The 60948-nt window shown below is 37.9% G+C and overlaps 1 protein-coding gene across 1 annotated transcript; it reads left to right on the forward strand.

The window, feature by feature from the left end:
• Positions 1 to 34758: 34758 nt before the first annotated feature.
• LOC130250040 (putative N-acetylated-alpha-linked acidic dipeptidase) lies at positions 34759 to 60549 on the forward strand. Its single transcript, XM_056485353.1, has 19 exons — positions 34759 to 34932; positions 36176 to 36284; positions 39243 to 39429; positions 40208 to 40309; positions 41930 to 42055; positions 43895 to 44081; positions 45216 to 45309; positions 46647 to 46745; positions 48424 to 48509; positions 49498 to 49617; positions 50956 to 51038; positions 51312 to 51375; positions 51882 to 51949; positions 53878 to 53969; positions 54791 to 54881; positions 55674 to 55938; positions 56768 to 56849; positions 58151 to 58243; positions 59226 to 60549. Exons 1-19 carry the CDS (start codon positions 34836 to 34838, stop codon positions 59413 to 59415), a joined length of 2235 nt encoding a protein of 744 aa, XP_056341328.1. The 5' UTR covers positions 34759 to 34835; the 3' UTR covers positions 59416 to 60549.
• The last annotated feature ends 399 nt before the right edge of the window (positions 60550 to 60948 follow it).

The following is a 60948-nucleotide window of genomic DNA, read 5'->3' on the forward strand; positions in this document are numbered from 1 at the left end:
ATATGGACAGATAATTTCTACAATGTTTGCTCATACACAGGCAGGTTAGAAATCACTAGAATCACTGGGAAGCTTGCATGCTTTATGCACATGGTACAAAAATTAATATCACACATTAATATAACACATGGGATGTGTTAGGCATTTTCAAAGCTCTCCATAACATCATGTCATGAAAACATTAACATTCTGTCAAATATAAAAATAAGAAAACTGTCACTTACTCCCTATAATCAAGAGCTCACCTGAGGACATGTGACAGGATAACCTGAAAAGATACCATCAGTGTGTAATACTTGGGCTGAATGTGCAAGAAATCTATATAGTTATCCATTAATATGATGTAGTCCTGATTTGACTTCCTTAAAAAGATCTCTAGTTATGAAATATAATAATGACTGGAATATTATACACTTCCCTGCCCATTGCAGAAGGATCACTGTCATCAATCAAGGGCACAGTTTAAGGGGTAAGTCAGAGGAAAACACAGCAGGTGCACAAGACAGCAAAACAAGCAGTCTAGGACTAAAGAAAGCTGTCGTTGTCAAGAGAAAGGAAGCAATTATCTTTAGCATTCAGCAGACAGACAAAGTTACAGTGTTGGTAAAGCTCCTTTCCAGTTCCCTGGAGATCAACATTCACTGCTCAGCAGAGACATGTCTATTGAAACTGGTTTGTTTGTAAAAGTAACACTTTTACCACTGGAAACAGTAGAAAGAGGTAGCTAAAATACACTCAACATAATAGAAAACAGATGTCTTCTATTACAAGACCCAGCTGTAAGATCAGGGGACATCACCTACAGTCAGCATTGCCAAGTTCTATTGTTTTTAAATTGAATAGTCACCCAGCTATCTCTACTGTGCTTAGCTTCCTTAAAATTATCATTTGGTAAATATTACTTTCTAATAATAATTCACCTTGGAACTGTTTGTTTGTCCATAACATGGAGCTGAAATAACAACAATGAAGGAAAATACCAAGAGATGCTGTTCTATGCTTTATTCTAATTGCTGGATTCCCTTAATGCAAGGGAGAGAGAGTCAGTGAATGCCTTCCAAGCATCCAAGATCCACAATCTCAGCTCCTTTCAAGTACACAGTTGTCAGTTTGTTTTCCTCTAGTCCTTTGCCCTCACATTCCAATATTTTATAAGAGTAATCCATAGGTATCTTCACAAACCAGTAAGCTGGAGGAAAGTTATGGCTCCATTTCTTTTAATGAGCATTCACTGCAAACCAGTAATCCCTCAGAGTCTCCAGTTTAGCTGTCTTAGAGGGAAAAGAAAGTTCACCCTTCCCTTTAGCTCCTCTTTAACCTGATTCTACTTCCACTTAGGCTCTGTCCTAAGCACAGTCACCTCTGGCAGCTGTTACTTTCTGGAGAGGTGACAGCTCTGAGGGTGAGGTCTCATACAAAACCTCAACCATCAGAAGCACATCTAGCAATGGAAGTGTGGCTGCTAGAGGAAGAGCCAGGGAACTTTGCCATGTCTTGTCCTTTGTCACACACAGATAGTTTCTTGTATCACTTTTCAAGAATATCACCCAACCAAGGAGAATAAGAGTCTACATATCCCAAATAGTGAAATCAGCCCCCAAAAGGGGAACTCTGACCTTCAGGAGGAGATGTTATAACCAGAAATTCAGTAGCTCTCCAGTTTGTCTTGTTAATTCAAGCTTTCTAAGAAGTAAATATTTACATCTAAGAGCTGTCCTTGGGATGCTTTTCAGGCTGGGGAAATGTTATGATAAATGAGGTAAATAAAACTAATTCTCTCTCTTTTATCACATATTGGAATAGTCTAGGTTTGCACCAGAGACTAATTCCACAGTAGTTAACATATGACCATGCCAAAAGTGTTTTCAAACTCTGCCAAGAAATTTCTGAAATAACTGACATTAAATTCTTTCTATCTTATTTAGCAAGAGATCAGTTTTAACCTTGCTTTGTTGTATAAAATGTTCTTTTCCTGGTTTAAGGGTTATAAAAATATTTTGATTTTACCTTTGGATGACAACTCAGATAGTAGAAGATTGCCAAACTCAAACAGTAAAATATATCTATGAGTTAGCTCCAAAGAATACAGTAGGTGGGGAGAAAGTAATTTTAAAAAGGCATATTTTTACATTTAAACATCTAAGCTACTTTGAACATGTTTTTGAGATTTAATCTATAAACAATGAAGTGCAATCAACTTTTTTTTTTTAATAGGGAAAAATACATTAGAATTGGGACTTTTACCCTGAGCAAAATGATATTTGTTTAATCAAATTCAACAGATGACAAAAAGGTTATTATCAAATTCCATGTGGACCTTCCATGGCAAACCATTTCTACCATCACAGACCATTAAAGTCTTAATATATTTATCCTCACATAGTTATCCCTTTGAGGCAGGGCAGTGATTACATCTGAGTTTTCCAATGTCTCACAACAAGTCTAGGAACAGAACTCTGGCATTGTTTGCTCTGTCATAGTAATTTTTTTTTTTGTGAGAGCAGTTTTTCACATTAGACAACTATTTTGTTTTCAGCCCCACAGCACTGATTGAGCCAGAGCTTGTTTACAGTTTATTCATCTGAACTGCTGAAACCAAGACACCAGGGTTAGCACAAAACTGAAGCAGTACAACAGTCAGAACTACATCCCAGGGATCTTGCCTTCATTTATTTTATTTTATCTTCATTTTATCTTCAAATCAAGCATCCTGTTTGCCACAAGAGGTAATAGAAATTATCCAAAGCAAGATATGCCCTACTAACATGCCTGTTCATGAGTAATATCATTGAATACCTGAGTTGTGTTCCAGCTGAAGAACCTGTTGATATTATTATGTATAGAAAGAATGGAGAGAATTGAGGATATTTAGGGAGATGAGTGGATATCTAAGAGAAACTGGCTTCAGTCCTGTGTCCTGTGCTAGTGTAGCAAGGCATGATGTCTGCTTGGTATTTCAATTGTCTCTCCCAAAACAACAGGAATTGTGAAACTTGTCTGGCATTGTCAAGTTCTTTGGAAGCTGAAATTAAAAAATGTCATACAAAGACCAATGTTTTCAGTTAGGAAGCATTTCCAAGAAATAAGTGCATTTTGTAGATGGGAAATACATATTTTAAATCAGACAATGCACTTACATGGTCCTGGATTTCCCCACAGCTCAGACAATTTGTCTAATCTTCAGATGAACGGCCTTATCCATAGTATTATTATTTAAATTGAATTCTAGAAACTGGAAAAGAGAGCTTCATTAAAACTAGTATTTTGGGAAAGATACTGGTTTCAGAAATTAAGTATTTTTGGCTCCCTGCCTTTTTACTTTTTCGTTACCTTTACACTCAAAATGAGCCAAGAAATCCCAACAAACCTTACCTCATTCTATAGCAAGAGCAAGAAAGTAATTTCTAATGATGATAAGGGAAAATGGCTATTCTGATAAAGCCACTCAGGCAGTTACCAAAGTTTAAGTAAAATAATACTACCAATAACACTAAAATCGGTCAAATATACCTGGAAGGGTTTGATTCCATCCTGATACAGTTTTTAACAACCATTTTTCTGAGAATACTTGAGTATTTAGACCAGTACTTGAAAAGCAAAAGCCAAAAAAAAAGTTTCAAAGAAAGTAGATGCTTTTCAAGAGCAAGCTTCAAATTTATCAGTAAGGGAACTTCCAGATCACACCTACACACCTTGAAATCCTTTCATGTCCACTTCAGTAACTCAAACACACAAAAAGCAGAGATTGCCCCAAACTGCTGCCCAAATTTCAAAGCATGCATATGTTCAGAAAAGATGTCTGCACTATTAACATGTGTTTTCTTCAACATAGAAAGACTGTAGCTTCTCAAATCAGATGTTTTGCCCTCTGAAGAAGAGAGTTAAGACTGAAGAGACAATGTGCTTGAATCAAGACTTTTAGGTTTTGTTTTCAAACTGGAGTATCAATTCTCTAAATCACCAAGTACATCATCAAACCAAGAAGAAAAGCAGAACAGCAGAGTAAAAATTAATAATGACTGCAGCAATATTTTATGTAAAAGAAACCCAAATCTCAGCAGAGGATTGGAGAACTCTAAAGTATTGTTTTCTGTTCTGCAGCCTTCCTTGCCACTGAAATAACAAACCTACATAGGAAAAAGTATTTCAGGGCAGTAGAGAAGATAGTGATTTGGTTGTCCCAAAGAAATACGAAAAAATTATGAATAACTACTTAGGAACAAGGAGTAATTAAAATGAATCCCTTGCTTTTCAAAACAGATAGGCCAGTAATGAGGAAATATATCTAGATTATTCTTGACTGAGGAGCCACTTAAAGAAGAACACAACAGTAGAGTTTTTAAAGAGAAAGAAAAATAGCCAGAAGAGATAGTAAAAAAAGCATGAGCTTCTAGAATTATTAAATACTCAGGAAAACAAAGAAGAAAAGTCAATGATAGTAACATATTCCCATGAACAATAAAGTCTAATGTTAGACAAAAAGTAGAGCAATGTTAAAGGAAAACTGGAAAAAAAATCAGAAAAACTTGCCTAAAAAATCTAGTTGCTGTTTACTAGCAACTTCTAGGGCATGAAAACTATTTTGCTGGAATAAAAAAATTAGAAGGATTTCTCTCATGCAAATGACAGATGAGTGGCCTATCCTTATCAAAGAACATGGTAATGTATAAAAAAATAAAGATAATGAGAAATCAAGCACAAATCGAACAAGCACATTTCTGGGGAATGGACTAAGAATATAAAAGTGAACCCAGAGAAAAGAGATCAAAATAATCTTAAAAAGGATGCCTTTACATACGTGCATGCATTGCTCTCAGCAAAATTCACAGGGCAACTCTCCTGCTAATATTCCATTGTGAAGAGATAAACACAAGTCAAGTATCCCAACTTAGATATATAGCCCCGTAGAGAAAATTTCTTCAAAGCAGTGGAAGTACACAGGGACCAGAGCTAAGGACAGCCTCAAAACAAAGGCAACCTTATCCACAGCTGATCTTACTCAAGACAGAAAAAGCACTACCAACAACAGTGCAATTCATCTGCTCCAAAAATCAATAGTGCTCATATTTATCTTCCCATATACAAGCTACCCAGCTCTTCTCTGCTACAAAGTGAGGAGCATGAGGTGGGATGCAGAAAAAAAGAAACATTGCCCAATTTCACCAAAGACATGTCTTTAGATGGGAATTTAACAGTGCTGAACACTAATACATCCCTGTGCTTTCTGTGAAGCTTCTTTCTCAGGAGAATAGGATATACCAAGGATCCTCCATACAACATCCTAGTTTAAAGGCTTGGTGGCTGATAAGTGATAGTCCTGGTCCTGGCTGAGTCTGATTGACAAGCTACTTCAGTGCAGAATGTGAAACTCAGCCTGAAAACAGACTACAGGACTCAGACACCTTATCACTAGCAAACAAAATCTCATCTATGGCCCCAACCATGCCAAAACAACTGGAGATGATAGAAAAAAAAGTACCTACATGGGGACACATACTATATCCACTGGAGAACATTGCTACAGAGTAGGTATTGATTTAAACCAAGTTATTTGTCTAAAATATGCCAAACAATAGCTCAGAGATTTTCCTATCACATTGTTTCAGTGTGTTCTTTGTCTATTATTACTAAGAATTAAAGCCTACTCTTCTGTCAAGGTCAATGCTGGCATATATATCTAGATACCTCAGCTCTTTCTAAAGCTATTAACCACAGGCATTCAACACTGCAGACATCCAAATTCTTCTCTCTCCCTTCTTGTAAAAAGGGCTTGTGATATAATTGATACCAATTGTAGCAAGCAGAGAAGGAAAACATGTTTTCATTGTGGTGTTTGTGAATTCATCTGCAGTATCATGTTACTGTGAAGATGTCCATAAGGGCTTTGAGAGCAAGAAAGAGTAGTGTATTTCAGATTGATTGTTTGGGAGGAATATCTTTAACAACGCTCACCTGAGAGTGCCTTAAGTGAGGCAGAAACAATGCACCTCATATTAGGTTCTGCATGTGAACCATCAATGTCAAGCACTGCTCTACAGTCAATATTCACTGCAGAGTTGAAAGGCTTAATTACATAGAAGCCTGTTGTATTTTGTGTTTGAACTGAAGAAAAAACATCCCTCAGCATTACAGACTGGGCTAATAGAAAAACAGTATCAGCAAAATGTTCTTACAGATGCACAATGAGGAACAGGACTAGCCTGAAGATTTCTTTCTCTGTTCACCCAGAAGACCAACAAGGAGATACCTGTGTCAACAGTGACTACACTGCTGGCCAAGTGCAGCTTATATTTTCACCAGATTTCTGCCAGCAAGAGAGGATATTGCAGCTTTTATTTCCATGGGACTTATATTTTAACAGGACTTACATATTCAAGTAATATTTGCAGCCCCCAAGTTGGAACTGGACTCAGAGATGAGCTCTCACTGGAAAAGCAGTTAATGGAAACCTCATCTGTTTAGTTGTAACCAATTGTGGAATTTGATTTCCAATGCAAGATTTCACTGGATTGTTTTGGCAGTGCTTAGTTGATAAGACTGAGTGGTAGTCCTAGTTGTTCTGTGCATTTGAGCAGACCTATTAAAAGAAAAATAGGAAGGATACCACAGTAAGCTCTATAATAAACAGACTGCTAAAATTATGTTTCAGTAGCAAGAAGTAGCATGCCCCTCCATACAGGTACTTTGTGTTCTGCTAATCTAGAAGATTAGTTGATAAATCAAATTAAAGCAGACTCAGTCTTCAGATGGACAAGTAAAAATTGAATTTCATTGTGTTCCCATCAAATCTCTGGATCTGTATCTCCAGATCTCTGGATAAAGCCTTTACATCATATTGAACACAAGAGAAGGCAAGGAAAGAAAAAATTTTGATTAGCCACATATCCTTGATTAAAAGATCAATCTTACATGAAAATTTTAGATTTATTTTCAGCTGTTGTCAAAGAAAGGACAAAGTATGGTTGTATGGTTTTGGATTTTTTTAGGTTGCCTGCAACAGAATATTTTAGTTGTCTCCATTTTCAGCAGATGTTGAAGTTATAATGTCTTCTATCACAGCAACTTTTTTTTCCCCACTTGCAGGAATGCACATCCCACTGGAGCCAGACAGTTCCCCCATGACAATTGCAGGGCCTTGCAGCTCCCACTGCTCTTCCACTGATTTGCAGACCAAGAAGACATTGCACTGCCTGGGTCTGAGATGGCAGCCACATGAGTGTGAGATAGCTCCCTTCTTTAATGACACATAAGAAACAACATCAGCTATGGCACCTGGGGAGCTAAGAAGCATTTAAGTGATGAACAAAATCCATATTTGAGAAGACATCATGCCAAGAACAGGACTGACCTGGGGATCTTCACTTCACCCTCCATTCTGTGCCATAAAGTTTGGAATTTTAAGGTGCAGATTGTCAGCAGTGGAAACCATCTGTGCATATCCCAGTGAAGCAGGGATTTAAAAGCAATGCTGTTTTGCCTTTCATGACATTGTGTAGGACAAGGCAGTATCATGTCACTCTATCTAAGTACTGCACTGCAGATAAATTTTGTCCCAGCTTGGCATTCTGCTATCTGATCTTCCAAAAACATAACTTTCTGAATTCCTGCACTATGAAATTTCACAATCAAGAGATTAATAACTTGTAACTGTATTTCCAGAAGTAATAAATTAATGAAAGCAAACTCATGTATCTAATTACTGGCAGGTTTTGTTGCTTTTTTTTTTTCTTTTTTTTTTTTAGGGGGTGGTTTTTCTTTGCTTGCTTGGTTTTGTTTGTTTTTTTAACATTTGTGCAGGGGAAATACTTTGGTTAGACATAAAAAAGCCATTGAAGTTTCTGGGTTATCAGAAAGTTGGGAATTCCAACAGTAGCAAATAAACTCATTTATTTCTACTCCTTTTCCTTCAACAGCTAGTGGTAGACTGATTTACTGACAAAATTCTTTTCCCCCACATCCTGATAGGAAATAAATCAGTTCTCTTTACAATGCAGAACACAGAATTTAATATAATGCTGCTGGGACAGAGGGCACCTGCAAATGAACCAGATGTTGTTAGATCATGAAGATGATTGAGCAATATACTTTTGCACAGCTCTCATTTAACTGTGAGCAGTCTGACAGAACATCTGGTGCTGGGAATTCATCAGCTATTCTTCACCAATATGCTTTCCAACAGACTGGTCTAGGGGTGACTGTGAATGCTGATCATATTTTCCTAGATTCCAGGGAAATCACAATATGTAAGCAGAATATAAAGGAAGAGAAATGAGGCATGGACGTGAACAACATAAAAAAGAACATAAACAAACAAGTAAACAGAAAAAAAGTGTTGGAAACAGGGAAGAGGCAGATAAAAAGATAAATAAATTTAATGTATTTTAACATCAGAAACTGTGAACTGATATGAAAATATACAAAATCATTATATATATATAATATTAAATATATATTTTGGCAAATAAAGTGCCACAAACAGGACTATGGAAGCATCTACATTATCACTGACATGAGAAATGCTGTACTTTTATCTGTGCAAAGCCTTTATTACTGCAGTCTATTCTGACACTCATACAATTAGACCAGCACCTCTTCCACCTCTGCAAAGTATGGGCAGAAAAACAGGAGACAAATCTCACATTGATTATGGTCATGTGCTTGAGCAATGAATTCCTTTCTTTTCTACTTAATCTCTAAAGAAGGCATAATTTAAGTTACCACACTCGTACCTACACTTGCTTTTCACTGAAAGAGCAGCTTTTCAAATTTTTTTCAATCACTTGGGAAATTCTCTGCAAAATTCTAAGGCTTTGCTACAGGGACCTCACACACAAGGCTCTTTCTGTACAGCTGAAGACTGAAGAGTTCATTTCTAATTGTCAGTTCTCTCTAGGAACTCATCACTCTGATTCAATTTTCCCTCTCACAGGAATTTAGACTTTCAATGCTGCAAGTAATTTATATTCCTGCATCAAGACTTGCCCCCCAAATTAACAGCCCTTGCAGTGTCTAACAAGAAAATGTTTTTAAAACACAGGTAGCCTGGAACAGAAACAGTGGGCACAGATCTCAAATCTGAAAATGTTACATAACAACATGACAGTTGCTGCAGGGATTTGCCTAGCCCATGTGCTGGTAGGAAAACAATAAAACTGCCAAGAAAAACCTAACCTCAAAAACAAACCATGAAAATGTCTAAATCTCCTTGATAGGAGACTTGTGGAATTCCTATATTATAAGCTTATGGAAAGCTGTGCACTATGTAGCCTTAAACCTTTATGTTAGTAAAAGTTTCTTTCTTCTTCCTCCTGGCTCTGGATCTATACCCAATTGTATTTTTTTTGGATTCTAGTTCCAGCCTGCTTTTTTTGGTGATGTTTTTTTTTGTTTGGTTGGGGTTTTTTTGTTGTTGTTGTTGTTGTTGTTGTTGTTGTTGTTGTTTTTATTTGTTTTGTTGGTTTTTTTTTTTTTTTTTTTTTTTTAAAAAGGTACCAGCTTCAGTGATCTCTGCTGTTGAGTCAAAGGGCATTCCACTGTCTTCTGAAGGGCCTGCAATAAAATTGTGAATGCACAGGAGATAAGTCAGACCTGCCAATGTTGGTAGGTCTGGAGAGGCTGACAGCCCACCTAATAAACCTCAGCTGTGACAGGAATACAGCTCCAAACTGATCCCAAAATCGTCTGCTCTGAAAACAATTGTCCAATGAATTGGGCAACTAATTATACTTCCTTATGTTCATTTTTAACAGTGAGTGTCAGACACCACAGCCTGTTACATCTGTCAGGGTACAATCTATTTTACTGTCAAGAGGAGTTTAAAATTATTTCATTTAATTCTTCTGAGTCTAATGCTCGTGACCATTTTTCTTAACCAGAACTATTGACATTATTGCCAAGTTCCTTCATGTTTGAATAGTTCAATAATGGTATGACTGGGATAAAATCTTTTCTTCCCTGGATATAATGCTGTACAAGGACCAGCTTTTACTTTCTGTCCTTCTCATGTTTTGGCATCATACTAAATTATGTACTCTCTAAGTGCCACAGAATCACAGATTGGGTGAAGTTGGACCTCTGGAGATCATCTGGTCCAAGAGATCTGGATAGAAACTAAAATATAGAGGGTTCCTTCTGAACACCAGGAAACACATTTTTACTGTGAGGGGGACTCAGCACTGAAACAGGTTGCCCACAGAGGTTATGGAGTCTCTTGAGGCATTCAAAAACTCTTTGGTCTTGCTCCTGGGTAACCAGGTCTAGGTGACCCTTCTGAGCTAGTTCACTTTCTCCTGCATGCCCATGACTTGCATCATTTCTAGACCATTTCTAGACCAATCTGAAAGCAATTTCTTCAGCTTTATTAGGCTTGGGTGACTTTGTTTGGTCATTAATATATGCCTTCACACCTTGTCATTTATTTGTGCTACAATGATGAACTAAGAAAATAAGCTGTCTTTATACATTTTTATGTAAATTGGGATGTTCTGACATCTGGCCAAACAACAATCTATCTAAGTTTTCTTATTATTACTGAAAAGAGTTTGGTAACACTGTTTCAGCCTGCCCAGACATTTTGCATTTGTTGTTCTAACAAAATTATTCGACTATATGCATGGTTTTTTTTTTTACTTCTCTTTATGGTAATAAAAATACAAGAATATTTGGATTTCATGAAGCTCTTCCACTATTAGTTCCACACTATTATAGATGGGTACCAGCTCACAGCATATCTTCTTGATTCTTCAGGTTACTATCCTGACCAGAAAGAAAAGCTAAATTGGCTTTTTAAAATCAGGTGGAATCAAATTTTGAAGAAGCCAGGTGACAGCATATGTTTGATGCTGCTGGTGGTTCATAAGCATCCAAACTCTATTGAGAGAAGAAGATGGTTTCCTGGCCTACAGCAAGCATCTTTCCTGCAGTCTTCTAACTCATTCTCCATATTTCTAAATTTAGACTGATTCTATCTTCCAGCTTCATCTGTCTTTTTTCCACCTCAGTGTATATCACACACATCAAACATCCTTTACAATGATTATGCTAACTACTGAGCACCATTACACCTTCTCTTTTGGGCAAAGTATGTGATGAACTGTCTTCCATAGCAATTTTTCATGAAAAGCAATGATTTAGTAATGTGTGTCTTAGTCTTTTAATCTTACACACTTCATTTTATGCAGCAAAACACTAATGCGGAAAAGTTAACAAACACTGTTCTAATTCCTTTGCCTTTTCAAATAAGCATTGTTTTTTGATTGAATGGTATTTCTCAAGCACAACATTATAATCTGAAATCGTTTTTACTCCAAAAACTTACAAGCAAAATGCCAGGTGTTTCCAGGAGGTACCAAACAAAGTTTTCACTTTTCAGCAGAACCCTATGCTGTTGAACAAAAATGGGTGTTGGACTTTCTGCAAAATATCAAATATGAGAGAAACAATGACTTTGAGAAGTTCAGTGATAAAATTGGTATATTGTTGATCATTCTACCTAAGGTATTTGTCTGTAGAATGACTCTTCAACCAAGCAGCCCAATGTGCAATAATCCAGCTGATTGATGCTAACAGCCTGTTCACAAGAAATGACAGCTACTTCACACTTCATACCTTCTAAAGCACAGAAGTCTCAGCTTCACAAGGGTGTGTTGCAGCAGAACCTGACTCTGAATATACTGAATTCATAATGTGATTGATTGATTGATTGATTGATCGATATATCATCTGGGAATGTCTGTCAGCTTTATCTGGAACTTCAGACTTTGATGAAGTTCAATGGCAGTTGGTTTGACTGAGCAAGCACAGCTTCACCTATGCCTGTGCTTCACTTTTTCACATGCATGAATCTGGCAACATTCCATTCTTGGAATAAAGGCTATCATCTATCCTCTATATCTCTTCCAGGACACCTCTTTACATGTCTGGTATGTATAGTCACTGAATTTTCCACATGCTAATCTAGAAAGGATGTGGATTAGCTGGAGAAGGTTCAGAGGACAGGGCTAGTAAAAGACAACCAACATTTACTAGAAGAGAGAAAAAAATGGAATTATTTTCTTTAGAGAGTCAGGGCTAGTGAGATGTTTATTGCTCTTCTCAAATATTTAAGAGGCTGCCATGTGATGATAAAGGGGATGAACACCTTCTATGCCTACCATGCGTAACAACAATATTAGTGTTTTCAATTACAGCAGTAGAGCTTTGTTACCTCTACTAACAACCTTGTTCTGCATTGGAGAATAAAGGCTTTCTTGTAATAAGAAAAATGAAGAGCAGGAATGTTGTCAATCAAAGTCAGAACCTCCATCACAGAAGATTTTAAGCATTTGTTGGATAGGTACCTTTCAGAAATGAAATCTATTTCATGTGCACCTGCTTTATGATTTCATGTACATATTCATGTATACTTTCATGTACACTGTCCTTCTTCTGTGCTGTGTTGCACTGTATTTTCTGTGATCAAATCCTCCCTTTAAGTAAGGTTCAAAGAATTTTTTCAGGCAGCCCTATCTACCCCAGAAGGCACCTAGATATCTGTCTATGACTTTTGATGTACTTTCAACTTTAAAATTTTCAGATAATGCAAAGAAGCATTTCAGTTGAAGATTCATTGTTTGATGTTTAAGTCATGTATATTCTACGGCTCTGAAATGCAATTGCAGCCTCTTCAATATATGCCATTTATTCTCTCTCGACATTTCCATTGATTGTGTAGAAAAAGATGGCTTTGGAGTTGCAGCTAATGACTCTATTTTGCTACACAGATACAAAATCTAGGAGGGATTGTGTGATAAGTGGATTTTAGCACTCTTTATTAGTGTCAGGCCACAGAATTTTGATTATGCCCATTTTATTTCTTATCTCTCTTGCCAGATTTTTTGCTGCACAAGATTCAAATATATCTCTACTGAAAGTCTTATGAGAGAGAATACTGATAGAAAATTAAATAACAGTTTATGGATTTTTCTGATATGAAAATCCCAAGCTGCCAAGATTCATCTGAATCAGTTCTGGGAAAAGAGTAGGCTGCAATAATATTATATTTTTCTAGTTCACTTGATGATTTATCTCATTAATGAAACAATTTGCTCTGGAATGATGATTGCAAAGTACAGTCAGTCACTGTCATGTTTTAACCCCAGTCAGCAACTAGGTCCCAAACAACTGCTTCCTCACTTGCCCCTAGTGAGATGGAGGAGAAAATCCAAAGCATTACAAAATCCAAAGTGAGAAAACTTATAGGTAGAGACAAAGACAGTTTAACAGGTGAAGAAAAAGCTGCACACACAAGCAAAGCAAAACAAGAATTCATTCCCCACTTCCCATGGGCAGGCAGGTGTTCAGCCATCCCCAGGACAGCAGGGTTCTATCACAGTAATCGTGACTTGGGAAGACTAATGTCTCCAAACATTCCCACTTCCTTTTCTCCCCAGATTTATCTGTGACCATGACACCTTATGGTATGGAATATCCATTGGGTCTGCTGGAGCCAGCTGTGTCCCCTCCTGACCCCTTGTGCACACCCAACCTCCTGTGGGTGGGGTGGGCTGAGGAGCAGAAAAGATTCTTTAAAGTGCTGCTCAGCAATAGCTAAAACATCTCTGTGTTATCAATCCTGTTTCCAGCACAAATCCAAACACAAGCCTCATACCAGCTACTATGAAGAAAATCAACCCTATCCCAGCTAAAACCAGGATAGCCATCAGCTCTACCACTCTTCACTAATGCAAGTTAAACTGGAATTTTGCTGAAGGGCAGAAGAATGCTCCATTTCAGAAGATAAATTTTTCTCCAGTACTTTACATAACTTATTAAAATCTTTCATTCTATATACCTTTCAAAATTTTTCCTTTTGCTTAGCCTCTCTTTTTACCACTTGAATCCATGTGCAATTCTCTGATCTTCATGATATGGTGGCAGTACAGAGAAATTTTAACCTACTTATACTCCATTCTTTTCCCAACTCTTCAGAATATTTGAGAAACTTAGAAGATATAAGAAAAAGAGTATTAGCACAGTTTTAAACACTAAACAATGAACTTGGAATAAACATCTAAGCATCCCACATGATAAAAAAACCCCACACAATATCCAGCTCCAAGTACATAACATTATATGTAAGTAATTTAGAAGTTATTGTATATTCTTCTGCTAAAAAATGAATAGATTAGCCAAAGATTGATTTTCCAGGGCAAGCAGCTCTACAGGACACATTTACTGAATGATCAATATATTATTGCTTATTCATTAAGCCATGAACCTTGGCTGCTTCACAGAGCATTAACTTCCCTGCTTCCAAATACAGAGAAGGGCCATGAGCCCTGGATATTTGTGACCCAAGCACAATCCACAGTGGCAATGCCATTATCAAATTCTCCCTAGTGGCTGAAATATTCCTGTATGTCACTGTCACAAGGGACTGAAAAGATACTTCAGGATATGCTACTCACTCTTCTTCCCTTTTTCTGGCACATTTCTCTGACTTCTGACATTGCAACCATGAAGCAGAACTGAAGGAAGAGCTCATGTCTCTGCCTAGTAACTTTCTTTCCCCTCAGAAGCCACATAAATTTAGGTTGTCTGCCCTTAAAAGCCTGAAAAGAAGGAGATGCTTAGTGCATGAGGAGTCTTTTCCTGTTTCTCATGCAGGAGTGAACAAATTAGGCTGTTTAAGAACAACTGTACCAGATCAACTCAAAAGTCCTTTTAGTCCAGAATTTCATCTCCAGCTATAAACACAAGAGTGTAACAACAAGACAAACACATTGTAGTAATAAAGTAATTCTTTAGGGTACATTCACCTACTGTAAAGAATTTTGGCTTAGGAAATTAGTTAATTAATGGTTTGGGGGTTTTTTTGGGTAACACACAACCTAATACTCAGTTGCCTGTGCAGAAAACCAAAAGTATACTGAAGTTATTATTGAAACAGCCTCAGAGTTAATTCAAGAGTCAGTGTTGCAGTTTAAGTTGTAATGATTATCACTTGAAATGCTTCAGAGGTGTTCAATTAAGATTCAGATTTTATATCCCACTGCACGTGTCTCCACAGCTATCACTTGGCTGCTGTGACTCTTAAACTTCAGTATGTTCTGAATTGGGCTCAGGGAACATTAAAGTTGGAAATTTTGGGAACTGCTGCCAGGAGTAAATCAAAGATTGATTAAAAGTATTTTAGAATAGAGATTTCCTTCCTTCCACTACTTAAAATGCATTCTCCTTTTTTCCAAAATGCTGGTCTAAAATTGGTGACTTTGCTTTAGGAATGTTTTCATTTTCAAGTGGGTAAAAATTATTTTGTATTTAAAAAAAAAAAAAAAATTCAAAAAGGAAACTATTGCAAAAATCATGTGTTCTTTTTCTAATCTCTTAAAAGAAAAGCATTTTTAAATATTTTCTTCTTCCTGTACAGCTTTCTTTCATATATTGCTTTCTAATTTAAGAACATGCAATGAGAAAAAGCCAACATTGCTTGCCATATGTAAAATGACAAAAATTGTTAATGAAATAATTATACACCAACATAGCAGGTGTTAAAAGTAAGAAAAAACATGTTATATTTTTTAAAATTATTGCTTGTCTGCTTCTAAAAAAATCATTCTTTAATTAACATTGACCTAACACCCTCATTTTGCAGATGCATATTTTCCATTTTCTTCTTTGTTTAGATTTTCCTGACTTAGATTTGCCTCATGTAAAAAATTAACCATATTAGATGGCCATGAATAAGAAGCTAGAAATATATCTACCAAATGGATAAGATGATGCAGCAGACTAATATTTTCTGTAACTTCAATATAAAGATTTGGAGCATCTCTGCACCATACTCTGAAGATATTAAAAGGATATCACAAGGTTTTCTTAGCTAGTGGATAGACAGCTGAAGTAACTAAGGAGACATTAACATGGAATAATCTATTCAGTACAACTGGTCTGTGGTATTTGATGTATTTCCTTGATGTGAAAAATTTTAGATGCCGAGATAACATAGATATTAATTCATTTTCACATATGCATTTATGATGTCCAAAGACATCTGAATAGAGACATAGTTCAGAGAGGAAACGGCATAAATTTTCAGTTTACTTAGACTGCCAAAAGACAAATTTAAAAAAAAGTTCTCAAGTTACCCACTTTGTAAAATATCCAAGTGAATGAAGCACCTGAGCAAATTTTGGAATTCTCTGGGCTGAGAGCTGGTAACCAAGCCAAGTTATGAGGTGGTTTCAGCAGTTATTCTATGTTTTCTGTTTCTTCCTCTCCTAGCATAGCTCCCTTGGATGGCTTCAGTTAACAAGCTGTGAATTTAGACTTTCAAGAAAAAAAAATACAAAAGATCAAAGAACAAGGATATTTTAATTTTAGTTGCATAAAAATTACTGAAATCATTGTGAAAGGGTAAAAACATGAATACTATGTTTAAGTAGAGCTATAAGGAACAGCTTTAGAATACAAACCTTCTTAGTTTTCTAGTCCTGGAATACCCAAGAACTTATTTAACTTTAAGGTGGTATGTCAAGAGGGGAAAAAAATGTACATTTTTAGGGCTTCAGAGAGGAAATAAAAGTCACATGTCTTTGCAAAGCTTCAGCTGTTTTGATTAGAGGAAGGTTTCTTTCTAAGGAAGCTATTAACTACAGGAGTTTAAAAATGCTATTTTAAGATACAGAAATAAAGCAGTTTCACCTCAGTGAGCTTTGGCACATGATTTCTGGCTGCTTTTTAAAGGGGTGCATTGGCTTTCTCCAAAAATGCAGAAGGATATGCTGACAGATTCAAGTACTATTTTGAAGACCAGATAAGGAAATGCACATGCACACACACAGTTTGTGGAAGCACTGTCAGCTCAACCAACATTTACAAGATGCCTAAAATCCTGTAAAAACACCATACAAACCTTAGAGGAGGAAAACACAGCCTGATGACAGTGGCTTGATCATTTTATAGGTACATTGAAGGGAAAACTGGGGTCTTCCTCCAAGGAAAGCTTGGAAGAGCATGAAAGGTTTCCAAGAGGTTCTAAGAGAAATGTGAAGAGAAAACCATCTACTTCATGCATTTTTTTACAGGTTTGTCATTTTGCAGCAGATAGCTGGGCTGAGAACCTCCAAGCCTCAGTAGCTATGGAGATGTTTTAGCCTGAAGGCTTTGGGGTGTAAGAGTCAGGAAGTCTGTCAGTGTTATTTTCAGTTGTGGATCATGTCACACCTAGACCAACCATGTGAATGGCTCCAGCATGAAAGAGCCCTAACAGCAGCTGTGAGAAACCTTCTGAGGGGACAGTGGATGTGCCATAAGTCTGGTGACTTTCTGTGCATGCAAGATTTCTGCTCCAGGCTCCAAAAGCACCACCATCCTTCCTGACACTGTTGGCCCCACCAGCAGAGGTAGATTGTCACTGATTCATCCATATATATATATATCTGCACTAAGGATATGATATCTGCTGCTTTTGCCACATTGAGAGGGAAAAAAGGGCAATGCCAGTAGTGGCTTATCTCTCCCACAAGAACAGAGACAGAGACAGCATCCTTGGCATTCCAGTAACAGAAAGAGCACACAGTGCATCACTCTGACACTCAAGTCCAATAAGCATATCTTTCTTGGCTTTATCCAAGTTCATCACCAGTTCTGTTCTCTGCATTTCTATAAGCTCATCACTTTATACTGGCACTGTTATTCTATCCACCCTGTCTGATGCCATCCATCAAACCTGCAACAGAGACACTTCTTCTTTTCAAGTCTTTCCTTTACACTCATTTTAAACCCAGCAGGGGACAGCCAGGCCTCAGGATTCCTGCTTCAAATCATACAGTTTACTTCAAATAAGCTGGCAGTAAGGTTCTGAACATGCCCTTCAGCGACAGACGCTGCTGCAGAAAGGACTGCACCCATTCCAAACTGTGAGTGCAAACAGATTTCAGATGCTTGGTCTCTCATGAACAAAGTCATCATCATTTATAGTCCCCAGCACAGCTGAGTCAATGTGCATAGCTGAGTGCTAGAGGTGCATGAGGACAGATTATGGCACTTGATCAGGATTAGAGAAATGTAACTCAACCATCTGATACCAAGGCAGGCTTAAAAAAGTTGTAACCAAAAAAATAATACATTTAGTTAGACCACTCAGAGTGAAAACCTATAGAGTGAAGATGCTGGTTGAAGTGGCCTAAGATTAAAGCACTGAGTCAACACTTCATTTCTATTTAATTTTTATGGAAATTTTGCTGAATAGTGAAATTACTTCAAGAGAGACATAAAAAAATAAAGGAAAAGAACAGAAGAAAGCAGAAATATAGACAACAGGTAAATCCACAGTCTGGCCTTCTTAGGGAATCTCACGGATATTTTTCACCCTTCTTTTGGCAAGAAAATATTTTTCTCATTATGCAGGGAAACACTGGCATTTTTGTGTCCCTAATTTCTTACCAGTTAGTGTGCCTGACTGCTCAGAGAAGAAAACATGTTAATTAAAAAACTAACTCAGGGCAATAACAATCTCCTTCTGCTTCTGCTACCCTTTCTAAAGAAAGGGATATACCACGTTTTTCAAAGTTCACAAAGGACTGGTATCACTACTGCTATTAATTTGCTACTATAATGACAAGTATAAATGTCCTGTGAGAAAAGGATGTTAGCCCAAAATATTATATTTTAAAATCTTTTGGGGATTGACCTGGCTTTCAGTTAGTGACAGCTTTAATCATAATGGAGGCTTTGTGACAGAGTCTTCAAACTTAAACTGCTCATGAGACACACACATTAATCCTGGAGAATAAAGGCTATTAGTCCTGCTTTGCAAAAAAGCCTTCAAATCTGACCAAACTCTTATCTAGCTTAGAAAAAAATCATCCTAATGAACTCTAATAATGAGAAGGATAACCCAGACCATGATTTACAGGAAAAGTGAATTTTAATTTTTAATCCCATTAAAAAAAAAAACAGTTTCTCTGTCAAGAGCAGTGATTTTTCTCTTATTATGCAGTTTTAGATTTGAAGCAGTATTGCTTTTACAAATGAATTACTTATTTCTTCCTTAGCGGCTTCATCTTTTGACCCTCCTCCTAACACAGAATTGCAATTTGCAGGTTACAAAAAATGCTGCAGGAAGTTTCATTCTAAATACAATAAACCACTAATATTTAAAAATCACCCAATAAAATGTATGCATGTCATATACATAACAAAATTTAAAACCTGAATAAATCATGTGACATCAAGCCACACCATCTTAAAATTTCTTCATATCATCTAAGGGAATTTGCAGCTACCTTAAAATAAGTCCTAAATAAAGAGACATAGCTTTACTTTCAATATAGTTTGAAATTTGTCACTGACTTTAATAAAAGCAGGACTCAAATCTATAAACAGTGTTCAAACACAATGAGAGAAGACAGACATATAACCATGCAGCTGACTCATCTCAAATAAATGGTATATGATTTAGAAACTAATCATCATCTGTCTTCACACCCTTTCTTAAAAATAATGCCATTTGAAGGAGTTTTATCCAAATATCACTACTCTGGAAATCATCATGAAAAATGTTCTGAAAGCATGACATCAGAATACATGTCTGAATGTCCACGGAAATTTTCTATGGAAGATATACTGAGCAGCAGCTTTAAGGACAGGCTTAACATTTAATAGCTGTCTATTAAATGTAAAGGAATACAGACCAGAATGCTAGCAAAAGTTAAAAAAAAAAAAAAAAAAAAAAAATACAAAAATACCATGATTCTACTAACATTAACAAGGAAGTGTGTGAAGAAAGATTAAATTCAGCAATAATCCTGCAGCCCTAATTGTTCAGTGGGTAGGATACAAAACTGAAAACTCCTCCATGGAGAGAAGCAGGAAGTTTCATTGACTCTCAAAGGAGTTCACACTATAAGAACATGAATACACAGAGAATTAAAACCCAAATGTTGTTGGGGCTTTTCCTGAATTATTTGAAAAATGAGTAAGACTTTTCACAGTTTTATAAATTCTATAGCACAAATTTTGATCAGGAATGAAGTAATTTCTCATCTCCTGATATAGTTTTATGACAGTGACTTTAAAAGGAGCACAGAGCATTGGAAAGCAATTGTCACAGCCTAGGCAGATCTGCTGACCTAAAATAGAAAGGGATCTCATTTATAAAATAAAGTGCTGTCTGAGTACCTGTCAGCAATCTGCAGAGACAAGTCACACTGATGTGTGTTGCTGAATGATGGGTAGAAAGAGAATAAATAGGGTGTAGGTAGGGGGAGCTTTGTGAGTGAGGCAGGGATGGAGAGGGGATGTGGTGGCCCGTGCACTGGAAGGAAAAGATGCAATGCCACAGCACAGCAGATGATATTCTGGTTTGAGAACTCTGCCTTCCACTTAAACCTCTTTTATTTCATACACAGAGGAATCTCTGCGTCATGGTACCCTATGGGTATGTTTGAAAACCCTAACATGTGTAAGTTAGATATACACAACAGCATGACATTCCTAAAGCACTGATCTTTAACTTCATAGCCCCCTTCAGAGCCTTCAGACCATTGGTCTGTTTAGGGTTTCTGAGCATCTTGAGTATTTAGGTCCATGCCAGGTACTCAAGAGGGAGGTACAGAATGGCACAGAGACCATTGGTCTGAAACATTGCAATGCTTTCTTTGAGATATCACACAGAGAAAATACTGCAGTCCTTTAACAAAAATACCCCCAAATCATTCTGGGGAGAAATTCAAGGCAGTGAATCTGACTACCCAGTCTCATGTTGATCCAGGCTTTTCAACAGCTTTCAATTCTTTCAGCTATGCCCATTTAATTTTCTGCCTTCTCCCTTTGTTCCAAGCAGTCTGTTTGATTGCTTTCTCCCTTTGCTTTGTGTCTAGTAGTAGGAGGGAAATGAGGGAGAAACAAGACCTGTTTCACTGTAATATTTTTCATTTGAGCACTGCTTTATATGTTTATGTGAATGAAACTGAAATGTGAATAAAATTGAGTGTGTTCTGTTTTATTTTATAGAAAACTCCTAAAAATAACAGAAGGGATCATTTTCCAGTTGACATAGCAAGTCAGAGCCAGAGATCTCGGGTTCTCAAATGTGAACATTCATGTATCTCAGAAAAAATTATTTTTCAAAAGCAGACTCCAATGCCTATCTGCAAAATCAAATGAACAACAGCAAGGTGAGGTCTTTTGCTTCCCCTTTAAATTGAAATATTGCAATAATTGGGCATTTTTAAAAGTCTTAACACAGATTTCTATTGCAGTTGTTAAATAACACTCTTCCCCAACATGCATTCCAATGTGGCATATGAGAAACAGGCAAAGATATAAGGATATATATTGTAACAGATACAGGATGGGGCTGTAAAGACACAGGTATTTTCATGTCATCTCAGGAGCACTACCAACATTGCTCCCTGCAATATAAACACATAACTTCTGTAATAATAATAAAATTTCAAGATGTTTCTATTCTAAAAAAGCAAATATGCAAGATGGAATTTCCTCATGTATAACATCTGGACAGAATAACCACAGAGCTCTTCTGCTGCCATGCAGCACGAACATGTCAAAAAGGTCCAAGAGCTGAGTCTCTTGCACAATCAGTTCCTGAAGCAGTAGGATCAAGACAAGGACCGACAGTCAAACTGAGCTTCACATTTTTCCTGTTAAAGTGACTTGCTAGCAAAACACCACAGGCATCGTTCTTTACTGATGACTCCATCTACAAAATGAGGAGGTATCCCAACCTCCCAGTAAAATACCAGATAAAGAAGTTTGCAAGGTTACATTATCTAACAAAAAAAAAAAAAAAAAAAAAAAAAAATCCACCCCAGCCAAAGCAGTTGGTAACTCCAAGGATTTTTATTATATAAATATTCCACTGGCAGTATAACTTCAAATGAATTTAAAAAACCCAAACATTAAACTGTTTTTGCAGCAAGAGGACTCTGACAAGTAACTTAAAGTTTCTGCAGTGCTCTACAGTCTGTGTTGCTCTTAAGTAATATTAATATAATGTGTTTGTTTTTATTCTATGTATCTGTGTACTGGAAGTGAAAAAATCGTAATAAAGTAGCTATTAGAGGTCTATAAATTATATATATTCTAGGATGGCAGATTTTACCACTACTCTAGTCCAATACTAAGTTGAATAAAACCAGTTTTTCTTTATTAAGAATCATTATATTGTTTCACAGCAACAAATATCAGTTTTATCCTTTTAGCTGGGTGAAATTGCTTTTGTGTTTGCTTGTTGATTTCTTTTTTTTTTAAAAAAAAAAGAAGACATTAGGAAATCTCAAAAGCTCTAATAGAAACGAACAGTAGCTTAGCTATGCAAGACCCATTACCTGACCTTCAAGACAGGAAACAAAAAGGCACCAACAGCTTGGAGTGTCCATGCTGGTCTCAAAACATCCTGAAGATATAAAGATGTGACATCTTTTGTTTTAGTGAAGTGGCAGTTAATATCCAAAGCAAAAGCTCTGATAGCATGTTCTTTCACATTACCTAAACTGAAGGCAAATGATGACCTTGCCTTAGGGCATGAGTAACATGCTTTTTTCTAAGATGAAAATAAAAATAGTATTGCCAGCTTTACTTTCCAGAAGTGAATGATCAGTAACTGCTGAAAACCTTCCTGGTCTACACGTGTGAAATAAAGTAGGTCAGGAAGCAGTCAATGGCAGACCCTTTCAGAAAAGCTATCAGCAAATGAAATGTGTGGGAAGGAAAGAAGTGGGCCTGTGATTTCTCATCCGTTCAGCCTTTCAAACGTGTAGGCTGCTGTTTAAGGCAGAACTGAGACAAACAGATAGTTAGACATTAAATTCATAGCTGTGTTCCTTTTGACGACCAGTTCTCAGATCAAAACCAAGGATAAGAAAACTGGAATAGACACACCCTGCCTCAGCCTTTTGTCTTCTCTTTCAGTAAGCACAGGGGATCCATGGCAATGGCCCTCACTTTGTGCTCCCTCCCAGGCACATCAAGGGGTGGCATCACAGCTTCCTTCCTGCTGGCTGAATGTGTTGGCTGCAGCTGGCTGGAGCTGCATCCCACCACAGTGCTGCTCCTTCCATCAGATCAACACAGCACGGGCCTGTGGCACTGCACTTCAGCTACAGATTTACAGTCCAACAGGATCCTGTTGAAAAGCACACTGGCCTGCTATGAGACATTTGATCTCCATACTCTTACACACTTTTCCATTTGAGCTTGTACATGCCTTCATTTCCATCAGTCTGGAGTAACCTCGGAGTTGCTGAGCCAGGAGCTTGCTGAGGACCAGCATGTAATGCTGGTGAGTGATTAGGTTTTTCTATGGAAAAATAGTTCTGCAGAAGGAAGGAAATATCCCCTTTATTCATCAACATCACATTGTGATTGAAACAAAAATTATGTTACCTAGCTTCTGACTTCCTCAGCCTACACAAGTGCAAGATTCCCCAATTGCTATCACATCCCAACCAAGCAAAAAGATTTCATTTTTTTCTTTTCTATAGATAAAAGACATACACCTCCTATCCTGCACCATTCTGGATGAAAAGGCAGTTTTGGGGAAGTTCTAACATTATTTCTCCTCTCAGCTATGCAACTTTTCCTTTTGGACTTAAGCTTCATTTGAGAGATAGCTTCTTTTTTTTCTTTTAATGATAAAAGGTTTTCAAAGATAAATAAAATACAAAAATCCTGTTAGAAAAATACTGTCAATGCTGGCCAAAGTCCAATTAGATAGAGAGCCATTTGCTGCCCTTCCTTGAATCCAGAGAAATTATGCTAATATGGAGAGATTTTCTCTGGAAATACACAAATGTCATTTTGTTTAGTGCTCATCTCTGTTCTGCATGATCCCTCCCAGGCTGCTCACTCAAATTATCCAGTGGAGCAGCTTATCCACTGGAGCAGCAAGAGTATTAAAATTCTGGAGTTTCTGTCCCCCAAACCCTGCCAGCTCAGAAAACCACTCAGCACACAGGCAAAATAAAAGCCGAATACAAAGTACACATTTGTCTCAGGAGAAATCAGTTTCCCCTGTTGCTATTCTTGTGTCTAAATTAAATAGTATTATCTAAATATCTAAATTAAGTAGCCACTACATGAAAATTAAAACCAGTTCTAAGAGCTATGCAAAACAATAGACTTAAGTGATATTACTTATAGAGTGAGTGCTGTAGTGCTAGTGATCCAAAATACCTGGGATCTCTCTTAGCTCTATATAAACTCTGTGATCTTGGGCATGTCCTTTCTCACTCTGGTGATAGCTCTTCCACACTATTTAGGAAGCAAATCTTCTAACAAAGTCTCATCCCACAACAAATTTGCACAGGGTCCAGTCCAGCAGAATTACATCCCTGCAAAATGCTGGCAATCATCTCTGATTGAAAAAATTAAGCATCTGCTTTCAAAATACCTAAGTCAGACTTCAACTTGTTTGCTCCTGATGATGTGAGAGTGGGGGAACAAAGGTATTTTTTTTTTTTAATAGTGGTATAAAGGAGTGGAAGACTGGGATGAAACAAGGAGATGAGATCCTAGCAGGGTCCTAACAGGAGGGATACTCCAAGCTCCAGTGTACTGCTGCATCTCCCACACAGTAGCCATGACAGGGAAGGAAAGAAGGCAGCAAAGTATCAAAAGGAGGCATGCATGAGTATCAAAAAATCTTACCAGAGCCTCTCACGTTGAATGCATGAGATTTATCAAGTGTCAGTGCAGTCAGTGGGCTGTGTGTCACCAGATGCTATGAATTGTTTTCATGAGCTTAGGGCAGTGTAAATAGACTGAAATGTATCATTGTCTGTCTCCACAAGCTGAGGACCTGACCTGACCTGACCAGGCCAGAAAAAGAGCTGTAGGGAGAATGTAACCCCCAAAGAATGAATTTATTCCATTGATTAACATGCATTACATAGGCACACCTTGGCACACATATGAGGCCAGATTCCTCTCTTTCCCAAATGGTAAATGTAGCTGCACTTATATAAAGCAAGCATAACTGGAAATCAGAAGAACCAAACTGCTCAATTTACAGTTGTATTTATTTTTGCTGACTTCCTTGAAAGCAAAGCAGCTCTTGTCAGATTATGGTCTCGGGTCATAGATGTTATATAAATAGGAGGCGAGTATGTGCCATTCAGTGGGCAGTATGTGGCTGCCATCTGGTGGGTAAATATAAAAATTACATAAGGAAAATAAAGACTCATCTCTCAATCATGCCTTTTAAAACAACATTTTTAAAGATTAGGTGTGTATTATCAGTTTCTTTTATGTTGGGATTAGTAATATGTACGAGATAGTCCAAGAGTCTTTATTCATATATGCATATTCTTAGAAATTTAATTCTCCTATTTTACTTTTTGCTTCATGAAATAATCAATTATTGTGTTCTCCCTCCCTCTCCCTCATGTAACTTGTGCTCTAAAGTCTAGCTCTAAAAAGGCTTGCTATAAAAAGCTCTAAAAATAATTGCATCATATAGAAGAGCAAGAAATTCTCACATGCTCCTCATCTTTTGTCTAGCAGAACTCCATCTGTGCAGATGTGCAGGCACATCCCCAGATCCTATAGAATCTAAACAGTATTGTCAGACAATAAGAGAAGGTGTTGATTGGTTGTGATGTCCAGGAGGCTCATATTGAGGAGGTCAAGAGCACCAGAAGAGAGGAAGATATGCACATTAGGAGGAAGTCTAATGACTGAGGTTTAATGCCACTCAGGATGCAATTCTATAAAATTTATGTAGGATAGATCATTCACTTTCACTTCCCCATCAAAACCCTTTCAATTTAGGGCTGTTCCATTTACATTTTCAAAATAGCATTCATTCTCCCCAGCTTCCCTATCTTTATGCTGTCTTTTCAAAAAACTTTGGCTTGTTCCAACAGAAAAACAAGTTGCTATTGGAAACATTTCTTTTTTAGCCCCCTTCTGCAGGACTGTCTGAAGGATTCACCCTGAGATTCAGAATGTAGAACACAATTTCTCCAAGGACTCAGTGAAATACTGTAAGTAAGTCTGGCTGCCTTTATTTAAACTCTTCAGGTGAGAGAGAAATGGTTGCACATTTTGATAAAATACTCATGTAAAACCTTCAGTCAAACATGCATGATTACAGTGCCATATTTCACAGGCACTCCTACACATGCATAGCACTGGTCCCACCTGAGGATGCAGGTGCCCCTGTAAAACAAATTAATAATACAGCCCATGAAATCTCACATATGTTCCAAATATGAAAAGCAATGTAATTTTATTCCAATGATCACATTTATGGATTGGGATGCTAAATGTAGCAAACCTTCACAGCTCCTTCTTAGCATCTAAGAAATATCCAGTAAGTTCTCATCAACTTGTGTATTTTTAGTAGTCTTTTAGCAACAAAACCTGAAGTCTGTATCAATTTCACTGACATCATCAGCTGCTGATGGATGTACTGAACTGATCTCCATACATACCTAGGGCCATACCTCTTTTCATTTCAGTCTTCCACCATGGAGGTGCAGGAAAAGTGTTTGGTTTGCGTTTCTCACATTTGTGAGGAGATCTTTTCCCATGACAATGATATTCAGCAAAGAAAACAGACATGGATGGGGCCTGATCACTCATGCCTGCCATTCACACAGAAAGAAACAAAAAGATAGACAAGGCAGGTCTCCTCAGAGTCACTGTTTTCACTTATCTCATACTTGAAGGTTCAGAGGTAGATGTAATTTTAACTGAACCACAGAGGCGTAGGAATTATTATGTTATCTCTTAACAAGAGAAGAAGAAAAGGCTGAAGTAAGTAATCTTGTAGTGAGTGAGGGAAGGAGTAGACCCTGTAGAACCAATTTCACTCACCCTGAAAGCTGCCAGAATTTCATTTCAGTCAATTTAGTTCAGTGCTTGCTTCAAGCTCCACTAGAATGATGCATTTTCAACATAAAAAGGCTCAGCAGAAGAGGGTTTTCCTTACACTGGTGTGTAGGACAGCCAATGTGACTGAATTCTTGAAGTGAATTTCTTCCTTCAAACAATATCAAATTCACTGATGGAACATGGAAAAACAGATGTTAGCACTTCCTTTTCAGAGGAAGTTTCAGAGAACTGATTACTTCTCTTTAGAGGTCAGGGCAGGAGAATGCATTTTTCCCCTTACACTGCAGGACTTTCACAAGAGATTTTTTAAAGAGTTGTTTATTTCTTGCCTTGCCTTTATTCAGCTTCTGTCTTTAATCTGAACTCTGTCCTTTGCTCACATTTTTTTTTCTGCAGCTGCATATCCTTTTATTGCTCTCTCAATTGCTTTTTTTATCAGGAGGTTGAGTGCACTTCAATTTGTCCTTCGCCTGGTGATCACAAAAAGTTCAGGAGTCTGGTTTACTTGTGTATCCTTCCAATTTCGTGCCAGTGCAGTTTCTTTTTAAAAATACTAGAGAGTAAAACTGCTATGGTTCAGGCCCTACAGATCTCTGTACAGTACTAAAAATCATTCAAGTATTTAGGTGTCTGTTTGGGGGCCACTGCAATATTCCTCAAGGAAAGACAGTGTTTGAAACATGCAGACAAATGGAGGGGAGGAAAATCCTCCCCAGTTTTTACTGACAGTAGAAATTGTGATACAGTAAGTGGAAATTTCTCTGGTAGCATTTCATCTTTCTACATGCACACATTCTACATTTCTACATGCATAACTGTCTTTGTCAAAACAATTTGCCTTTGCAATAGCAGCAGTTCCCCATACAAAGAATTAGTTAGATCATCTAAAAGAAGAATGTAGACATAAGGAATACTACAGTCTGGCTTTGGAATATTGTAGGCTTGTGGCAAGGACACACGACTGAGAAATCAGAGAACTTTGTGTCTACTACAGAGACCTCAGATAAGTCAGAAAGACTCTGCACTTCAGACTCTGTAAGGATTAAAAGAAGTATCATGCATAAAGTTTGTCAAACAATCCAGGAAAAATGGTGCTAAGGCCAAGTATTCTAATTTCCCTGTATAATAAAAGGAATAAAAAGAAATGAAGAAGCATGAAACCTTAATCCACGGAATTATCCTGAATAGAACAAAAATTGAAATAGACCTTGTAAACTTCTTGAGCAAGTATTTATTTCTTACATCTGACCACAAAAATCCCACTGAGAATTATTAGCCTCCCATTTCTGAGAAAATAAAATTCACAACAGGAAACTGTTAAAAAAATAAGCTTCATATTTTGCATTACGATGTAATCACACAACAAACACAAATGTCCATAACAGCAGTGTCTATTTTTAACTTGTTTTTAAAAGTTGAAGTCACTATGTCTTGTTCAGCAACAGAATTGAAATGGTTTCCTGCTTCTGTCTACATATACTAAATCACTTCCAGCTGCAATAAAAAAATCTTAAAGAATAAGCAGCTAGGAGCAGACAAATAGCCAAAATGCATACAACAGTGATAATCACAGCAACAAAACTATTCTGTAAAATTCCAAGAATACATGCTGGCTAACTGTGACTCACCATCAATAAGGAGGGTTACTTAACAGGCACTACAATTTAAGTCTGTGCAAATAAGTACAGAAAGAAAACCCTCTTTTATTTTGCTCCTGTAGCATGAAAAAGCTAAAATAGTTGTAGGCTCGAGAGCACTCCAGTGCGGTTTTGAGGAAAGCAAAAATGGTCAGGATGCTCATCTTAAGGCATCTGCAACATGACTAAACTTCAGTTTATTGATTTCTCTGAGAGGCACATATTTTGATATTAGCGATGGCCTAACATCTGAGAGATTTTCCACACATACATTATTCTGCTCCATTCTCCTGGTTTTCCACGTTCCAATCTTTGGAACAAGAACAAGAAAATGTACTTGCCATACTTCCAATATGGGAAAGATCAGTGTCCTAGGAAGGCAAAAGCTGAATACAGAGACAGAAGAATTTCTCTATATTTCTGTAAAAACTTGTTCTGAAGCCTTAAAATGATTCAAAGCAATTCAGCCACGGTGGAGTGAATTCTGCAGCAAAAAAGGCCATTTCTGTTTTCATGGTGCCATTATCACAGGGCACCTTGAGCTGATTTAACATTCTGATGCCAGAAAAGGGGCAGATACTCTCTGGATCACGTTTTGTCTCATATGAAGCTTGTCTGACTCCTCCACATACCAAATCAACACCATAATCCAGCAGTAAAATGAAGTTAATAGCACTAAATACTATTCTGTGCCATAGTGATGAAACCTAAAGAATCCATTCATAAGCAGTCCAGTAAGTATGACAACTGGAGGAGAGCTGAGTTGTGAAGCCAGGAGCAGTAGTAACAGCAAAAGCTCTTCATTTGATATGAAAGCTTTTAAATCAGCATGGCACCTTCCCTTAGTTTCATATCCCTGCATCTTGCAACACTGGGGCTCGTTACAACTGGTTACAATTGTGAATTTCCTTCTCTCTTTCCATGTGTAGCACAGATCCTTATAGGCCTTTATGCTAGCTCATGGTACCTTCTTCCTTTTTGCACAGTGTACTACCCCAAAATGTTGTACTATTTGAAAAACCAAACTCCCTTCTGCAAATAGATGGATATTTACTTCTACAGCCTCTGTAGAAGTTAGTGTTCCAGCATTTCATTAGGAAGCCCCAGGAGATGGGAGCACAACTTATTTTGGACACAGTAATAAGTATAACCATTCAAGACAGAAGCTTGTCAACAAAAGAGTGCAACTGGACATGTAGTTACTGTGGCAAATTCATTACCCTTTCCTTTAGGTTGTAAAATCCAATTCCCTAGGAGACCTTTAAGAGCTGGGAGAGGAAGAAAGAGAATACAAAACGAACCCAGAGGAGGAAAGAGGACAAAATTAGTGAGCCATTACACTAGAAAAGCAGCCTTGCCCTGCTGCTTTTTTGAGTCACCAGAGTTACAGCAGAAGGAATCTTATCACAGCAATATACTCCACAGATCTCCAAGCTCACAGCATAGGGTCAAGGCACAAACCCAACAGGGCAGGTAATAAATATGACTATCAAGAATTCAAATTGAGGAGGTAAGAGAAAAAACAACAGACTTTTTTTAGTAGGGTCTGTTTTGATAGGACAAAAGGAAATGATTTTAAACTAAATGAGGGTAGATTCAGACTAGATATAAGGAAGAATTTCTTTGCACAAGGATGCTAAAGCACTGGAACAGATTGCTCAGGAAGGTTGTGGATGTCCCATGCCTGGATAGACTAAGGCCAGTTTGGAAAGTGCTCTGAGCAACCTGTTCTAGCTGAAGATGTCATTGCCCATGGCAGGGGGGTTGGATGAAGTGGACTTCAAAGGTCTCTTCCAGTCCAAACTATTCTGTGAACTTATGATTCTACGATTGCTTAGCGTTTTAAGTGGGCACAGAAGTAGCACTCTGACTTCTTTATACAGGGACTTGTAGGGAGAAAAATATTAAGCAAGCTCACATTTTTCTTTCCAGTACATAGCCACATGTGGCATCTTGAAGAATGGGATGTTTCAGAAGCACTATAATGACTTGTGAAAATCAAAAGCTGTGTGGTTTCTAGGCACCTTCAAAGTTTTATCTGTGTACTTTCTAATGCAAATACAATGAGAAGAGTATATAATATGGGAAAGAAAAATATGAGTTATAAACCTACTTGTTATTTGCATGCCCTATATGAATAAAAAGTGTGAAACTGATATTTCGAATTGTTTGAAAATATGAAGCTAGAATAAAGTGTAAGAAAAGGTTTCTAGATGAAAAGTCTTCTAGGTTTCATTTCATGCTCTTCTATTGACATTTTCCAACAATATATGCTATTTATTTCATTCTTGAAGTATATTTCAATAACTTCTATCCAAACCACTTAAAACTTGATTAGTGATTGTTTCTATAGCCTAATAGAGACTTGGAACTCATTAATTTGCTTGTTTCTTTCTTTTTTTTTTTTTAAGGAAATTATTTAATCCCACAGAAGCCCTGGGAAAGAGACAAGTGTTTTTATTTTACTATTTGTTTCTCAAATTTTTAACAGAGAAACAAATAGAGAAACACAGGCTTTAATATTTACAAAGCAGTCCACATATTAGTCCACAAGCAACTCTCTATTAAAATTACACTAGGAAAACACTAGAAGGGACCCCAGAGGGTCAATTCAGATCAACTGCCGCTCAAAACAGAGCTAGGGTCCAAGTTAAATCAGGTTGCACAGGGCTTGGTTTTTTGTGCCACATCTTTGGGTAGCCTGTTTGAGTGTTCCCATGCTGAAGGCTTCTTCTAGTTGTTCAAACAGGGCTTGACCCATTTCTCAGCCTGATAGAGCAGTCAGTAGCAGGTGACCCCCCTGATGTTTCTTTACTGGCCTCCTGTTGAATCCCGACATAATTCCACAGCAGAACTCCAAGCATTTAAGCATATTCTTTTCATGCAGTCTTTCACAGTTAAAACTGTAACAAAGTCTGGCAGCTACAGTCAAACACACCTTTATTTGACAAGTTATAAAGGCTGGCCTCGGACACCACAGTAGTGTTACCTCCATACTAAATTGGCTGCCCCTCCAGTGGGTTGTAGGTGACATAGCCACTTCCACCTTCTTTATTTTCTGTCCCAAACAAAAGAATTTGGAACCTCCTAACTCAATCATCTGTCAAAATAGCTTTGTGACTCACAGTAATGAAAGGCTACTGTGAAAACCATCACTGAAACAAATTGTTCCCACCTTTTCCTATGTCCCAAATCTGAATAAACTCAGAGCATACATTTAGTAAGTATCTGAAGAACCCTCCCCACAAATATTTCCAAGTGTTATGTGCAGTGAATTACTGTGAAAACATTTTCCCATGCTGAAGGGCTAGCAATGAATCGAGCTATCCTGCAGGTATATAAAAAGAAAGTAACACAGAAGTTGAACTTTTTACATCTGCATTTGAACACCTTAATGTAGAAGTAGGTTTCTTAACACCTTCAAGTAAAGATCCTACCACTGGTTGCAACTGGACCTAAGGAAAATTGTATCATGATAAATAAGTGAATAATCCTAACCAAAACATTGCCTAAAATTTGCATCTCAAAACCCAGTGAGTTTGTTTCTTCAGGCAGGTATACTGGAAAAGAAAAATTTTCATACATTACTTGAATCTTGGAGATAAGAAAAAAATATTTCTAGTACTTTGATTAGTAGAAGATTTTTTACAGAAACAGAAGTATTAATTATTCCTACTCTTGGTTTAGTGAAATGACTTTGCCTACAAAGTGACCTATATGATTCTGTATAGAACAAGCATAACATTTAATGCATTTATCACAACTGTCATTTACTCTTGAATAATTTTTTTCTATGACCTTTGGCAGCTGCTCTTGTATATTTAAAGTTCATAATGTGCTGTCCAAGCTGCAGGCACACTGAAAAAACTCTATATAAAGAATCTCAAAGCAGTAATTCAGAACTTCTAAGTGGGCAGGTCAGTTAATTTTAGAGTATTAAACAACACCAAACTTTCAACAACATTCCCATCTCAATTTCCTCACTGGTCCTATCCATCTTATTTCACTTGAAAAAGTATAGCCATAGACCCCTGGGATTGATTAAATCCCTCTGGAATATTATTCAAGATATATGTTTTCGTTCAGTGCCTAGTCCCATGGTGCTTCATTAACCTAATTTCCAAGTGCTTCAAAAACCAATTAACTGATTCAGGGGCTCTCTCAAAGATGCCTTATGCCCAAAGGTGTCCTGGCCAAATTAATCTCTTTAAGAATACCAGAAGACATGTTCATTATTCAGCCTACTTAACACGGCCTTGGTTTCATCATGCACCAGTGAATAGTGGAGGAGTAACAAATACAGGCACACTGTGCAGGAACAGGATGGGGAAGGAAAGTAAACTACAGGGCAGAAATAAAACCTTCCACCATGTGCATTTCCAAATTTATGTTCCCTATATATTATAGGGGAAAGCTGGGATTCCAGAATGGTTTATACAACTGTCCATAAGCTGATGGCAACTCGTCAGGCATCTGAATTTGACTTGACAATATGATGGAGTACCCTGTTCAGAGTCCCATAAGCAGGGCTCCTGCACAGCAGGGTCAGACTGCATATGATAGTATAAGATAGCATAAAGTAGGAGACAGGACCAATATCACAAACAGAGACGGGTTTTTTTTCTTATAACTTTCTGGCTGGTCATTCATTGAAGGGATTTTTTGTCTCTTAGAAAATTTTAAAGCATGCTACTGTTGTGTTATTAGTGTATTGCTCTTCTTTCACTTCTGCTTTCCACAGTAGCCCTCTAGTGTTCTTACAAATGAGGCAAGACAAAGTCCAATGTCTGGAATTTATCCTAGATTCAGGTTTTGTCTGCATCAGCAAGTAGCATGGCTCAGTAGGAGCAGTCCTGTAGAGTGCAGAGTCCTTGCACCACACAGACTGCCCATACTATACGTGGACATGGGTACAACACAACTGCAGACTTTGTGTGTTAAACGTCAGCTGTCTCCCTGGCAGGCACTGGAGCAAGGGTTCTGAGGATGAAAATCCATGCAGAGCTGGTAAGGCCACTTCTGCAGGCAAAGCTCCGCTCTGTTCGTGGCCTTGAAGGTACACTCTCACCTCAAATATGATCACTGAACTGAATGGAGAAATTTTCCAAAATCATACAAGACTAATTTTAAGAGATAGGGAAAAAAGTGGACAAAGTTTCAAGCTTGTCCTCAAACTGGCAGCTGAGTCCACCTACTCTCTTTGGGGCTGTGCCTCCGTAAAATGGAAGGAAACACAAGGCATGGAGATACATGGTATCAACCCATCTTCACAGGGGCACATATCTCTCTGAAGAATACAGTCTGTCAGAGTGTGTTAGGTACTGAAGTAAAATATTTCTTAAAACGTATGTTTTAAAACACCAGCTTTTACATTTCTCCCCCTTCAGCTTGGTAGTGTGTGGAGGATGGCATGGCACAGTAGTGTGAGAAATCCATGGGAAACCAAGTGTGGAAGTCATCGCTCACCATTCTCACTGCCCTTTGTAGTAAATCAAAAGTACTGTGTGCCCATGTGGCCAAAAAGACCAGTGGCATCCCGGCCTGTATCAGTAATCGTGTGGCCAGCAAGAGAGGAAAGGGATCATCTCCCTGTACTCAATACTGAACCTTGAGTCCTGTGTCCAGCTCCGGGCCACTCAATTCAGGAAGGACATTCCAGCATCCAGAGAAGGGCAATGAAGCTGGTGAAGGCTCTGGAGTGTATGTCGTTTGAGGAACAGCTGAGGGTTTATCCTGGAGAAAAGGAGGCTCAGGAGTGACCCTATCACTCTGCACGAGTGCCTGTAATGAGGCTGCAGCCAGGTGGGGATCAGCCTCTTCTCCCAAATACAGAACGAGAGGGCATAACCTCAAGCTGTGCCAGGAGAGATTCAGACTGGACATTAAGAGAAGTTTCTTTACAGAAAGGGTGATTAGACATTGGAATGGGGCCGAGGAGGTGGTGTAGTCACCATCCTTGGCAGTGCTAAAGGAAGGACTGAAGGATGTGGCACTTGATGGTCTTGTTGATGGCCTCAGAGTTCTTTTCCAGCCCATTTGATTCTGTGAAACACGGGGCAGCAGGATATGGCGGGGTCCGGCAGAGGGGAGGCGGGCAGCCCGGAGCGGCCGCCAGAGCTCGGCCGGAGCTCACCCAGCGGCGGCGGCAGGCGGGGCCGGGATTCGGGCCGGGCGGGTTTTATGGGGGCCGGGCGGGGCCGGGAGGGTTTTACCGGGGCCGGGCGGGACCGGGCGGGCCTTACCGGGGCCGGGAGGGTTTTACCGGGGCCGGGCGGGGCGGAGCGGGGAGCGCAGGCCCTCCCGGGCGGGCTGTGGCGGGAGCGCTGAGGGTGGCGGCACGGCCGGGCCGCAGCCATGGGGACGTCGGCCGGCTCCAGGGCAGCCAGCGGCCGCTTCTGGGCTGTCGTCCTGGCAGCAGCGGCGGGGTTCTTCCTCCTCGGGTTCCTCATCGGTACAGTGCAGACTAACCCTCCTTGGCTGCGGGGGCTCGGAGCCGGGCTGGGGGGAGAAGCGGGCGGGTTTCAGCGCCCGGAGTTTGTGCCGATTCCCTGCTCACCTCCGTGCTCCCTGCTGCACAGCCGGCAGGTGCAGTCACTGACCGCTCTGGGACAGCCAGCTCCTCCGCAGGAGAAGGGTTTTTGTGTCTTTGCCTTGTTTTTCTATATGCTTTCTGTTAAAGTGAATAGGAGTGAAATAGTGCTGTGGGCGAGAGAAAAGGGTGCTGGGTTTGTGAGGAGGGGACAAAAGACATACGCCTGGACCCTGCTGCCTTGAAACATCGCCAGAGAGGCAGGAAGGTGAACGTGGGGCTGGAGGGGCACGGGCAGCAGCCGAGAAATAGTATTTCAGGACTGAGGGCTGCTGCCGCAAGAGATTCCCCCTCCCCACCTTCCTTTTGGTTTCACATATAAATCATGATCAGCTTATGGAAGGAAGGAAAACAAAAGAGCCACTTGTACTTTGCGATGCCATTCGGTATGTGCTTGGGATTGGTGCCATTGGGAAGCCCCGAGTGAATTCCTCTCTCATGTGGAGCCTTTCACTGTGCCTGTAGCTGGTGCCTCACTGGTGCCAGCTTGTTATCCTCCTGAACCCACTGGGTCTGTCATTCACACTCCCCATGTAGCTGCTGCTGCACATGCACTGGACATGTCCAGTCTGACTTAAAAACAGATGTCAGGAATGCTTCTCTTTCTAGCCAGCTGTTCCTCTCATCACTTCTCTGGTAGTGCTTGCTCAGAAAGGGAAGGATTCCAGAAAGGAGCCAGGCAGACTAGAGAGTGAGAAAGGAGTTACAAGACATCTGATCCTTACAAAGTGTGCCTGTGTTTCTGTGCATTTTTTGTGAAGCTGCTGCCTTATTATTGAGGTAACTATATGACTGACAGCATGACGTTCTGGTGCTCAAGAAACATAGATAAATGTACAGGAAAATAACTGATGAATAAATATAAGATAGTATTTTACATCCCTCAACATCTACCTAGACAAGTAAGTTCTCTTACCATTTGGGGGACTAATGCTGCCATCACTTTGCAGCCTGCATTAGGTTGTAGCTGCTCGTATGTGCTGTATTAGAAACAGTTTTAAAATGTAAAACACTGAAAATCTTGTGGTGAGACCAAAGAGAAGTGGGATGTGTCATGGGAATATTGCTCTGATGTTTTTCTTCTGTATTTTCATGCGTTGTACAGGCTGGTTTGCAAAACCTACAGATAAGAAGACATCTCCGAGTACTCATGAGGACATGAGGACAGCATTTATGGCTGAAATGAAAGCTGAAAACATCAAGCAGTTTCTTTAGTAAGCAGTGTGTAGACTAATCATTTTGCACAAGAAAATAAAAATCAAGTGGGAGCCAGCCTAATGATCACAGAATCATAGAATTGGTTGGAAGGGACCTTAAAGATTCTCTGGTTCTAACCTGCCATGGGCAGGGACACCTTCCACTAGACCAGATTGCTCAGAGCTCTGTCCAACCTGGCTTTGAACACTTCTGGGCATGGGGCATCTACAGTTTCTCTAGGCAACCTATACCACCCTCACAGTAAATAATTTCTTCCTAGCATCCAATCTAAACCTGACCTCTTTCAGTTTAAAATCATTATACCTTCTTGTATCACTACATGCCCTTGTAAAAGGTCCCTCTCCAGCCTTCTTGTAAGCCCCTTCAGATTTTGAATAATGCTATAAAGCCCTAGAGCCTTCTCCAGGCTGAATGGCCCCAACTCTCTCAGCTTTTCCTCTCAAGAGATATGCTCCAGCCCTCTGATTGTTTTCATTGCCTCCTCTGGAACTTGTTTCATCAAGTCATTGTTCTTCTTGTGTTGGGTCTCAGAGCTCAGCACAGCACTGCAGCTGGGGTCTCATGAAGCAGAGTAGAGGGGCAGAATCACCTCCCCAACTTGTTGGTCATGATTCAAACAGTTCAAAACAATGGAACATGACAATATGGATATTTTAAAGTCTATTAAAATTTAATCAATGTAATAAATATTTCTATTTAATAACTTAGAAGCTTTAACTGCAAGTACTTGATTTGTTTGCTTTAGGGATTTTGTAAATTGATTATTTTTCTCTTAAGAGAGTGTAGTAATTGTTAAAATCTTATATTTACTCCAGTCAGTAATAGGCCACAGATCATAGTTTATTGATAAGAATTTACTTTCAATGTAAAGAAAGAACATCAGCTATTGTAGGAGTAATCAACAAATTTGGATTTGCCTCATACTCCTAGTCTGATGAGATAGCATGGAGTTGTGCAAAACTAAATTGCTAAAAGACTATTTTCAGTTTATAGGATTGTGGCAATCCCACTGCTTTAATTTTTTGTATTTGCCATGAACTACTGCATATAAATTAGCTGGAAAGCATTGTCTCATTATTACACAGCAGTAATGTACTGGAGTATCAAATACACATTAAAAACCAAATATTTAGGAGCTTTTAAGGTCTTAACCTGTGTTTTGGCTCCTGCAAAGTCAACTGTTATTAAACAGCTTTGTGGGAGGACCTCCCTGCCCTCTATACTCCCAGTTCTATGTAAGCAGAAAGCATTGTACCTCATTTACTGTCATGTGGTCAGTCCTGCAGTGAATACAGCAGATGTTTAGTCACTGCTCAGAACTACCAGCACAGGCAGGCAGATTAGAAGAGAAAATGAAGAAAAACACAATGTTCAGTTAAATGGGAGTATGATACAGGAAAATGTTATTGACTAAATCAACTTCTAAGGAAAATGTGATACTTAAACACTTGTAACTCCTACAGAAAGCAACCATTCTCACTCATAATAACGTGTTAGTGTGCTCTTGGTTCAGTATATGTCAACCAGAAGGTGATGCTGTCACTGTATCAGTGATTTTTAGAACAACATTAGATTTTTGGCATGATCAGAGGAACATGGTTTTCTTCAGCAGTATTTGGATGCTAAGGGTTTTGTCTAGTTTGGAGAAAAGGAGGCTGAGGGGCAACCTCATTGCTCTCTACAGCTTCCTAAGCTGGCAGGAGAGATGCTCATTTTTTCTCCCTGGTACCCAGTAATAGAATGTGTAGGAATAGTTTAAACTTGCACCAGAGAAAGTTCAGACTGGACATGAGGAAGCATTTCTTTACCAAGAAGATGTTCAGACTTGAAACAGGCATTCTGGAGAGGTGGTCAATGGCCTGAACTTGTCAGTGCTGAAGAGATGTTTGGACAATGCCATTAACAGCGTGCTTTAACTTGGTCAGCCCTGAATTGGTCAGGTAGTGGGACTAGGTAATTGTTGTAGATCACTTACAAGCAAACATATTCTATTCATTTTCTATTCTATATTTTATTCCATTCCATTCCATTCTATTCAGTTCTGGCTTTCTTTGATGGCTTTGGTCTTATTTGAACTCCAGAATTTAATTTTTTCCTAATCTCACACCTCTTCATAATCCAGGATACAATTGCCTTCATTAACATCAGCTGGTGCCACACATGCTTTGTTGGCATGTTAATGGCATGGTCATATGATAGAATGAGGACATCATGATGACAGCCTCATTCAGCTGAGGGTTTTTTTCAGCTGGCTTCACAACTAGGCTTTCACAATGATCTGGACAATTTTATTTAATTTTTTTTTTCAGACAATGAGCTGTTCATTATTTATGCTCTTTCACTGTTTGTTATTCATGCTGGCATGTCTTTTAAGTCACAAACTGTTGAGTTTTTCTGTTCCCTGTTTAGATGGTACTCAAAACTCACTGTCTTTTACTTGCCAACAGGACACACTAGGAGTGAACTTTTAGATAAACCAGTACTTGTGCCAAAATTAATTAAAATAGTGGGATTCAAGGAGAATATCTATTTAATTACAAGTAAGGATCAGAATAATTATGCACATTTCTAAATTGAATACACAAAAATAATTGTACTCAGTTCTTTTATCACTTCACAATGCATAGGAGTGCATAGGCCTACTGTAGCTTAGATGACAAGGAGTAAAGAAAGGACAAGACTCCATAGCTGGTGTCATTACACCATTCTTGCTAAACTATTCTGCAAGGAAGATTAGGAAGATTTAAATACCTGTTCTAGATAAGGACAGCCTGAAACCCTTCAGCTCAGTTTATGTTCACAACTTAAAAATACATAGATATAGAGAAGTCTTGGTCCTTATTTAGCCTGAGTATATCTGATCATCTCTATGAGGTTTTATTCCAGCTAGGCTAAGAGGAGTTCTGATTACGACCTTCAGTGCCTGACCCTGGTTATTTCTTCCTTGTCTCTAGCAATTTTACACAGCTTCCTCACCTAGCAGGAACAAAGGAGAATATGCTTCTGGCACAGCAAGTCCAAGCTGAGTGGAAGAAATTTGGTTTGGATTCAGTTCAGTTGGTTCATTATGATGTCTTGCTCTCTTACCCTGATGACACTAAGCCCAACTACATCTCAATAATTGATGAGCATGGCAATGAGGTACAAAAACCACCAGTTTTTCCAACCAGGGAACAAAATCACTTTCATACACCTGGAAAGGCTGTGAGAGGAAACTGTCCTCTTCTCACTTAATGGTGTTGGGCCTGATACAAAGCTCATGGAAATTGGGGATTCCAATTTGCTTTTACATTTTGCATCTTCGTTTCATAATATGTGTTAGGAATGCTAATATTTACCCTGATTAATACAGCATCTTGACATATGGATTAAAAAACAATTATGTAAGAGAATTGCTTCATGCAATTAAATTGTTTGAAAATTACTCTGTTATTTAGAAAGAGGAAAGAAACCCTGGTAAGCACCATTCTTTGCACTGATTCATTATACAGTATTGATGATTCTGCTAAACTCAGTTTCTGGAAGAATTTAGGTCTCAAGATGTGCTATCACAAGGGGAATGAATTAATTATGTACTGGCTGAAGTGCACGTAGAAGCTTCAGGGATGAACAGAATGCTAACATTTTTACCACTGTGATATAACCTGTTCTTATCTGCTCTACCCAGACCACTTCAGGGAACCCTGTGTTCATTTTTCCAGGATTCTCTGTGAAGAGTGGAGATGGGACTTGTAAGTTCCCATATTTAGCATGCCTACCGAAAAGGATGCCCATGCTTGCTAAAACTTTGGCATCTTCTTAGGTAGAATTCTAAAACCAGAGTCCTTTAAATTGGAAATGCTTGTGAAATGTGCTTGTGAATATAAAGTATTTCTTTTTCATATTGCCTTATCTTATTCCTTTTCTGCTTTCCCATTAGGTTTTCAACACATCATTGGCTGAGCCTCCTCCTCCAGGATATGAGGCTGTTAGAGATGTGGTGCCACCCTACAGTGCCTTTTCAGCCCAAGGAATGCCCGAGGTAAGATAGTAGAATGCTACTAGTAAAAGAACTAGAGGTAGGAGCAGAAATAGAAAAAGAAGTAGAGACAGAAATAGAAATAATAGAAACTGAAAAGATGGAATACCATAGCGTACTGTAGCATTGCACAGAATATCAGAGAGCAATACAGAAGAAGTTTAAATTCCTTAGGCTTTAGTTCAAAACTCAACTTATCACCAGTAGGAAAGATGACCTAGCTCCTGGGATGTTCTTGGGATTATTGTGATGAAGCAATGTTCAAATTGAGCAGTCATATATGTATGTGTATGTATATATATATACACACGCACATACATATATTTAATTTTTTTTCTTCAGTTTGAGCCAGAACTGGATTTTAACTTTTGCTTAAAAACTATGATGATAAATCTTTAATATCAGTTGCTGTAAACTTCCCCAGACATTTTTGTAACTGCACCATTGTTTCCCTACTTGGTGAACAAATAGACTGTTACATTTACCCGGCCAAATGAACAATCTCACTTTTCAAAATGTTGCTTGCCCAAGGCTCACACTGGCAGATATAGCTGCACAGTATTGAGTATGCTTGAAAAGCTTTTGCTGTCACTTCTAGATGGTGATAAAGGTGTTGTTGTGATCTTACTTTAACACTAATCCTTCATGTATTGTTATACAGATGGTAGCAGATGATGGGTTTTCTTTGATAAAGCTGGCCTGTGTAACAGGAGTTTAGTGTTATATGATCAATAGGGGTTTCAATTAATATTTTCTTAGATTAGAATTTCTTGGTGTTGTTCTCAATGTATTTCCTTGCTATATGTAGAATAATTTAGGTTGACAGAACCCTGGTCGAGGCTCTGCTTTAAAGTTCCATCTGGAAACATGCTAATGCTTCTACTCACACAGCTCGATATCATATCAGTCCTGTACTTTGTGATGTTTGTTAATAAGCTGTTCAAGTCCAGAAAACAAAAGGAATACTGCATTCATTTGTCTCAGACACTCAAAGAAAGCTGGAGAACCAGGCAGATAATCTGTACCCTAGGACATAAGAGCTTTGAGTCCAAGAACTGTAGTGGGAATTTTGGAACATAGTGTCAGATAAAATTCATGGCTTTTGACCTTTTATCATAACATACCACCAAAGAAACACAGAATAACATCACTGCTTTGTTTGGTTTGTGGAGAGCTAAAAGAAGTCATGAGATGTGGGAAATGATGAGAACAAGTTTAAAAAGCTTCAGCTTCCTTCTTTGGGAAATTGTGGGGTTTTTTAAATTAAATATAAAAACTCTTTTTCCAATGAAAACAATACCTAAAGACAAGATTGTCTTTTCAAAATCTGATGCTTATTTTCACCTTATTACATAATAATTTGACAAGACCTCCAGGTACTTATCTAGTGCTGTTAGCAGTAGCATTCTCCAGTGTGCTCTTGTTTGCATCTGTACTGCAAACAGCACAGGAGTGATCGTGTATAAAGCTCCTCAGTGGGAATACTCAGTGGGGCCAAGGCTCTTCTGAGTTCTTGCAGGCCAAGAATTTTATGTTAAAAAACATTGCTACCTTACTAGATCCCATACTCCTTTCAACATGCTCTTTGATGTTATTGTCTCAAATCCTGCCCCTTTCTCTCAGGGTGAGCTGGTGTATGTGAATTATGGCCGCACCGAGGACTTCTTCACGTTAGAACGTGAAATGGGAATTAACTGCACAGGAAAGATTGTTATTGCCAGATATGGCAAGATCTTCAGAGGAAATAAGGTAATCCCTCTGTATAAACATGTTGCTGCCCTTCTCAGTGTTACTCCCTCTTCAACTGTTCTGCCCTTCAGCTTTTTCAAGAGACTGAAACACTTCCTTAAGGCATTCTGGAGATTTTAGAGTGAGTTTTCATAGACCTGTGTTCAAAGATGATTCTTTAGTATTTCTAGGATAAAAGTAAATAAGTTGGAAAATGTTCCGTATTTTTAATATTAATTTGCTTTCTATAAATTGTTCCAAAATATCACTAATAGAGTGCCATACACTCTAATTCTGAACTAAATTGTTGGTTCAGCTCTTCTTTACCATGTCTATATTGTGTTTCTTTATAATGGTTTCTCTACACCAGACAGAGACTATAACTATATAGAAATTATTTTAAATTCTGTATTTGGTTATTCAACGTCCCTCTTATATAAATTTATTTTTAAACTGTAGTTCTCACAGATTTCCATGATCTAACAGGAAAGGACATAATCCTGTACATACTCCAGGCATACACTCAAAGTTATTTTCTCAACAGAGATATAATAAGACAGTTTATTTTAAGGGTGCTTGGCTCTTGTGCAACAACTATTTTGACCCTTATTTGAGCAGGACAATAATTTGTATTTGTCAGTTACCTAAGGGTATCAAGCACTGAATTCACTGGATGCTAATTCTTATTATATGCTGTTGATTAATCTTGTGTTGATCTTTTAAATAGATAACTCACTGGCTTACATACATATCATTTTCACCAGTGAAAAGTGGTATATAACTCATATTCTGGGTCAGATAGATAATATTTTCACTAAATGGTTTACCACTCCTAAAGATACATCTGAATGCAAAAGACTTAAAAATTGAAGAAAGTATTACTGTCTTTGAATCTTTCCTTAGAATGAAACACAAATATCTTAGACGTATTAATATCTAGAAAGGCAGTTTTCCTGTGGTTTGTAAATTATATGCTCTCATTCCTAGAGTAGTACTGCTTATATACTGAAGAATTTGGTAGGCTATATAAAATCTGGAGAACTGTACTGAAAGTTTTTCAGTTTCCTAATGGTGTGCAAAAATAGGATAGAGGATGAAGGCGAGTGCTGTGTTTCCTTAAAAAAAAAAAAAAGAAAAAGGAAAAAAGCTATGATATTTCTGAGTTAAAATGCCCAAATTTAAAACTGTTGAGGATTAGTTGTCACTCTGTCACTATCCATCACTGTCATATCTAGTAGCAAAGCAGATTGGAATGTCAGAATGATATATATTATACAATAATAAAGTCACACAAGAACACTTTGAAAACAGCATGGGGGTCAGTCCTTCTGCCACAATGAGCCTAAAATGTGGGCTCTCTGGAGTTAGTCTTGTTCACAGCCAAAAGCAGTTTCAAGCTCTCCAATTATAGTTTTCCTGTATAGAGCAGACCCTGAGATACATTCAGAGATAATTTAGGTGAATAAGTTAGTACAAGACTACCTGAAAGATACTGTTGCCTTAACGTGATACACTTTTTTCTGTTCCTGATGTGTACATTTCAGTAGTCACCTGATTGGATTGATCTAGATGACAGAATGCAAACTCAGATTATGTATCAATACTGTGGAGGATGTTTTCCGTGTCACTGATGCTATCTCCTAACTAAAAGTCAAAGCAACAGCAGACCTTTTATTTTCATATGAAACTTGATATTTGCATATATATTTTTCAGGAAATTATAAGGCAGTTGTGGGCCCTTGACTTTTCCCAAGCATTGTAAGAGACCCTGAGGAAAAATCACTGTAATTTATACTTTCTTTTTCCCCTTGGGGGTCAAGCTATAAAGGACTGGATAGGGACAGAAGATGTGCTTTGCAGGTGAAGAATGCTGAATTGGCAGGTGCCAAGGGAATTATTCTGTACTCTGACCCTGCTGACTACTGTGCACCTGGAGTAGATCCTTATCCAAATGGCTGGAACCTTCCAGGTGGAGGAGCCCAGCGTGGGAATGTATTAAACTTGAATGGGGCAGGGGATCCCCTGACTCCAGGTTATCCTGCAAAAGGTGAGTGACTCTAGAGAAGGCATTCTCTGAGGGTCTGGTATCAGGAAAGGTCAGAGGATGTTTTCTTTCTTATAACAACACACTTTCTTTCTTAGTCTTTGTTGCTAAAAAGGCAGCTTTGGGTTTCACAGCAGTAGGCCACTTCTGTAAATGGTGCATGAGAGAAAGTGAGAGGATATTAGGGGATCCCTAGAGTGCTGATCTGTATTCATCACCTTCACCTTAGGCTTCCTCAGCTGCTTGAGTTGTGCCTAAGCTGTCTCATTTAGCAACTAAACCAGATAATTTTGATTGAAATTCATTAAGAACTATTTATGCCACCACTTGGGCCAGCATATCTGAGAGAGACAATCACCTCAAGAAAATTATTCCCTAAGTGATGGGCAGTGTTGCCTCTAGGCAGCAGAACTTGTGCTGGAAAGGGGATACATGTTCAAAACAGCAGCATGGCAGAGGAGACCATGAAGAAAATTTCTGGTTCCTCATGCTGGAGTCAGTGATCACACATATGAATCCCTGTCTCCCTCAATCACAAAGGGTCCCTGTGAATGTTATATTAAGAAAGAAACTATTCTGTATATGCTTTTGTCCACGTCATGAAGATTAGGATTTGTTAAAAAAAAGTTATTTGCCTTTGAGCTTTTTCAGAATAAAACCTAGATTTTGTTTTGTACACAAAACCAGCAATCCAGAATATTCAGAAGTCCAGTGTATAAGATTTTATGTGCATCTCTTTATCAATTGGCAAATGTTTTTAGTTCCTAGTTGAATGTTCCAAGCATCACACTGTGGGCTCCTTCTTTGCTCTTGTTCTTTATGTGTAGCTTAGTCTGAACTTCTTTCCCATAAAGAGAAATATTTCTATGTGAAAGTATTTCAACACAAAAAAAAATAGTTTAAAAGTTCCCAGCCATCTTTAAATGTATGACTGCAGACACTATGGGAGAACCTTGATTAGTGTCTCTCTGAAAACATACTGATAAAGCACAAAGAATGAAATTACTGGAAAGATGTCAGCTCAGCTTTTGGAAAATGAAATGATTATACCTGACTCCAGTGTTAAGACTGTGCTGTGAGTTGTACAGCTTCCTTCTGAGACTTGTAAATATGAAAATATCTGTCTCTTGCTTTCAGAGTACATGTACCGACTAGACAAAGCCAATGGTTTAGGTCTCCCAAAAATTCCAGTTCATCCTATTGGCTATAATGATGCAGAATCATTACTGCGGTAAGTGCATGGGAGATGAGATGTATTTTTAGCAGACTGCTTTTTGGAAGTTATGGGAGTATTTGAAAAGAGACTAGAAAGACTTTTGCACTCTGCTTCTCCTATAGCTGTTGAAGCAATATGTTTGTTTCTCATTGGAACCTATGTAGGAGGTAAGTGTAGTACCTATTGGTACATATGAGGTATGTGCAGAGTTAGCTGGAAAAGGTTGTTTTTAATATGGACTAATATGTTTCCAAATTTTATTTAAACTTTATAGCTATCACTGTCATCAGGATAACTGCTCAAAATGATAAAGGTATAGGTTAAAACACCTCCTCTTTTATCTGCTGCCAACTAGTAGTGATAGAGCAGATTACTGTGCATAAATAAGATGTAGCCAGACATGTCTGTTCAATAAGTATTAAATAATACTAGAACTTGGTTTTAATAATTATAAATAAAGCCTAAATCCTTGGTCCTTGTTTTCACTTTTGTCTTGAGAAATCATAGCATCTTGTTATTCCTGCTATCATATTTTTTAATTTACTCAGGGTCTGAAAACATGTATAAGCGTTCTGAGGAATAAAGCTTGAGTGAAGTATGTATTTACAGTAAAAGACATGCTTTCATTTGCATGAATAAATAAATAAATACAATAAATGTATTTTGCTCCCTAAGAACCAGAACATCCAGCATTCTTTCTTTCCTCCTCCGAAGTTCATGTCAAAAATAAAAGTCCTTTGAGGGAATAAGTCTGGGTGATTTTGATTGACCAAATTACTGCATTTCCACTTGTGTTAACTGAATAAACATGACTCTTTTGACAATGGAACAAGAAAGGGTGACTTGGACTGTTCATGTTTCTCTACTTTAGCCATCTTTGACACACATCAACTGTCTATGCTAGGAGATTAAACAGTGTGCAGGGACAGCCACCATAAAACTATTGCCTGTACTGTTAAAGTGTTGGAATGGGCCCAAGCTGCTCGCTGCTAATTCAAATGCAAATGCAGTTCAAGTCAGTAGAATGTTCCAGGGACCATTTACAAGAGGCACTTTATATGCAAAAGTTTTTTGGCCAACACTGTCTTTCAGGGTGGCTATAGGTCATTCCAAGCTGGTTTCTATACCCAGGATTATTGCCCTATGTTAATTTACTAGTATTAGTGTAGCTAAAACTCCAGATTATTCTCCTGCCAAAGTTTGTAGTATAAATTGTCTAAAACAAAGACCAACACCGGTTTATATGTGCATGGGATCTTGCAAAGTGTGGTTTCTGGTTTCTGATTTGTTTAGTGCTGTTGTAAGATGTCTGTAACTAATAATGATTTTTTTTTTTTTTTCCCCCATAACAGTAATATGGGAGGAGAGGCACCACCTCATAGTAGCTGGAAAGGAAATTTGAATGTATCTTACAATGTTGGTCCTGGTTTTACAGGAAATTATTCTACAAGGTCAGTTTTGTTTCCTAGGAAGAGTGTTCTTGGGATGAGGGTTAAAAACAGGTAGAATAGATTTTGACCAAAAATTGAAAAGCTGGGTTTAGTTGCTGGGTTATTTACATCATTCCTTTGATTTTGGCTATTTCCTTGGCTGAAGTATGCTCAGTGCAAAGCATTAGTACATTATGTCTTTATTGGATGGATTTGACCTACTTGCTTTAGTTTCCAGCTAGTCTTGAACCAGTTTCATTTGAAAAGCATCTAGCCTTTGGTCAACTATTTGTTGAGAGTGATTTTTTTTCCTTCTTTTTTTTTTTTTTTCTTTTTAGAACTTTTGTTTTCTTTTTGAAATTCACGTGAGTCCAGCTTCTGGTCTTACCTATTGACTTATATAAAGCAGTATTAAACTGCCTCATATAAGCAGTTTTTCCACTCAGCTTTTTTCAGAAAAAGAACTTAAACAACGATGTCAATTTTATTGTTTCAGATTGTTTTTGACTGAGTTAGTAATTATAGTTTAGGACTAAAGTCTATGTGTTTCAATGCTGAATGTTGTCTCAATACAATGTAGTGACTTCATATGAACTGTTTAACTTCAGATAGTTTTTCATACTGAACTTTATGTGAACCCTTGGGGCTGAGCTGTTGCACATTCAGCTGGGGCACAGATAAAAAAATCTCTTGATGCAACTTGGATTGTCTGATTTTCTGCTGCCTTAGGTGCTGCAGTTGTATGGACTGTGATGGAATGTTCTTGTTTTGGCTTGTTCTTGTTTTTCTTCACAGTGGCAGACATGAGGCTGTTTTTCTTTTGTCATGAACACAGGGTTGATAATATAGAAATGTTTTTGTTATTGCTGAGCAGGGCTTACACAGAGCCAAGGCCTTTTCTGCTGTTTTTGCTGCTACACTGGTGAGAGAGTGGGGGGTGCAGAGGAGGCTGGGAGGAGGCACAGCCAGGACAGGTGATCCCACCTGACCAAAGGGATATTCCAGACCAGGTGGCATCATGATCAGTACATAAAGTGGGGGAAAGAAGGAGGAAAGAGGAGGCATCTGAAGTGATGGTGTTTGCTTTCCCAAGTCACCATCACATGTGATGGGGCTCTGCTCTTTTGGAAATGGTTGAACAGTTTTGCTCTGCTTGTTTGCGTGGCTTTTGCTTTATGTATAAAATTGTCTTTATCTCAATCCATGACGTTTCTACCTTTTACCCTCCAGATTCTCTCACTCCTAGTGGAAGAGTAACTGGCATTGTGGGGCTTGGTTGCTGGCTGGGGCAAAACTGTGACATGGAGTCAATTCTGATTTGTACAAAACTGTAGAAAATTAGAACTACTTACCTTTTTAATATTAGATGCTTTCCATTTTTCTTTAACTATTTCAAATTTAAAAACTAGCTGCTAGCAAAAGATCTTTGGAGTTCTGATCCTGTTATCTGTATAAATCTTACTGACATCAGAAATAATACATAGCTGTCAAGGGCTAAATGCTGTTCTTGTCTGTACAAGTATGAATCCATGCAAAAACTACACTGCAATATTTTCAGATTTACTTTGGTTTAATAGGAGTTGAATTTTGTCAAAATGCTCTCCTTGGCATTTTTATGGTACACTTTTGAAAGGTGTCAAGATGTTTGATTATCTAATCTGGTGAATTATCTCTTTGTATTTTCTTTCCAATACACTAGAAAGGTGAAAATGCACATTCAGACCAACAATGAAGTAAGAAGGATTTACAATGTGATTGGTACTATCAGAGGCACAGTGGAACCAGGTAAAATCATTTGCCTTCAGCATAATCTGAGTGAGCAGTGACCTCTATCTATAGTTCATGGTTACAAGAGGGACCTGAGGAATATAGTTTTCTCTGAAATACTGTATTGCATGATTTTTGAAATGGTGTTTGCACTGTCTTTCATGTGGTTCAGGGTATGTCAGCACTTTTACTATAAATGCTGACTTTCAAGGGGGAGTCATAACCAAGATGGAAATATTTGTCTTCAGGCAAGTAACTGTGCAATTAAAAAAAAAAAAAATGAAGTGGATATTCTCCCTGAAGAAACATGAGAATGGATTTTGCATTCCATTGGAAGACACTATATCCATCATTAGTGACTTTTTGTATATCTTACAGTCTCTTGTAACCAGTGTGATTTTATACTCTAAAAAACCATATATATAGAAATCCCTAGAATGATGATAATGTGATTTATCTTCTATCTGCAGCACTTCTCTTTTGCCTAAAACACAACTGCTAACCATATTATAATAGTACAGAGATCTAGTCTGAATTTATCTCAATCATATTTCATGGTTTGGACAACTCTTTTTGTAATTGATTATATATATACAGAGAAATACTGCATTCAGCACATGAATTCACAATGTTGAGAATTTCTGTGCTGTACAGATCTGATTAGTGGATCAGCTTCACCATGAAACACACTATTGTGAAGTATGGAAAAATGCTTTTATCTTTAGAGGAAACCTGTAGTGTATTTAATAATAAAACTAACAACATGGAGTATGAGGTTTTAAGTCTTGTGGGATCCAGTAACTGGGTTTGACAATTTCTTCAACACTGACTGAAAAATACAGAAAAACATCTTCAGAAATTAATTTTTTTTTCCTTTCTATTGTGTATGTTATAAAATATTAATCTCTGCTTGATACATACATGAGAAATTAGAAATTATTTCGAGTTAACATCTGTGTCAGGAAAAAAGTATTCCTAAGTAAACCTCCAAAATTAATTTCTCTAGACAGATATGTCATCCTGGGAGGCCACCGTGATGCATGGGTGTTTGGTGGCATTGATCCTCAGAGTGGGGCAGCTGTGGTTCATGAGATTGTGAGGAGCTTTGGAAAACTGAAAGAGAAAGGTAATGCAATGAAAGAATAAAGCACATAAAAGCAGCTGCTCTCAGCAGTGACCATTGATTTCTGTAAGATTTAAACATAGGCTTGAAATTAAAAACATGTATCTCACTGATGCCTTGAATAAACACAGTGCTGTGCACCTTGGTGTATGTGAAGTACTACTGCTCAAGAGAAAGTAAACCTAGAAGGAAACAAAACAAAATGGGATGCAGAAAAAAACCACAGTACTTAGGTGCAACTGACTACTCTGTATTTGGGGCTGGTGTGACTGGATATGTCAGTGGTGTTATAATACTGACACAGTGGTGGGCTCTTAAAGGCTTCATCAGGGCCTTCTCAGCACCTGACTGTGGCTTGGAGGCATCCTCAGGAATAAGTGAAGGATGCCAGTGTAATGCTGAGAATGAGCTGTGCAAACATAGTAGGAGGTAATGGCTAAAAATACCTCATGCCTGCTTGCAATAGAATAAGAACAAATGTCAATTGCACCAAGTTTCTGTTTCTGTCAGAGCAAATGCTGTCTCCCTATCTGACATCTCATGGAGAGAAGCTCTGACATAAAAACTGTGCTAGAGAAGTGTTTTTTGCCTGCCTGTTACACATAAAAATTGGCATTTAGTTTTATTTCCATTTCTTCCCAGTAACTGAATATCAGGGGAAGCTCTCTGGAATGCAAATGGGACAAATATTAAAAGTTTAAAAAAAAAAAAAAAGAAAGGGAGTAAAAGATAAAAAGGTTCCAGTAGCTTCAAAGAAACCTTTGGGCTGAGATACAGAATCAGGGCAATAGAGCCTGTTCTATTTGGCCTAAGTTTAAATTGAATGGGGAACTTAAAAGTGAAAGATTTTTCTTTTGAAGGTGATCTGTCAAAGTTACAGGGAATTGTTTAGGTTTTGAAATCAGGCATTTGAAAGACAAGGCAAAGAAGTTCTATAATAGATATGAAAATATGCCACTTTTCTGTTAGAGTAGACACTGATATACAATGTATACTAAACTGAACAAGAGAATTAGAAAAGCCTTCTTTCAAGAATTTGTGTGCAGCACATTATTTTTCCTTCATCAGAGTTTCAGATTCTAGACAATTTTACTGCATGTAAAGGTGAGAGATGAAATACATTATTTGGGCCAAAATTGAAGTAGGGATGAGATTGCTACAATAGCAAATCATTATTAGATAAGGTTACTGAAGTTAGTGTTAAAGGTCCTCATGTATATCTCTTTCCCCACAGATCATGGTAAAAGACGAGCCCTCTAAAAATGGCATGTGTTTTCACATGAGTCACATAACAAGCAGCCTTTATTTGTGTAATTCAATTTTCATGGTCTTTCATTTCAGGATGGAGACCAAGGAGAACAGTGATATTTGCAAGCTGGGATGCAGAGGAATTTGGCTTGTTAGGATCAACAGAGTGGGCTGAGGTAAAGCAAGAGTGTTCAAAAAGAAATTTGCATGGTGGCTGCTCTTTGAGAAATCTGTACTAGAAAGAAGCACTTCTTCCCTCCCCTACCTCTATTCCTTACACACACATTCTCTCCCTTGAGTTTCCTCTTGAGCTACCAAGAATCTCTAGCTCCTGCAGTATATGCTAGCCTTCTCTGAAACAGCTGTTTATTTTGTGAATGTGAATGGGAAGTTAGTTCTGAGGGGGAAAAAGTTTATCACTATTTTCCTCCTTTTTTTGTTTCTCATAGGAAAATGCCAAAGTATTGCAAGCACGGGCAGTGGCTTACATCAATGCAGATTCTTCTGTTGAAGGTACATAGATATGACTTGTGTTTTACAGGAATAGTGATGGTATGACTGGGAGGGATTTCATCTTTGAGATTGATGAAACTTCCAATGTGATGATTTTTGTTGCATTAATTCAGAAATGAATATGGGGGAAAAACTGTGTTGTTTTGGGGGAAAAAGTCCTTTACAGTAGCTATGCTGTTTGGGAAGTCATAAGAGAGTCATAAGAAGTCATAAAAGTGTTGTACCCTGAGTTCTGTGGCAACTCTTTACAGTCAGCTTCTTCTCTTATAATATGTATAATAACCATGGGGACATAAGAAAAGCTCTTAAGACTTGCTTTGAAAACTGGACTCTAATTCATCCGAACCAATAAAGTGAACTGAGAAAATCATAGGAAGACTTTTCTCAGCTTACTCCTTATAAAAAGTATAGCTCCCTAGTCCCTTTCTTATTAATAAATAACAGCATTAAGTTTCAGCTGAGGGAACTTCCTTCTTCTAAATAATTAGTTTTTCATCTGTTTTCAGGAAACTACACACTGCGAGTGGATTGCACACCACTGATGTACAGTCTGGTTTACAGTCTGACCAAAAAGGTAATGTCACTTGAAATTTTTAGCCTGTATGTTAGTGCTCACTTGCTTGATGGTTCTCTGTCTGTAAAAATTCGGTGTCAGATCTTCCTTTTCTGACTGCAGTACCCATTTTAGGTCAATAGCTAAGGAACTGGAGCTTTTTCCCAGGACAGATAAGGGGATTATGAGCTTATACCATTAAATTATTCACTACTCAGGATTAGGGGATTTTTCCACTCCTTCTCTGAAAGCATTCCTTCTGAGAACAAAAGCATAAAAGCATGCTGTGAACCAGAGGACAGGAACAAGCATATAGCTGGCTCCCCAGATCAACTTCTAGAATGCCCATGGTAGTAGGAGACTCTGACTCCCTTTAGGCAGGGGAAGAAACTAGGGTGGCTACCATGTTGTTCTTGTGTGTCACAAGGTTTGGTCAATGTGCTCAGCTTCAGTGTACCCTGTTAGTTATTCTTTGTCTCTGACCATGATGTTCTCACACATTTGTGTGGCACACAAAATTGAGAGGTAGGGACCTTTCTCAGGAAATAGACACACCATCTTAGATGTAAGGTGTTCCTTTCTTTGGGAGTGGCTCTTAAAGGCTGGCATTTTATTTCTGGGGTTTTTTTTCTGTTTAACTGTATTAGACAGTTAATTAGTTTTTGTGTATGTTTTAGGTGCCAATGTAATGTACATTTAACCACTGTGTACATTCTGTGAATTTATCTGCCATTATCTCGTTTATTCAGTCATTTGATACTATCTCTTGGAAGCTGGCATTAGACTGGTGCAAAAGTGAAGGAAAAGCAGTAAATGAGTATAATTTTCTGGCAATTAAAAGATAGCAAATAAAATGTAACTCTGTTAAAAGTGAGTACCCAAATAAAAAGATTTCTGTCCTGAACTCAAGAAGAGTTGATCACCTGCAGTTCCCATGGTAACCTGTGCTAAGTGAAGGTGTTCAGAACTGTCAGGAAATCAGGTCAGAAGAGTCTCAGTTTGGACACCAAGAGCCATCATTAAAATTGTGACCTAAATACCAGTAAAAATGCCTGTGTAACACTTCCTCGAGTTGGGAAGCAAAGGCTGATGAAATCATGTAACCACAGCTTGTTGGTAACTGATGTCTGAAGAGAATGCTGATGAGGAAGCATGTCCCATGAGATCCCATCCATAGTTAATCTGGTATATAATAATAGTGGTAAAAAGTTTTCATGCTGGTAGTTCTGTTCTATGGACAATTAATTTCCTTCATGCACAAAACCTTAAATAAATCAGTTTTAATTTGATTCCTATTATGGAGTAATTCTTAGATGATAGATTAATAATAGAATATATATTAATAATCTTCAATAGATTCAAAATAATAAAACCTCAGCAGTCCACCAATATAAAGGAAATATGAAAAAAACATCTTCAGTGTTTAAACTGCTCAATTACCTGCAAGTTAGTCAGTGGTAGGCATGAACTTTAGAATGATTGATTTGTATACCTCTCTAGCAGCTATGATGACATAAACACCAGGTGCTGTGCCTTTCTAAGGTTGCTTCTGCATCCATAAACATTTTTTTGTGAACTGAATTAAACTAAGACAAAATTGAAATTTTCTGCCAAAGTAAAGCAAAGTGTTTTGGTTTCGTAAGGGATTTCTCTGTTGAATATTTAAATTAATGGCTGAAAATCTCAAAGAAATATCCAAATTTAAATATTGACTTGGAATGTTTTTGCTTTCCTTGTGTTTTCTTCCATCTAAATTTACCTATTTTTAGGAAATAAACTGTTATTCTGGAAAATGCTATGCATTTGAAGTGTTAAAAAGGAAATGTAGAAAGGTTGAGAGACATAAGATGACTTACTCATAACCCTAAGCCGTGGGCTTGGTTTGATGACAGGTTGTTGACTTGTTGTTTGGTAACATTTAAAATTGTACCCTTCATCTTTTTTTCTAGATACCAAGTCCTGATGAAGGGTTTGAAGGAAAATCTCTTTATGAGAGCTGGTACAAAAAAAATCCATCAAATGAATATAAAGACGTCCCCAGGTCAGTGGCAAAAGAAAACAGCTTGCATACCAAACATTATTATAACTCATAGATGTGTATTTTAAAGAAATACTCATATGAAAAGCTGAGTCATGAAGAGAAATGGTGTCATTTTCAGCTGGTATAAATTCCAGAGTTGTAATAATTGCAGCTGATACACTATTGTACAGCAGGTTTATGAACCTGCCTTTGTAGATGAAGAAGAGACTTTATATATGTAAAGTGTTCATTTAGTTTATTGAGGTTTAGACAAATAAGGGTCGTATGCACAAGGCAGTGGCAATTATGCAAGATGTTAACTCAACAGCTTTCCTCTGAATTTTTTTCCAGTCTTCTGGAAGGCCTCTGAGTTTGGGAGGCTGAGGAGCACACCAGACAGGATTTTGCAGCATTGTCCTTCAAATTTACCAGGGGGTTTCTACAGAATCTCAAAAACTGATTTTATTCCATGAAGCTATGCTGGTACTGCTGTGATTTTTCTGAGTTGAGAGCCTGGGACAGTGGAAGTTCAGAAGGAGGAAGGTCATTGGTTCTTGTCAGTAAAAAAAAGACAGTGAGGTACATTCCCCTCTTGAGAACTGGATATCTGTGACCCTGAGAAGGGTGACTGCTTTTCTGAGAAAGCAGTTGATGAGGTGCAGGTAATGCAGGGTTTAGAGGCAGTTCATGATGTATTGACAAAAAGGAGCACACTAGGAAAAGACCATGTAGTGTGTAGTGACTGACTGCTGAATATTTAACTGCCATGATATACTTGGAAGCAAACTAAAATTGTACTTAAGTGTTGTCACTCAAGGCGTCTTCCTCTTTCTTGTTTAAAGAATAAATAAACTGGGTTCTGGCAATGACTTTGAAGCATTTTTTCAACGTCTTGGCATTGCTGCAGGCAGAGCACGTTACAGTAAAAATTGGGTAAGTCTGTGTCTTTGTAACTTGTGTCTTGTCCCTTGTAACTGCCTGAATAATATCACCTGTAAAGGAGCCATTTAGACTTTCAGCTTTTCAGGATAGTACAGTTCAGTGTGTCAGAGCAGTGTCTACTTACTACAACTCTGTGCTATCTCAACACCTCAATGCAATAAATAAGAATGGTCAACTTGTTATCACTTAGACAGAAGGACTTTTTCTCAGGGTAAATGGATGTGCTCAAAATTATCTATGGCTCATGAAGGCTTCTGAGTAGCTTATGGTGACTTTTGAATGATTTGTAACACTTTATGAAGCTTTGAATTCAAAATGGTTTGTGTTTCATTGAAAATATGGGTTGGGCTCTGAAGCATACTGTGGGAGGAGATTAAGTGAGAAATATTCAAGGAACAAATTATTCAATGTGGTCTTTTACTCTGAAAAGAAAGGAATATCCAAGGACACAAATGATTATTGAATCAAGCAAGAGAAGAAATCCAATCTCACCTGGATTTAGCCAACTGAAAGTTATGTGTCTGCTTAGCTACCTTCTTTGTGTTGTGCACATGTCAGTGGAGAGAGATTTGGTCCAAATGACCATTCATCTCACCACAGGTTAATGTCTAAGGGAGCCACTACTGACCATTCTTCTCTTTCAACTGTCTGTAGTAGCTATATAGGATTAATGTAACCTGAACACTTAAAGTTTACCATGCCTTGAATCCCACAGCAAACTACACTGAAATACATATATAGCTGATTAATGGTTTTGTTTTGGCTTGGTTTCCTTTGTTTCAGGATGTAGAAAAATACAGCAGCTATCCAGTTTACCACAGTGTCTATGAAACCTATGAAATTGTGGAACAGTTTTATGATCCCACTTTCAAGAATCATCTGACAGTAGCTCAGGTACGGGGAGGGCTGGTGTTTGAATTGGCCAACTCTGTTGTGCTTCCTTTTGACTCTAGAGATTATGCATCAGCTGTGAGCAACTATGCTCACATCATCTATAATTTGTCAAGGAATCATGAAGAGGAGCTGGCAACATACAATGTGTCCTTTGGTACGTACAGTCTTTCACCACATTCCTCCTCTGTTAATGCTAACAGTGCCTTACGTTAATGAATGTCTTAGTCACAACCTGGTATTTACTTTGTGCTGTATGAACAGTAAATAAAGCAATAATAATAATAATAATAATACCCTCCATTAATCTGAAATGGGAATATTTTGTCACTAGCATGACATGTGGGGACTATGCCACTGCCAAAGAGAGCTAGCACTTACAGTTGCATGTGCTTTGACCTGTGTATGATTTGCAGTATTGACAACAAAGTATCATTGTAATGTTTCCTTAAAAAAAAAAAAAATCACACTGTTTTGCAGCTTATTGTGTTGGATAATTCTGTGGCTGAGAAACCTTTTTTAAATTAGCAACATTATACAATATTTATTTTAGGATTTGTCTGCTAGTGGCCAATATCAGGCACACGTGTACATGTACACACACATTTTCTCAGTCTTTCTCAAAACTCTGTGTGGAGGGACATAACAGTAAAACACAGGTTGCTGGGATTTATAAGATCTCAGACCGACCTGAACAATCTGATTCTGGTTCCATGATCCAGTTTTTGATATTTCTGTACATTCTTCAAGTAGCAAATAAACAATATTCACAATACTTACTGCTATTTTTTCTAATAGAGGTTTTCACACAGAATTGCATATTTTTTAATGTAGGAATATGGGGTCATCTTCTTTCCCTTCAGTGAGACTTTTAACAGTTCATGACCATTATCACAGTGGATGATAAAGCTTTAATTTAAGAATGTGATTTGTTAAATGATAACTTCAGAATCTGAAGTTAAATACTTTCCTCCTACTTCCTCCAGATGCTCTGTTTTCAGCTGTGAAGAATTTTACAGAAGTTGCTGCTAGCTTTCATGAGAGACTGCAACAAATAGATATCAACAAGTAAGTTCACCTCTTTTTTCTTCCAGTAAAATATACCATGTCATCCTCTGAACTCAAGAGGGCTTATCTTCACTTGCTGCCACTTTATGGAAAAAAAGAAATAAAGAAGCTGTAGTTGTAGCAAGCTTTTTGATGGGCTTTCAAGAAATTCTATGCACCACCTATGCCAAAGGGCCTAGTTTGCATTTGACTTAATTCTTAATTTATTCTTTGTAGGCCATGCCCAGAGTGAGAAGCCAAATTTCCTTTTGTATATACATATATGTATGTTCCATTTCTTGGGAAGAATCTAATTTGGCCATATGTTTGCCCTTATGGAACACTAACTGAGAATAAAAGCCATCTTTTTAATGGCAGCAACTTTCAGATAAAGGAGTTAACAGTAATTTCTTATGCAAAAGATGACATTTATGACATATGACATGTATGTGACATTTTCAAAATGGCTTTATTGATGGATGGCCTAAATCTATGCTTTAATTTAACCAACCAGTTTCAGTTTCTGTTTATACCACTGTAAACTTGAAAAAAATTTCCTTAATGGTAGTAGAGTTACTCCAGGTTAACTGTGATATAAATTTTAACATTTTATATTGATGAATACCTTTGAAGGCCTGCAGGTTACTTTGGATGTAAACAACCAAGTCCATATATATTCTGTATAACCTCGTCACAGTTCTTTTATTTGTTAAGCATCAATAGTATGCACAGGGCTATTAAAAGCACACAGACACAGATTGTCTCTGCTCTAGGGAATTTAAAATCTACCATCAGAAAAACACAATTCTCAGATGGCTCAAAAGAAGATTTCAGCATCACAGGGTTCCTTTTTCTGATATGTTGCGATTTTACATAAAAACAAATGCAATTTTATTGAAGTAAGTTTGTGGCTGGCTGGCTTTCTGGAAAAGAGGGTCCTTAGAAAACTGTTGTACAAAAGAAGAGAATGGTTTGCCTAAGCATACTCATGAAAAGGAAATAAAGGAATAAGATGAGAGAAAACATACAAGAAAATACCTGAAATGCTGTCTTTTGTTGCTATTGCTTGGCCTTTAAAAACATCTTTAAGAGACGTTCTAGTAATGAACCAGCATATTCTGTCACATCACAGATCAGCATAATTCTGTTATGCAGGTTAGCTAACATGGGCTATCTTTTGTGGACTACACTTGAAGTTCAACATCACAGATCTACTGTCCTTCATAAATCCAAATGTGTATTCTGGGAGAAGGGTAGGTCAAACACACTGCAGTTAATAAACACACTGCATTTAATATATATATTTTTTTTTCTTTTTTTAGCCTACTTGCTGTCAGATCAGTAAATGATCAGCTCATGTTTCTAGAAAGGGCTTTCATCGACCCTCTTGGATTACCTGGCAGGCCATTCTATAGGTGAGAAAGGCTTTCTTTTCACTTTCCTCCTGGAGTATGCTATGAAAAATCCTTTAAGATTTACAAGTCTCTAAATGAGTTATAATGATTTTATTCAACACAGCAAAAGTACATGAGACAGGAGGAATATGATTGAAAAGGGGAAAAGATGCTGGGGAAAACTTCAGTGTGATACACTATACAGAATGAGGAAGATTCTTGTTGGAAGCCTATTCACATAATTTCTCTTGGTTTGATTTGGGCTGTCAGTTCTCAGAGATAAACTTTTACATCTGTTTAGAATTTTAAATGATTTTAATTTTAGGAACTTCAGGAAGTTGTTCTTGTTATTTGAAAGTGAAGTAGTGTCTAACTGAAGTACCTTCAATTTGATCAATTTTAAGAGCATGGCCATGCTAGCAAATGTAGTATGGAGGACAGTACTGAAAGCAGGGAAAGAATTCCTCTCATCCAGTTCAAGAAGTAAATCTTACTTGAGAGGCAGCAAATCAAGTCTAGTTTTTTGGTCCTTCTACCAGTGTGCATAGTTCAGAACAGTAATCTCTCCACTAAAACTAACTGCAGAAGGAGAAATTCAGGTCTGCAATCTTTGTACCTCTCATAGCTCATGGTTGAAAATCTATTGAGAAGAGTCTCTTGTAACAAGTCTTTCCAACATCAAAGCATACCTGTATCTATTGGAGACTGTGTATATCTGTGAGGAAAAAAAGCTTGCTTTTTAAAATTGTTTTTATTTCATTGAAGTTGAGAGAATGGAAAATACTTTAGTTAACTCTATCTCAATATAAGGCTGTGGAATTCATATGGCATAATGTAGCTTATGTTATTTTCTTGCTTCATGGACTTTGGCTACTATTGCTACAATATTATTTATTTGCATCTTCATTGTCAAGTGTTTACAGTTGATTTATAAAACATAAAATAATATGTTTTATTTTCCTAATGCATAATATTGTTATTTTTTCCCTCAACTTCCCTACAGACATGTTGTCTTTGCTCCAAGCAGCCACAACAAATATGTAGGAGAGTCCTTCCCAGGAATCTATGATGCCATGTTTGATATTGAAAGCAAAGGTGATCAACATGAAGCCTGGGAAGAAGTGAAGAGGCAGATTTCCATTGCAGCCTTCACTGTGCAGGCAGCAGCAGAAACACTGAAGGAAGTAGCTTAAATATAGACAATATAGTCATCAATGGAGACTAAATGTGACAGTTTGCAGAAGCCTTAAAAATGGAGCATTTAAAAACACTACAGGGATTATGAGAGAGAGCACGAAATCAAAAAAATCTTGGTCTTTGCAAATAATACACCCAAATGGAATGCATTTAGTAATGTTAATAAGATAATGTACTCCATTCTGAGAGCTCAGGATTAAGATGTCTTCTGAATTGAAACTGAAAATGTTTCAGGCTTTCTATCAGAATTGCCAACCACTGGATTTATTTTCAGAATTTTGAGTTTTTCTAGCTTGATTATTATAGTGATCTCCATAGTTCTTCAGGAAAACAGAATTCATTTCATGTTTCTATCAGTTACTAATTTTGTTGTTGCCTTTTCGTTATTTACCTTGGGTTTGCATAATTATACCTCAAGACAGAACTCTCAACCCTCCTTTTCCACAAAGATTGAGATGGATATGGAGATGGGAAAACTGTCATATACTGTGTGCAGGATGTATAATAATGGTAACAAGTTTTGGGCAGCCAGCCCAGAATACTCATCCATGACATTCTTTTCCTCACATGCTGAACCTTGCAGCTGTTTGCAAATAAATTTAAGCAAGAAGCTTTTTAGTCACTGGGATAAAAACAAGGCAATACATCTTGTCAGACACATAGTCATCTCACAAAATGTCTTTCAAGATGAAGACCCTATTGTTATTCTTGTACCAAAATCTACCCTTGCTATGCCTTGTCCCTGGAGAGGTGTTTTTAATATGAAGACAGAAGCAAAGAAAATTCATCATGTCCTTAGTTTGAAAGGATACCAAATTGCTGCCATTTTTGTAGAGTCTGTATGTCTGAGTATCATGTGTTGCTTACTCTTATGATGGACCATGGGACAGAGAAGACTCAGAAAATCAGATCCCTTCATCTCAAATTTTGCCCCTGGACTATTACTAACCTCTTGTACAGCTAATATTTTGTGTGATTTGATGTGCCTTGTTAGCTGAGGCCTCTACCATGCCATAAACTACTGTCCTGTGATCTGATGGTTTTCAGTACCATGGTGTATTATTTTCTTTTCGTGGGACTTCATGTAATCGTAAATTTTTCTGCACTTCACATTAAAACCTTTTAGACAAGTTGCTATAATGAAGTCATTATTTTGCTTAACTGTTGGTCTTTCTGATAAAATAATCTAGTTTACCAGGTAATGGGAAATGCTCTTACAGTTATTGCCCACTTGTTTTCACATTTTTTATGCAACTGATTGGAATAAAATGATGGAGATGTCTTCCCCCAAATCCAGTGCTGATGGGAGACATTGCTGACTCTTTTGTCACTACTGACTGCTCCACTGCTACTTCCACCATTTATTACACCTATAATCTGCTTCTGAAAAAATTAGCCAGGTTAGTTTAATTATCTTACCCTAGATGGTTTTGTCTGCAGCAATCAGGACAATGATAAGCCAAATCCACCATGCAGACAGGGGCAGCAATAAACAGCTCCTGTTGATTAGGTGGATGCAAAAGCAGTAT

This window comes from Oenanthe melanoleuca, chromosome 1 (assembly GCF_029582105.1).
Source record: "Oenanthe melanoleuca isolate GR-GAL-2019-014 chromosome 1, OMel1.0, whole genome shotgun sequence".
Classification (NCBI taxonomy): domain Eukaryota; kingdom Metazoa; phylum Chordata; class Aves; order Passeriformes; family Muscicapidae; genus Oenanthe; species Oenanthe melanoleuca.

Coding starts and splice junctions, on each gene's coding strand:
- LOC130250040 (XM_056485353.1), top strand. CDS start 34,836: ATGGGGACGTCGGCCGGCTCCAGGGCAGCCAGCGGCCGCTTCTGGGCT. Junction 39,430..40,207: donor TTGATGAGCATGGCAATGAG/GTACAAAAACCA, acceptor CTTTCCCATTAG/GTTTTCAACACATCATTGGC. Junction 49,618..50,955: donor TGGAAAACTGAAAGAGAAAG/GTAATGCAATGA, acceptor CTTTCATTTCAG/GATGGAGACCAAGGAGAACA.